The sequence below is a fragment of the Bidens hawaiensis genome, unplaced genomic scaffold, assembly GCF_021521415.1.
Source record: "Bidens hawaiensis isolate Kalapana, Puna unplaced genomic scaffold, B.hawaiensis_p1.1 tig00052270_1, whole genome shotgun sequence".
Taxonomy (NCBI): Eukaryota; Viridiplantae; Streptophyta; class Magnoliopsida; order Asterales; family Asteraceae; genus Bidens; species Bidens hawaiensis.
Genome location: NW_027499390.1, coordinates 6,471 through 78,559, shown reverse-complemented (window position 1 = coordinate 78,559; position 72,089 = coordinate 6,471). Strand labels below are relative to the sequence as shown.

The 72,089-nt window shown below is 35.4% G+C and overlaps 5 protein-coding genes and 3 pseudogenes across 10 annotated transcripts; 3 read left to right on the top strand and 5 right to left on the bottom strand.

Moving 5' to 3' along the window:
• Nucleotides 1-14,672: 14,672 nt before the first annotated feature.
• On the top strand, nt 14,673-17,673 carry LOC143599508 (cytochrome P450 Tp4149-like). The gene is made up of 2 exons (XM_077077450.1): nt 14,673-15,667; nt 16,848-17,673. Exons 1-2 carry the CDS (start codon nt 14,705-14,707, stop codon nt 17,454-17,456), a joined length of 1,572 nt encoding a protein of 523 aa, XP_076933565.1. The 5' UTR covers nt 14,673-14,704; the 3' UTR covers nt 17,457-17,673.
• A 781-nt stretch (nt 17,674-18,454) lies between these two features.
• LOC143599507 (MICOS complex subunit MIC10-like) lies at nt 18,455-20,567 on the bottom strand. 3 transcript variants are annotated; one of them, XM_077077447.1, is made up of 3 exons: nt 20,272-20,567; nt 18,845-19,045; nt 18,455-18,639 (listed from the first exon to the last, which is right to left on the bottom strand). In XM_077077447.1, the coding sequence occupies exons 1-2, from the start codon at nt 20,399-20,401 to the stop codon at nt 18,885-18,887; spliced, it is 291 nt and encodes a 96-aa protein (XP_076933562.1). In that variant the 5' UTR covers nt 20,402-20,567; the 3' UTR covers nt 18,455-18,639; nt 18,845-18,884. The 3 variants fall into 3 exon arrangements, with proteins under 3 accessions (XP_076933562.1, XP_076933563.1, XP_076933564.1); XM_077077448.1 differs by having other exon boundaries at nt 18,924-19,045; XM_077077449.1 differs by having other exon boundaries at nt 18,935-19,045.
• Nucleotides 20,568-23,093: 2,526 nt separating this feature from the next.
• Nucleotides 23,094-25,499, bottom strand: LOC143599511 (patellin-3-like). Its single transcript, XM_077077452.1, has 4 exons — nt 24,330-25,499; nt 24,107-24,231; nt 23,870-24,011; nt 23,094-23,361 (listed from the first exon to the last, which is right to left on the bottom strand). The coding sequence occupies exons 1-4, from the start codon at nt 25,482-25,484 to the stop codon at nt 23,095-23,097; spliced, it is 1,689 nt and encodes a 562-aa protein (XP_076933567.1). The 5' UTR covers nt 25,485-25,499; the 3' UTR covers nt 23,094.
• A 13,520-nt stretch (nt 25,500-39,019) lies between these two features.
• LOC143599503 (uncharacterized) lies at nt 39,020-39,487 on the bottom strand. The gene has a single exon (XM_077077446.1). The coding sequence runs from the start codon at nt 39,485-39,487 to the stop codon at nt 39,020-39,022; it is 468 nt and encodes a 155-aa protein (XP_076933561.1).
• A 2,586-nt stretch (nt 39,488-42,073) lies between these two features.
• LOC143599506 (uncharacterized) lies at nt 42,074-42,858 on the top strand (annotated as a pseudogene). Its single transcript, XR_013147300.1, has 2 exons — nt 42,074-42,157; nt 42,782-42,858. The product of XR_013147300.1 is annotated as an uncharacterized LOC143599506 (transcript).
• A 996-nt stretch (nt 42,859-43,854) lies between these two features.
• On the top strand, nt 43,855-52,450 carry LOC143599502 (putative cyclic nucleotide-gated ion channel 16; annotated as a pseudogene). Its single transcript, XR_013147298.1, has 9 exons — nt 43,855-44,594; nt 44,758-44,964; nt 45,847-46,157; nt 46,685-46,796; nt 46,898-47,134; nt 47,612-48,009; nt 49,124-49,273; nt 49,615-49,641; nt 52,144-52,450. The product of XR_013147298.1 is annotated as a putative cyclic nucleotide-gated ion channel 16 (transcript).
• A 1,699-nt stretch (nt 52,451-54,149) lies between these two features.
• LOC143599505 (UDP-glycosyltransferase 90A1-like) lies at nt 54,150-56,401 on the bottom strand (annotated as a pseudogene). Its single transcript, XR_013147299.1, has 2 exons — nt 55,618-56,401; nt 54,150-54,791 (listed from the first exon to the last, which is right to left on the bottom strand). The product of XR_013147299.1 is annotated as a UDP-glycosyltransferase 90A1-like (transcript).
• A 6,299-nt stretch (nt 56,402-62,700) lies between these two features.
• Nucleotides 62,701-66,491, bottom strand: LOC143599510 (serine/threonine-protein kinase 52-like). The gene is made up of 6 exons (XM_077077451.1): nt 66,086-66,491; nt 65,372-65,493; nt 65,071-65,267; nt 64,033-64,207; nt 63,814-63,948; nt 62,701-63,029 (listed from the first exon to the last, which is right to left on the bottom strand). The coding sequence occupies exons 1-6, from the start codon at nt 66,390-66,392 to the stop codon at nt 62,823-62,825; spliced, it is 1,143 nt and encodes a 380-aa protein (XP_076933566.1). The 5' UTR covers nt 66,393-66,491; the 3' UTR covers nt 62,701-62,822.
• Between the last annotated feature and the right edge of the window lie 5,598 nt (nt 66,492-72,089).

The following is a 72,089-nucleotide window of genomic DNA, read 5'->3' as shown; positions in this document are numbered from 1 at the left end:
ATGAAAGTTGTGGTTTTTTTTTCCACTACGCCACTTTTTACAAAACTCTTCATTGATGATGGGGATGCCACATGTTACAAAATTGCCCAAGGATGAGACGTTTTGGACTACACATGGCTAAGATATAGGTTATAGCATTGGTGAATTATTAAAGTCTAAGCTATGATCTTAGATAAGGTTATTGACCTTATTTGTTTAATTGTTTCATTTAACCATTTTTTTTCTCTTATTTTCTTTTCTTTGTTTTCCTAATTTTCTTTCTTTCGTCATGATTTTAATTATTTTATTCTTTATCACTAATCTTATGGACCTTTTTGTTACTTGGGTCTATAAAATAGATCGTAATTAATACGAGTATTGGTATTGTAATGAATCAAATTGATTTTAACTCAAGAAACTCGGTGTTAGTATCGATATTCGTTTTATAGTTCTTTATCAATGTAAAACACATGTCGACATTCTTTAGACGTATTATTTTTTGGGTTTTCCTTTTCGATTGCTATAGCGTGTAAGGCCCCGTTGCCGGTAGCCCTACTTTCGTGTTGGGTTTACTCATAAACACAGTTCTAAATATCAGAGTTAATTAAAACATTCGTGGAATATAAAAGCTTTCATAAAACATTTCATAATAAAACACATCTTGTCTTAAAACGTCATCTTGTCTTTCAAAATAAACAAAACATTAAACTTAAACGTCTTGAGTCTTCTGATGCCAGCCTCTTATTCAGTGCCACGTGTCTCCTCAAGCAAGCTGCCTCATCCTACTCACCTGCGTGCATACTAAAAGTCAACTACGTTGAGTGAGTTATAGTTAATCATACATTATACAATACACACAAACTTATATTCTTTCATTCATACTTTCATACTTTCTTTTGTATTAACTTGCTTTCATATCTTACGTTATAAAGAGCATTACGCCCTACATTCCTCGAGTATTATTAGGGCTCGGTACCCTCCTTCCTCGAGTATTATTAGGGCTCGGTACCCTCTTTCCTCGAGTATTATTAGGGCTCGGTACCCTCTTTCCTCGAATATTAGTAGGGTTCGGTTCCCTAGTTCTCGAATATTAGTAGGGTTCGATTCCCTCTTCGTTACCATACAACCATACATCATACCTCGAGTATTATTAGGGCCCGGTACCCTCTTCGTAACCATACAACCATCCTTTCCTTCTTTTATTAACTTTATCACATTCATACACATAAGCATACATATCATACTTATCTTATACATAGCGTTACAACCTGACAGTACGTGCAATATCCGAAGATCGTTCACGTACCATCAGGCAATCATTCATACATTTCACATTATTCACATAAGGCATACACTTATCTCTTAGGATAAGCGTATTAACAAACATATTGAGTATGCACACAGCCCCGAAAATATAACACATAAATGGGGCTAGAAACTCACCTGAATCCTGTTACGCCCTCCGTTAATCGTTATTCCCTTCTTGAGCTGTGCACGGCTAACTGTATAATATTTACACGTATCAATTAACTACTACTACTCACATTGTATTTCTATCTTTATATAACCCACAACGAACGGGGGGTCCGGGGGCAGCGCCCCTGGCAGCGGGGTCTAGGGGCGGCAGCCCCTAGCAGGGTCCAAGGGGCAGAGCCCCTGGCTGGGGTCGAGCTTATCATTAACACATTTTTCATTAGGTTTTTAATTTATTTTCTAATTTGCTAACTCCAGCGAGCTTATCATTAAGCGAACTTAACAATAAGCGAACTTAACATTAAGCGAACTTAAGCATAGGCGAAGTTAGTGATCGGCGAAGTTAACCCTAGGCGAACATATGCCAGGCGAAGTTATCATGAGCGAACTTATCACCAGGCGAAGTTATCAGTTAGGCGAACTTGTCACCAGGCGAAGTTATCAGTTAGGCGAACTTGGCCTTAGGCGAAGTTATCAGCTAGGCGAACTTGCTTGCAAGCGAACTTGATTGCAGGCGAAGTTCGCTTGTAGGCGAAGTTGTCATCTTTAATCCCCAAAATCCTCATCGTTTTACCGAGAAATCCATGGGTATGGTATTTGACTAACCCGCGATCATTCCTATGGTCGTTTTTGGATAAGGTTTGACCCGAAAACACGTAACGTTTGGACCTTTAAGTTCAAAAACGTTCAATACAAGATTTACGGTTTATCCTATACGAACCGTATCTGTTTATGGGTTCATTGGATTCGTCCTAGCATCAAGTTCATTACTTTACGTTTCGTTTAAACCCGATCTATTATAGTTTCAAGTTTCATGGCTAACCGTCTATTAAAATATGAACTTTAAGATCGAAATCATACCTTTATGTTTTCGTTTTGTTCTCGGTTAGCTAGCTTATGAACTTTGGATCTTGTATAAATCTTGAATCACGTTTTCTTGCTCAGACTTCACCTCTCTCTCGCTCGGCCGCGTATGGTGTGTGTGTGTTTGGAGTGTGTAGAGATTAAGATGGAATGAAATGAGGTTTAGGGTTTTATGGTGGTTTAGGAGGATATTTATATTCCCCAAGGCCCATGGACCTAAAGCCCATTACCCTTTAATCCATCTTATTTAATCCCAATCCATGATCTTTTCTTTATTTAGCATAAATTAATTATTAACACTCGATAACTAAACGCAACTTTCTTTAATCATTTTAGGATGTTACATAGCGAGTATCGGTGCCATAACAAATCAATAGATACCGACTGAATTCCTACTATGTCCCGGCTACCGCGCACGGGTTCAATCCCCTTGTTAATATACTTATTTGTAATTTAATTGATGAATTTATATTTGCATTATGCTTATGATTCCCATTGTTTTCCGAGAATATAAATTAATCGATCTTTTACAATTTTAATATTATCCTACTCAAGTATTATAAACATATAATTAGCAGTAGGTCGTCGTAGTCGTCACCCATGGATAACAAAAGTGTATTTTAATTAGAGAGCATATTAGATAGATTTGCTAAAAGTCAATGTTTTCAAAATGAATTATAAATTATATTCATATTCTAAGACTATGTTAGTGGAGGGGTTATAATTGGAGGCGAATTATGACATGTGACGTCCAGTCAGCAAAGAGTGAAAATTTGTTTTTGAGGTGTAATGATGTAGGGGCTACAAGTTGGGCCCACGAAATTTTTTTAATATTTTCTTTTTATAACTAAACTAAACAAATGAAAACCAATTTATTTAAATAATTAGATAAAAATGCATTATAATTAAGAAATACAAAAAACTTAAAAAACTTAACTAATAATGCATTAAAATTAAAAAAAATTACATAACTAAAAATATTAAAAAACATAACTAAATAAAATACTAATATCCATAATATTCGCGCATTTTTTTCATTCGTTGTCGTTGCAATAATGCGGCATCTTCGTGTAACCCGGCATCTTTGAGGGATTTGTATTCTTCACTCATTTCCCGCAATTCCAACATTTGGGCAATCTTTTCGTGTTGTTTGTCGGTTTCTCTCATGGCATCGTTGAGTTCCTTGACACACTTTTTGTGTTTTTTGATGATTTCTTTCATGGTAGCAACGAGTTCCACGAGTGTCGGTTGGTTCGGGTTGTTTATATGATTCATTTTGTTAGATTTTTTGAAGAATTTAGGTATGAATTGTGTTTGAAATGGATATGAAATAGAGAAGAAGGTGTATGTTTATATATATATATATATATATATATAGTTTAATTTTTTTTAATATATAACCGTTACCCCCAACGGTAACATTATTATTATATTATTATTATAATTCAATCGAGCAGGCGACAAGTTATCCCCGCCCCCGCCCCAAATCGCCCTAAAATCGCCAGGGGGGGCGGTGTTCTAGCCCATTCGCGCCCTTTTGTCGCCCAAATCAACACCCACTACGTTTAGCCTAATTAGTAATTTTTAATGAGAATCCAGGACACGCATAAACCAACTTTTTGCATCATTACCCAGGAGAGCCAATATCAACATTTGATTTGGTGATTGCCCGTGTTCAACATTCTGTTGGGAAAAACGACCACATAGCCACGAACGGTAAACAAAAATTATGGAATTAATCTTTGTTTGGCTAAACTTTTTCCCGACCCGATTGAACCAATAAGGATGCAAACAAATAGGGTAATTATAAATATGACACAATAATTTTAGCGTGGAAAACCTCTCAATGCGAGAGTAAAAACCACGAAACTACTAGAGCCGCTTCAAATCCACTATCACCAATAATAGCAATACAAAGTTGTTCTCTAGATAAAACTAGAGGCATACACAAATCATCATATACTTGGTACAAACTAATATCAAGTATATGGAACAAAACTACAAAAGAATACGAGTAAGAGATAACACCAACGAGAAAATACCCGATCTCTAAAACGTCTCTTATCTCTTCACAAACACCAAAAGAATTGAGCACACACTTTCTTTCTCTTTGTAATCCTTTTCGGCAGAAGAGGAACTAAAAAAACCAAACTCTTCTTCGTAGTTTGTTGTTGTCGGCTATGGAGTATTTGTGCGCACACACAATAATCCCTATTCTCTCTTTTTTGAAATTCTTGGACCTCACGTACATTTACCATATGGTTATGGCCTATGGGGCCCAAAGTCCAAAACCAAATCACCAATTTGCTTTTGGTGTGTATACGGTTAAAAAGTAATAGAACATGTATGTATATATATATATATTATTTTTTTATTACTTAATAATAATATTAATAGTAAACCCATGAAGCAAAGATATTTGTTGGACTTTCTCATGGGTAAAAAATACCCCAACAAATCTTCCTCTTTTTGTCTATGAGAAAGAACTCACCACCCCGGCGAGTGAGCAACATATCTTCAATTTCTCCCTTGCCACAGCTTTGGTCAACATATCGGAACAATTATCATCGATGTGAACTTTATTAAATTCAAACAACTTGTCTTCAATAGCATCTTTAATCCAATGATACCTCACATCAATATGTTTTGTTCTCTTATGATACATAGACTTCTTAGCAAGGTGAATAGCACTTCTATTATCACAAAGAACCACGTAGCGTTGTTGCATAATGCCAAGCTCTTGCATAAATCTTTTCAACCACAATAAAATCTTTGCATGCTTCTGTTGCTGCTATATACTCTGCTTTGGTAGTAGACAAAGCAACACATTTTTGCAGTCTTGACTGCCATGGCACGGCTCCCCCTGCAAATAACATCAAATATCCAGAAGTGGATTTCATGTTGTCCTTATTTCCTGCCATATCAGAATCCGTGTAACCTACAAGAATCGGCTCCCCATTTCGAAATGTTATACCCAATTTGGAAGTACCCCGTAGATATCTAAGAATCCACTTAATTGCTTCCCAATGCTTCTTACCCGGATTTGACAAGAACCGACTAACAACACCTACTGCATGAGCAATATCAGCCCGTGTACATACCATTGCATACATCAAGCTTCCAACCGCTGATGCAGACGGAACACCATCCATCTCTTTAATCTCTTTCTCAGAAGTAGGGCAATCTTTTTCAGTTAACTTAAAGTTGGGAGTAAGAGGTGTACTAACCACATTAACTTTAGACATCTTGAATCTGCTAAGCACCTTTTCAATGTATTGCTTTTGTGACATGTGCAACTTCTTTGAAGCTCTATCTCTAGTAATCCGAATACCAAGAATATTCTTAGCTGGCCCCAAGTCTTTCATAGAGAACGACATGCTTAACTCTTTCTTCAGCTGGACAATTCTTTCTGCATTCTTGCCAACAATCAACATATCATCAACATAAAGCAATAAAATGATGAAATCATCATCACCAAACCTCTTAAAGAAAACACAATGATCAGACGCAGTCTTTCGGTAGCCTTGTTTCCCCATAACTGACTCAAATTTCTTGTATCACTGTCTCGGTGCTTGCTTCAAGCCATAAAGACTTTTCTGAATTTTACAAACATAATCTTCTTTACCTTTAACCTGAAAACCTTCAGGTTGCTCCATATAGATTTCTTTATCCAGATCAGCATGAAGGAATGATGTCTTGAAATCCATTTGCTCAACCTCAAGATCAAGACTAGCTACTAAACCAAGGATCACCCTGATGGAACTCATCTTTACAACTGGAGAGAAAATCTCATCAAAATCAATACCCTCTCTTTGACTGAACCATTTGACCACCAATCTTGCCTTGTACCTAGGCCGTGAGGTATGGTCTTCGGTCTTCAATTTGTAGACCCACTTGTTTTTCAAAGCTCTTTTGCCCTTAGGCAACTTCACCAACTCAAATGTATTGTTCTCATACAAGAAATTCATCTCATCTTGCATGGCTTCAAACCACTCTTTTTTATGCTTATGTTCCATTGCCTCTTTCTAATACTCGGGCTCTCCCCCATCAGTGAGTAAGACGTACTCACCAGCCGAATAACGAGTAGAAGGTTGATGATCTCTCGTAGACCGCCTGAGTGGGACAAATGCAGGCATATGTACTGGTAACTCGGGATGAATATCCTCATCCAACTCTACCTGCTCTTGATTATCAACATTATCGGTACCATGTTGTTCGTCATTTTGAATACCATCTTCGTGATGTGGCTCAGATTGCTGAGTAGGAATAGGATCCCAATCAATGAGATCATCAATGTACCGAGGAACTACCTGTGTCTTCTCAATATCTTTCAAACTCCGATCTTCCACAAACACAACATCACGACTTCTAACAAGCTTCTTTAAAACCGGATCATGTAGCCTGTATCCAAACTCATCTTGCCCATAACCAAGGAGTATACACTGTCTGGATTTCACATCAAGCTTCGATATTTCATCTTTGGGAATATGCATAAATGCTTTGCATCCAAAGACCCGCAAATGACGACACGAAACATCTTTGCCACTCCAAACCCTGTCTGGAACATCATTATGTAAAGGAATACAAGGAGTAAGATTAATAACATGTACCGCTGTATTTAAAGCTTCTCCCCAAAAAGAATTAGGCAAACCCTGCATGTGAGAGCAAACACTTAAACCTTTCAACCAAGGTTCTGTTCATCCGTTCTGCTAAACCATTCAACTGTGGTGTCTTTGGAGGTGGCCTTTGGTGTCGAATACCCTTCTCTCTACAATAGGCATTAAACGGACCAATGTATTCACCTCCATGGCTCCATTATATGTACGAACACATTTGAGCTTCTTCCCAGTCTGTCTCTCAACTAGGGCAAGAAACTGCTTAAACACATCAAATACTTGATCTTTAGACTTTAAGGTATAAACCCGTACCTTCCTCGAATAATCGTCTATAAATGCGACAAAATATAAGCAGCCCCTAAGTGTTTTAGTCTTCATAGGACCACATACGTCTGAATGCACCAAGTCAAGTATACTTTCTTTTCTACGAGGCAGATGACTATGAAAAGAAACTCTCTTTTGCTTATCTCTTTTGATTACCATTCATACAATGAGAACACTTCTTCAAAAGATCTTTCTTCAATAAAATAGACATCCCCTTTTCACTCATGTGAGCAAGTCTCTTATGCCACATATCGGTTACATCAGAATTCGTCAATGAATTAACCGAGTCTCTGGATATCTTTGGATGTGCCATATATAACTTTGAAGTTCTTTCACCTCTTGTCACGATCAACGAACCACGAGTGAGTTTCCAAATTCCACCACCAAAGGTACTGTGGAAACCATCATCATCTAATGTGCCTGCGAAGATCAAATTGAGTCTAATATCCGGAGCATGTTTTACATTGTGTAAAACCAAATCCATCCCATCAAACTTCAAGCAAACATCCCTAACACCAACGATCTTTGATAGCCCATTATTGCCCATCTTAACATTCCCAAAATCACCAGGAGTATAAGACGAATAAAAATCCCTTTGTGATGTCACATGACAAGTAGCACCACTGTCAACAACCCGACTCGAATCATCACGTGCAATGTTCACCCTATCATAATCACAACAAATATGAAACTCTTTGGTGGCAGTGTTAGTTTCAGAAGTACCTTCATCACCGTCATCTTTCTTGTAGTTGTTCTTTTTATTGTTGTAATTAGCTTTCTTGTTCTCCTTTTTTCAGTTGTCTGCAATATTTTATTGTGTGCCCTTTTCTACCACAATGATTACACTCATAATCTTCAAACTTCCCTCTAGACTTACTGCGGTGCTTTTCTTTATTACTCGGACCTCTGCTATGGCTTCTCCCCCTACTTTCGGTAACTAAGACATCTGACTGTGAAGAGGAACCTTGTGACTTTCTTCTCATCTCTTCATTTATAATATTACCTTTAGCCAATTCCATAGTAATAATACCGTTCGCTACGAAGTTGGACAACGATGTCCTAAAAGTCTCCCAAGAATCCGGTAACGTACCAAGAAGCCATAAACCTTGTATCTCGTCTTTAAACTTAATACCCATACCTGCAAGCTGATTAATAACACCCTGAAAAACATTCAAATGATAAGTAACAGGAGTTCCATCACGGTATTTCAAGTTTATCAACTGTTTAATCAAGAACAACTTATTGTTCCCGGTCTTCCGAGCATACAACTCTTCAAGCTTGGTCCATAAAGTACGAGCATGACTCTCCCCGCTAATATGGTTCAAAACATTATCATCAACCCATTGCCAAATATACCCACAAACCTTTCTATACAAAATATTCCACTCTTCAACAGTTTTATTTATTCAGGTTTATCGGTAATAAAAGCAGGCAAATAATAATCCTTCACATAGAGAAGGTCTTCCACCTTGCATTTCCAAACATGATAATTAGAACCATTCAAACTCACCATCCTACCTAAATTAGCTTCCATCGTTCAAACAAGTCTTAACCCAAGAACAAGAGCCGAAGCTCTGATACCACTCTGTTGGGAAAAATGACCACCTAGCCACGAATGGTAAACAAAAATTGCGGAATTAATCTTCGTTTGGCTAAACTTTTTCCCGGCCCGATTGAACCAATGAGGATGCAAAAAAATAGGGTAATTAAAAATAATACGACACAACAATTTTAGCGTGTAAAACCTCTCAAGGCGAGAGTAAAAACCACGGGACTACTAGAGCCGCTTCAAATCCACTATCACCAATAATAGCAATACAAAGTTCTTCTCTAGATAAAACTAGAGGCATACACAAATCATCATATACGTGGTACAAACTAACATCAAGTATATGGAACAAAACTACAAAAGAATACGAGTAAGAGGTAACACTAACGAGAAAATACCCGGTCTCTAAAACCTCTCTTATCTCTTCACAAACACCAAAAGAATTGAGCAGACACTTTCTTTCTCTTCGTAATCCTTTTCGGCAGAAGAGGAACTAAAAAAACCAAACTCTTCTTCGTATGTTTGTTGTTGTCGGCTGTGGAGTATTTGTGCACACACACAATAATCCCTATTCTCTCTTTTTTGAAATTCTTGGACCTCACATACATTTACCATATGGTTATGGCCTATGGGGCCCAAAGTCCAAAACCAAATCACCAATTTGCTTTTGGTGTGTATACGGTTAAAAAGTAATAGAACACATATATATATATATATAGGGGATGGATCTTGCGAGAAGTGATATTACAGCGAGAAGTGCCAGAAATGAATCATGACCATTGATTGTGTTTAATCAATGGTTTACAATAGCAATGACATTATCGTAATTAAAACACATATTTATAACATATTTTTAATTAAAAAGGGTAGACATGTCTTTGATGTAGGCCTCATTAAAACAGAAATTAGTGTATTGAACAGTTATTTTTTTATGCACAATCAATGCTCACAAGATGATTAATACTATTTAATTTTTCTCATTAAAATTTTGCAAATAAAGTATAATTTCTTTTTTTTTGGAATTTACGGTTGTGTAAAGTGTTTATTTGATTTTAGGATTTGTTCATAAAGCACATAATTTTTTCAACGTTATGTTGTATATTATGGATTTTTTTCATATGGTACCTACGTAGAAAAAATAGAAACATAAAATTATATGAAAGGGGGTTTGTGAAAATGTAGTTACATATTAAATTCAAATTTGTATGTGTGTGCGGGATAAATGTTTATATAGTAGTGTATTGTGTGATATGTAGGGATTATATTTACGGTGTAGAGTGGTATTTCAAACTTTGTATTGTGTATGTTCATATATTATACTATACAGGGATTAGGGATTAGTTCAATGTTAAGGTATTTTTCGTTCATTTCATTTTCACAACTAATATTATTTGTGTAGGATAATTGTGCTTACTATGTAGGGTATGTAAGAAAAAATACATTATATGTTGGGTATGTAGGATAACTTTTTTTACTAAGTAGGATAAAATATTTACTGTGTGGGATGTGTAGATTCATATATGTAATGTGTATGTGGTATTTTGAATTGTCTATGTGTAAATTATATCGTGTGTAGATTCATACATGTAATGTGTAGGTGCTATTTCGAAATGTGTATGTGTAAATTTTATCATGTGTAGGTTCGTCTATGTACTGTGTTTGTGGTATTGCGAATTGTGTATGTGTCAATTTTGCCATATGTTGGATCATTTATTTACTGTGTAGGTTCATATATATACTGTGTATGTGGTATTTCAAATTATGTACGTTTAAATTTTATCGTGTGTAATATCTAGGTAATAAAGTAGTTGTAGAGTAATTCAATATTTAAAGTCATATATGTAACCTAGGCTTGATCGTATATGCACGTACATGAATATGCTATATTATATAATATGATATAAAGATATTGAATATGTATTGATCTTAGTTTTATTAGTTGTAAAGGAATCTTTTGGTAACGTCAAAATAAAATCTTAGAAATTATGCAAGCAGATTTGGATGATGAAGAATTAAAAATTAAAAGAAAAAAAACATTTTGAAACTTTCTAAAACATTTATTAGTTACCAAAAAATAAAAGCTAAGAATTTTACTATTATGCCCATCTAATTAATTAAAGATAAAATAAATAGAAAATTCCTGATTGGTTCTAATATCTTCTCGCGCTTCTCGCACTAAGAAACACTTCTGAAATGAACTAAAACATATATATATATATACATATATATATATATATATATTCTCTTTCTTATTACTTAATAATAATATTAATAGTAAACCCATGAAGCAAAAATATTTGTTGGGCTTTCTCATGGGCAAAAATACCCCAACACATTCTTGCTACTACTACATTCTAGTCATGTCACTGTTTGATTCGTGTTGGGTTTCGTAGGCCTTTCGGTGTAGGCCCGGTTTATTATTTAAAGTCCAAACAGCAGGCCCGGCCCGGTTTGAATTTTTTGTTTAATAAGATACTAACCCTAGTTCAGTCTCTATATAAACCACATTATGTACGTGTAATCATTGTCACTCAATAAAGAAATACCTAGTTGCCACCCGTGGACGTAGGTCAGTTTAGACCGAACCACGTTAAATCCTCGTGTTCGTTATTGCTTTCGTGTCGTGTTCAGTTCGTGTATGCGTTTAATCCTAACAAGTGGTATCAGAGCTTAGGTTCAGATCACACGAGAACACGTTGAACCAGTTCCGCTCATCACTGCCGCACCAGAAGTCGAAACTAGGGTTCTGTCAGTTTCTGTTTGCCGCCGTTACAGTTGGTTAGGGATTGTTCCCCGTCACCGACGTTCGCTGTGGAGGTTCTGTTCCGAAAGTCAATCACGCATCACCACCGTACCTGTGCCGCTTTCCGCCACCGATTGCTTGGTCAACGTGTATTTGTTTCCAGTTTGTTTGGCTGTATATGATTGACCATAAAGGAGAAAGTTATTATTTATTTTTTCCTTGGAGTTTGGTGTTCTTGTGGCAGAACGTTTGACGGCCGGAAGGAGCAAGAAATCAAGAATTGTTATTTCAACTTTTTGGAGTTCATGCCACTATAAGACAAAAGAGTTTTTTTGGCAGGGAAGAATACGTGAGCAAGGGTTTCTTAATTTTTATTTGTGGGCTGTTTCTTTTGGGCCGAAATACAAAGGGCTGTAGGCCCAGTTTCTTATATTGTGTGGGCTTGGGTTGAAGATCAGTATTTTTGATCAGCTTTCGGTTAAGCAAAGAACGAGTAAAACAGCGAATCAAGATCCTATTTTCGTTGAAGAACAGTTTCAAGTCAGAAGAAATTTAAAGAAACTTAGAACCAGTACCAACCGCGTTTGTCAGGTTTTATCGTTTCAGTTTAAAGTTTCAGTTTTCTGATTTTTAGTTCGTTATTCCGCTGCACGTTTAAAATAAGTTGATTGTTTAACAGAGTTCAGTATAACAGTTGTTAAGTTCAGGCCCGTGCGATTGTTGTGTTTGTCTATGTTTTATCCAGTTTTTCGTTTTAGTCATTGTCATGGCAGAAGACGGAAATGTTTCGATACAGAAGTTTGATGGACAGAAGTTTGGTTGGTGGAAGATGCAGATTGAAGCGCTACTTTATCAGAAAGACTTGGATGCAGTGTTTGAGGATGAAAAACCAGAAAAGTTGTCAGAAGCAGAGTGGAAGAAGTTATACAAGAAAGCTAGGGCTTGTATTACATTGTCGTTGTCGGAAGATGTGGCGTTTAACTTCATGAAAGAAACCACAACCCGTGGTATGATGGATGCACTATCCAACATGTATGAGAAGCCTTCGGCAGCGAATAAGGTCTATCTTATCAGAGAGCTAGTGACAACTCGAATGAAAGAGGGTGGGTCAGTTACAACACATATTAATAATCTTAATTCGAACATCTCCCGCTTAGTGTCAGTCGGCATTAAGTTTGATGATGAAGTTCAAGGTCTTTTGTTGTTATCCTCTTTGCTCGACAGTTGGTCGCAAACAGTGACTGCAGTTTGTAGTTCGTCTACAAAAATTACTTTTGATGGGATTCGAGATTTGATTCTTGGAGAAGATTCAAGACGCATAAATTCAGGTGAATCATCAAGTGATATATTAGTCACAGAAGGTAGAGGTAGGGGAAAACAACGAGGCAGTGGGAGCAGGAAGAGGAGTCAGTCTAGGACTCGTGAAGATATTGAATGTTGGGGTTGTAAAGAGAAGGGACACTTCAGGAATCAGTGTCCAAATGGCAAGAAGGAGGTGAACGTTACAGAAGTCAACACTGCAGAAGAATGCCCAAAGGATGAGTTTTACGTTCTTAGTGTTGAGGATACCGTTGATGCTTGGGTGATGGATTCTGGTGCATCGTTTCATGCCACTCACTGTAGTGAAACGAAAAAGAATCTAAAGTTTGGGGATTTTGGAAAGGTTCGACTTGCAAACGATGATATTCTAGAGGTTACGGGTATGGAAGATGTTGATTTGATAACTTCAGCCGGTACTTCTTGGACTTTGAAAGATGTTAGGGTTATTCCAAGTTTGAAGAAACGTTTGATTTTAGTTGGGCAGTTGGATGACCAGGGTTACGATGTTAAGTTCGGGAATGGGCAGTGGAAAGTAGTTAAAGGGAATCTCGTTGTTGCTCGTGGCAAGAAAATGTGTTCGTTGTATATGGTCGGTATGTCACCGAAAGGAGTGGATCCAGTTTTGGTGAAAGACAAAATCCGGTTCACAGAATCTCGTGGGCAGAAGAAGGTTCGTTTTGCAAGTAACAAACCCAGAGCCAAAGTGAAGATTCAGGATGAACGAGCTAGGAAGGTTAAATCAGTCAGAGAACATCGTGACAGTGGGAGCGCAGGTCGTGTTTCAGTTACAGTTCCAGATCGACAGTGGATTAAGAAAACCAGTATTCCAGCTGTTAAAGTCTCTCCAGTGAATTACTTGTTGAATACGGAGAGTGTTTGTTCTCAGGGTATCTCAGGATCCGGTAGTTTGTTTCAGTGGGAGCCGGTAGGGACAGAGAACGGGTCAAGGGCAGTTTTAGCCGTGACTGACGTGTTGGAGCTCCGGGGAGCTTCAACGGGCCTTCAGGTTAATTGATGAGAATGCGGTGACAACTAGAAGTTAAATGTTTAGATTACAGAAGTACAATCAGGAGTGCAGACGAGAGTACTCAAGGCCTCCGAGTGGGAGTTTGTTGGGTTTCGTAGGCCTTTCGGTGTAGGCCCGGTTTATTATTTGAAGTCCAAACGGCAGGCCCGGCCCGGTTTGAATTTCTTGTTTAATAAGATACTAACCCTAGTTCAGTCTCTATATAAACCACATTATGTACTTGTAATCATTGTCACTCAATAAAGAAATACCTAGTTGTCACCCGTGGACGTAGGTCAGTTTAGACCGAACCACGTTAAATCCTCGTGTTCGTTACTGCTTTCGTGTCGTGTTCAGTTCGTGTGTGCGTTTAATCCTAACAATTCGTTCATCGTTTCAGGTGATATCTGCACACCCGAACACATTCGATTCAAAACTGGTTTGATCCATAAGGGACCTACAGTATCAAATGGTTAATAGCGTTAACAAAAAGAGTAATCACATGTTTCAAGCATGGAAGCACTACAATTTGAACAAGGTTCAACAACTCTAAAAGGTAAAAACCACTACTCGGGAAACACAAAACGATGATAACCAACTCTGTAAAATATAAGTTTCTAGAACGCCCATTATATAAAATCATCAATAAATAACAATGATTTTGATGACAAGCGATTAGTGTGCGTGTATATATATTCTATTTGCCTTAATAATTAACTAATGGATGCTTTAAAATAAAATAACTACTACTCGTATATTTTATGCCTTAACATTTTATGCTTTAATAATTCACTAAATATGATATTAGAATTATTGAGATCCACCGCTATATGTTTCACAATGCTTTAGGACACAAAACATCCACAAATTTGCTAGCTAGTAAAATCATGGAAATCTTATCATCCACACAAACTCTTCTCCTCACTTTGTTTTCATGCATCATTTTACTCATTTCTATTTACGTCATATGGATTTCATTTGATTCCAAGAATAGAAAACGCCCACCACCATCTCCTAGAAAACTTCCAATAATCGGAAACTTTCACCAACTAGGCTCAAGCCCTAATGTCAACCTCCAAACATTGTCCCAAAAATACGGTCCAATCATGCTTCTTCACCTCGGCAGCATCCCCACGCTTGTTGCATCCTCTGCTGAAGCAGCCCAAGAGATCATGAAAACCCATGATCTCTCATTTTGTAGTCGGCCGAGCTTAACTGTGCCCAACATACTACTCTATGGCTCTATGGGCGTATCGTTTGCTCCTTATGGGGAATACTGGAGGCAGTTGAAGAGCCTTGTGGTTCTCAAGCTTCTAAGTAATACACGAGTTAAGTCATACCAAAAGGTGAGAGAAAACGAGACGGATCATATGATTCGGGCGCTTGGAGAAAGTTGTGGGGGTATCATGGATATGGAATCGACGTTCGCTTCACTAACAAATAACATAATTTGTAGAATTGCCCTTGGAAAGAAACTTGATGGACCAAAGTACAAAGATTTATTGAATAGGTTTGTGGATACATTTACTGTCTTAAGTGTTGGTAGCTATATTCCATGGTTATCATGGGTAGATAAAATCATTGGTTCAGTAGGAAAAGCAGAGAAAATAGCTAAAGAATTTGATGTGTTTCTTGAAAAGATTATTGAAGAACATGCCAACAAGAAAAAAAGGAAGGATGCTAAAAGTAATGAAGAAGTAGAAGAAGACTTTGTTGACATTTTACTAGATCTGCAACAGGATAACACAACTGGCTTTACCTTTCACACAGATTCAATTAAAGCTCTTATCTTGGTATGATATCTCCATCTTTCTTTAATATGAGGTGGAATCATTAAACCTTACTATCGATCGATCTTCCGTCTAGTTTTCTTTATTAGTCATGATTTAGGGGCTAATATCTAGAAGTGTAAATAATTAAACAGAAACTAGTAGAAACTTTTTGACAGAAGTTATATTCCCAAATTTTTTAATGTAAATCGTTTATTATATATTATCATCTAATAGAGAGTGACAAAAGATTTCATTGTAAAAAATATCAGAAAACTAGAGAGTATATAATACACCAACAACAAAAAACAAATCATGAATTCAAAACAACTCTTAACTCCTAAATACACTTTTGAAAAATGAATATCTTACGATTCACTTTTAACATCAAAACAACACAAGGCGAATTTTTCATGATTCACCGTCAGTTCCTACCAGCATACTATTGCCCCGGATTGGTAGTAAAAGAACTGAACAATTAAACAATTATACACTGAAGGATGGAGATTCACTCGGTAACCTTTGCCATTTACATAATTGGATACATATACACAAAATGTAACATACTAGGAGTATACATATACACAAAATGTAACATACTAGGAGTAATTTAAGTCTACCAATAAGGAAACAAATAATACAATATTATTTACTAAAACCGGATTGGTTGAGTATGATATTAGTTTTAGCTGTAGGATCTAGAACACTAAGGCTAGAATTAGACCTGGAGAAAAGAGGACGATGCAAGCCTTTCTGTAATTTGGTCACGGTGGTTGGAACATGTAGACCATTTCTTTTAGGACACCATGTAAATAAGCATTAATTGATGGATAGGCCAAGTCGCCAAGAGCGTGACGTGGCCAAACTGAGGACGCTGCATATGGTAGTCGGCTTCACAACGGCTCCTAATTCTTGTGTAGACTTGGGTAAATACCATATATTTATTTGATTTTCTAGTTCTAGGAATCACATGGCATGCCCTTCTTTTTCATAACATGCTTTGCGTGAGTTTGAATGTGATTTGTAATGGACGCGTCTATTATGTAAACTACATATAATATATGAGATTTAACTTTCATATTGATGTTTCAAAATATGAATTTAAGAAAGGCATGCAATCTTGAAACTTCTAGTTTGTTTTTTGTAGCCTTATACATGCAAATATGAGTTAACTTAAAACCAACAAAGATTGTGTTCCTTGTAGGAGGTTTTTTCAGCTGGAACTGAAACTACACAAACAACTCTAGTGTGGGCATTGAGTGAGCTAATAAAAAACCCAAGAGCAATGGATAAGCTCCAACGAGAAGTAACAGAAATAGCACAAGGAAGAGCCATGATTCTCGAGGAGGATTTGGAAAGAATGGTGTATCTTAAAGCTGTCATCAAAGAGGCTTTGCGATTGCATCCTCCACTCCCACTTCTTCTTCCCCGAATATCAATTCAAGATGTAAAGCTTATGGGCTATGATATCGCAGCAGGCACACAAGTGATTATGAACGCTTGGGCAATAGGAAGAGATCCTTCATTGTGGGAAGAATCGAATGAGTTTAGGCCTGAGAGGTTCTTGAGCAATTCCATTAACTATCAAGGGTTGCAGTTTGAATGGCTTCCATTTGGTGCGGGACGAAGATCATGCCCGGGTATTCAATTTAGTGTACCCGTTATTGAGCTTGCATTGGCAAATATCGTTTACAAGTTTGATATGGTGTTGCCAAATGGTATAAAAAACGAAGATTTGGACATGACTGAAGCATTTGGTATTACAATGAATAGGAAGTCCAGGCTATTGGTTTCGGTGATTCCTCGGTTCTAGTGGTTTCTCTTGTTATGTAATAGGATGACAAAGCTATTACTTAATAAATGTTGTTTGAAAAATTGTTAGATGGAACCTTCTAGCTTTTCCTTCAGGTAAACAATTTGAAGAAAATAAATTCTTGTGGAATATTGTGTGATTGAATTCCCAAACTTCGTATAATTTTATAAATTCTCATAGGGAAACTGGAAGCATATTAATAATGAACACTCCTTAGAAAAAAGTAGACCAGACATCGAGTGTGTCAATTGTGTATGTGTAAGATAGAAGCATCTTCAAAGATGTCTCATCTTATCGCTGTCAAGAGGACTTTCAGGTATCTTAAAGCCACGCACAATCTTGGCCTTTAGTACCCAAAGACACCCTCCTTTGATCTACTCGGTTTCTCAAATAATGATTATGTATGATGCACATTAAATAGAAAGTCGACAACAGGTGGTAAAGCGACCAACAAGCAACAGTCTCTGCATCGAATGCTACAAGCAACATACCAATGGATTCAGAAGTCAGAACCAATTGGACTATAAAGGCAACAAAGACGACAACACAGCACTAAACTTATCTCCAAGAATCCGATGAACATTCCAAGACCAGTCACATTAAATCATATATCACTTCATCAGATATAATGCTTAGAAAAGTAACATTGAGGTATTTCGCATTCACACAAATGAGCAAAAGTATAATTTGTTCACAAAGCCTTTTGATCCTTTAAGATTTCAGTACAGTAGGAATGTTGAACTTTGAATAATCTCCTGGTGGAGAACAGAGGATTATAACTCTCTCAGTTTATCATTCTATGTGACGAGCTGATTCTCAGTTTCAATAGATATCTTGTTTATTGAGCTTAGAAAAATTTATGTAATGACACAACAATTTTCAGCTGATCACTAACCGTTGGTAATTATATTAGCTGATGTTACTCTCTCCTACGATCACAATCACCAAATGTTCTTCAGCAATTTCTTTTAAAGAAAAAAATAAAAATCTCAGGGAAACCCCCCAAATTCATGAATCAAGGGGTAACCACCTAAATATATTTTAACTGTATATAACAAGAGAACATTGCCACAGATTATTATTGTTCTAAATCATACATGTTAAAATCAAAAGACATTTCATTTGATTCTTGAAACATCAACAATCTTCACTTTCACAAAAAGCCACACTCATTTTCTCAGTCCTGAAAAATTAGCAAGATTTTAGCAAACTGCTTTCATAAGTTAACCAATGTTGCAAACTATCAACACACAACTAAAGAATTCAAATTAGATATATTTGGACGCGCAATTCAAAAGTAATATTAAAATCTTCAATAACCAGATGTGTTTGAAGTTGTAATAATCATCTAATCAAATGTTTGTTGGCATGGCAGATGTAGAATTAACAGTAAAAAAAACTATTAGAAACTATGCTTGATAATTTATCTTATTTAGATAATATATCATTAATATTGACAAAGCCTACCTTAGCAACACCGGGAGAAGTTTGACTTGACCCGTCAAATTTCTGAGAGCAATCAGAGTACGCAGATCCAATACCAACTCCTGCGCCAAAAGCAACTGATGCCCAACGCGTAACAGGTGAACCTAGTAATAAAATTAAAAACCATTGGGTTGAATTAATGTTTTTAGCTAATATGGGCATTAATAAAAATATAGATGCAAAGAATGTAATCAGACTAACTACAGGCGGTCATGTTAGTTATGTAACAATATGATAAATGCTTATACGCTAACTTAGAAATGATCAAGGTGAAGCGTACGTAGACAATACCTCGTTACTTCAAAACCATCCATTCAACAATCCATCACAAATATCATTGGATCACCTTTGTAACCATGACAATTATACTTAAAACAATTTTATTAATTTTCTCATTCAACCTCTCTTAGTATTTAAGATTGTTAAAATTTATTTGGGTGTGTTCGTTTCACAGAATTCGTGGGAATTCAAAGGAATTGGAATTAAAATCTCATGACATGGCGTGTTCGTTTCGTTGAAATTGGAATCTTAATTCCATTTTAGTGTGTTCGGTTCAAAGAATTGGAATTGGAATTCAATTCCTTTAAATACAGGGATTTCAAATCCTTCCAAAACGTGGAGGAATTCAAGAAAACTCATTGGAATCTTATCTCGAGTTTTTTTTTAACGAGGACAACGAATAAAACATAATAATTTTTTTTACTTTTTTTGTTTTTAATTAATATTTTGAGTTATGAATTTTTTATTATTATTTTTGAATATTTTTTTGAGGGGTTTTTGATCTTAATAAAAAACCCATAAAAAAATACAAAAAAAGCGCAAAATATAAATAAAAGACAAAAAACCAAAAAAAACTAAAAAAATTTCGCCTTTATCATTGTTAAAAAAAACTCGATTTTTATACATTTGTCAAACGAACACATTAAGAATGTATTTAAATTTCAATTACCCCAATTCCAATTCCCATTGGAATGTTCAGATTTCAATCAAATTCCTTCAAATTTCAAATCCTATGCAAATTCCAATTCCAATTCCATTCCATTCTGTGAAACGAACGCGCCCTTATTTCATTTCACCATGATAGATTTTCAATAAGCATAAATAATAAAACTTCAACTTGTATAAGAAATGCCCATTTTCAATAATTCAAATAGACCCTAAATCCTATCTTAATGCAACATTATAACCTCATAAGTTTATAAATTTATAATTTTACTTAAACCACATCCAACCGGGACCCCCATAACGGGGCGAAATCAAATAATCATATTGGCCTAATACTTATTTAATTTAATTTAATTGACGAATGAATAATTAATTAAGAACTTACGAAAGAAGAGAAGGCCGGCGAAAGCACCAGCGGCGGAGGCGTAGACGAAGCGGCGAACACCCAAATCTAAACAAGCATCCCACTTTGCGTTCAGATCGTGTTGAGGTGGAATCCCTTTGTTTTCTGACATTATGATTATTATTTTTGTTGGATTTAAGATCGGTTTGTTGTTTGTTTGTTTAATTCAAGAAAATTGGCCTGATTTGGTTACCAAGGGTTTTTGAGAGGAAAATAAAATAAATAGGAGCCGATGAAATGAATCAAATATGTGCCGTTGGAGTTGCTTCAATCATCGTCTTCTCTAGAGGTGCACAAAAAAACCTGAAACCGGAATTGGACCCGAAATAAATACCCGGAACCGGTTTTTCTAATACCAGGGTTTTTAATACCCGAACTCGTACCCGACCCTACCCGTAGGGTACGGATAGGGTATGCATTTTGGCACTAAAACCCGAACCCGAACCGAACCGAACCCAATTTGTACCCGGTAATACCCGAAAACCCGATTTGTACCCGGTAATACCCGAACCCGAAACCGAGGTTTTCCAATACCCGAAACCGGTATTTCAAATACCCGATGTATACCCGAAAAATACCTTAAAAATACCCGAATAACACCCCTAAAAAGTGTAAACTTTTAAAAAATCCAATCTATACCAAAAAAATACCGGAAAAAACCCCGTCAATAGGGTTTTTTCAATACCCGATAATATGGTATTCAAATACCCTGTTTTAGAATACCCGGTTCTATACCCGACCCGAACCCGATGCATAGGGTATGGTTTTTAGAGACAATACCCTACCCGAACCCGACCCGATTACTACCAATACCCGGTCATACCCGAACCCGGGTATTTAAAAAACCCGATTTATGCACCTCTAGTCTTCTCCAATCAATGGCATTTTCGTAAATTATTGTTTGGGTTTAGAAACATGGAGCCCATGTTATTTGGGCCGACTTTAGTATGAGCATACTCAATCTGGTAGAGATGACTAGTGGTGGGAAAAAAACCGGTTACAGATCCGACCCGGAGCTGGATCCAGTCCTTGAAAAAACCGTACTCAGACCCTCCGGGACCGTTTCCATCTCTACTCGGGCAAAACCCGATAAAAACAATCAAATCCAGCCAAAAACCCAACCACGCCCGAAATCGGTTTCTACGCGAGCCGGTTCTTGACTTTTGTTTACAAACTCAGAACGGGTTCCTAAAAGTACCCGATTTGCGCACCTCTAGTAGAAGTACAAATTTGAATAGCACATATACCTTCGGATATAATTGGAACCAGACTGTTGAATGAGGCGGTCGAAAGGCAAACTCTCTTGAATCACAAACTTTGTTATCCTATATTGAACCACACTTTTGGTCGAAATACAAAAATTTGTCGTCATTTAACATTGTTGTTTCCCTAGCTGGACCAGATTTTAAAGCTTTCCGATACAAATTTCTATTTTTTTTAAATGCCACACTTCAATTTTAAAAGCACCACATAGTGTGTAAGTTTAACCGCAACAATTGTTAAGTTGGTGTGAATATTTGTTATGAACACTCATTGAGACCCAACTTATACCTATAAGGCTATAACACTAATGAGGGTCCAACTGGCAGCCTAGTTCAAGAGAGGAGCATAGTATGAATGAACTTGATGAAAATGCTCTTCTCCCCACCCACATATTTTGATTATGATCTTTCCATGTCCTTCTGTGTTACTCGTTTCTTCTTTTTTTTTTTTTTTTTTTTTGAGAGAGAGAGAGTACTAGAAATCTTATCTATTGTTTCTAATTTGAAGCTATATGTACCAGTTTCGGATTAAGAACCCGTTTTGGTGGAACTCAATCATTTGGTATGTTTGTGTTCCATTACATATCAACATAAAATAAGAACCTATCACTGGGATCTCATCATTGTCGTCCTAAGCAATAGAATCATATAATAGAACCATCTATGAGTTATATCTAATTATATTGGACTATGCATTTAAGCATATCCCCTACCATAACCTAAAACGTTATTAATACTCTCATCGTGGGTCGCTTTGCACCTCTAACAGTGTAACTATCGACACAAATTCAAGGTTAAAGATAACTCCAAATGTACCTAACCATGGGGCCTAGGCCACCTTGATTCATACCCGCTTTTCACGACATACACAAATTTTATTTTGACCAAATGAAAAGCTTATTCCACTAACTAATGCATCACCAAATGGCATAATTAACCCTTCTAGTCCTCCTTATATACACTAAAGTTATAACTTCTTTATTCCATCACTTTTGGTTATAAAACATAATAACTACGTGAGCTTTATACTAAAATTGCCTAAGTTTTAAGTTACTTGAACTACGTTATATATACCTTGATATTTTCCAAATTAATTACATAAAAAATATTAACCATATTAACTTGTATGATCCGCTTATACAAGCTGTTACACATTATCAAGAAACCACAACCAAACAATCCTTTGTAAAAATGATTCAATCAATGTAAGGTGGTGTGTAATAAATTTGACTGTTAAAGAAAAATCAAGAAACAAGAAAAGTAGGAATCCATTTTGATAATATCTGAAATCATTACATGAGCTGTGAAAGATGTTCCAGCTCAAGATACCAAACAATTCAAATAAAAATGAAACAAAAAGAGACATTTAGGCCACAATCCACTTCCATTTCTGATTAATTCCAAACAGACAAATCCCAAGTCAAAAGATTCCTCAAATCCCCCAAACACAAAATAAATAAATACATCAATAATAATAATAATAATATCCCACCACCAAAAATGAAACCTATTTCCATTATTCAACAGCAACTCCTCCTTTGCTTTAACATTTGATGGATTCAGTCACCTTGGTCTTGCTTCTGTACAAGACCTTCTTCTTTTTGGAGGTTTGGTTGTCAAAGGTCAGAACCACTTTGCCTGGTTCATCACATTTGAACTGCCCACTGATCACCGGCTCATCGGTGGCGGCTGCAACCTTTCTTGATTTCTGCACGATCACGGTGTAGCTGTCTGCAGACTCGGGCACAAACTCGGCACCATACGTCAATTCATACCCGACAGCTCTTGCCTCCCATACCAATGTGCAACTCTGCCAAATTTTTCACAAAAAATCAAAATTTGATAAGCAAAATTACATAAATCGATTAAAAATTATATCTTGAATGATTTTTAATGCAAATCCTTTCATGAAAAAAAGAAAAACAAGATTCAATCAATGTCAAATAACAAAATTCACCCGAAATTATTTTCACAAGAATCCGTAAACTGATTAAAAATTGTATCTTTTATGATTTCGAATGGAATTCTCACACGAAAAACCCAAATTTATCAAAATAATTTAAGATAGTTCAACCAAAAAATCATTTTTCACAAGAATCCAACATTAAAAAAAAATGGAATCAAAAATCATGTCTTACAAAAATGGTTTCTAACAAAATTTTCACATGAAAAATATCAACTTTGTCAAAATCATGTTCTACAACAATCCAACTTCAAAAAATACATATTTTAATCAAGAGAATAAAAAAAACACACATCTTGCATGATTTCTAATGAAACTCACAAACCAAAATTTGATCAAAATCATTTAACAATACCTCAGGAGCAGGGATCTCAATGGTGTGCTTAGTAGCAGGCTTAATGATCTCTTCTGTAACCGAGTCACTAGTGGTGAATTCTTGTTCCCCTTCTCGGCTAAGTCCACCATATTGAACCGGGACCAGCTCAGGTGCAATGTACCTAGCATTCAATCAAACCAAACCAAACAAGTACAATCAGATCATATAATCACATAAACCACTCTTTGATTATAAAAACTATAAACTAGTACTAACTTGAAGAGGGTTTCAGCAGTCTTTGAAGGTCCAGCAAACACAAACTTGCTCTTAGTCCTTTGAGTAAAGAAAGGACTAATAAGCTTATAGAAACTCAAATACAGAAACGGCACATTAACAAACACCTACAAAACCAAACCAAAAGTCCGTAAGACATATATTTACGATTACAGTTATGAAAATCCGTTCTCACAAAATTTTATATAAAAAACGTTAAAACTACCTGTTTCGCAACAAACTCAGGGTAATTGTCTTGAAACAAGCGTAACGCCTGATTGGTTGCTTGACGAAGCTCCCATTTAAACGGTCCAGGCGAGTTTTTAAAATCGATAACCTGAACAATCGTGGAGACCCCATTCGGGCTGAAATCGAGGTTTCGAATGCTCCTTTCGAGGAATTGGATCCGCCAACGGAGGAAATTGGTTCGGTTTTGTTCGGTGGAGAAGGTCTGGTTGTAGAGTTGTTTGTTTTGGTACTCGCCGTATGCGTTGTAACAAACCGGGTGGCCTTCTTTGTCGGTCCCGTGCATGTAAACCACGGTTTGTTGTTCGGTTCCGAGGCCTTCGGTTAAGAGTGATTCGATGTCGAATTGTTTTCGCCATGCGACGACGTTTTTGAGCATTGTGAAGGCGTCTTTCACTTTGAAGTCACGTGCTCGGAGGAATTTTAGTAGAACGACGTCGCTTCGCTCGTCGGCTAGTAACGGAATACCCCAAATTGATACCTCTTCCGGCGCTGTTTCTTCAGTTTTGTTAACCGCCTCCGTCTCCGGCGCCGGTGTTTCATCTTTTCCGGCCGCCACGTCACTAGTTTTACTTTCTTCTTCAACAGTCGCCGGATCTTTCTCCTCCGTCACCGGAGCCTCTTCTTCATTCGCCGGAGAGTTTTCATCGGTCACCGGAGCTTTTTCCTCAGTCGCCGGAGATTTTACATCGTTCGCCGGAGTATTTTCCTCTGTCGCCGGAGCTTTCTCGTCGTTCGCCGGAGCATTTTCCTCCGTCGCAGGAGCTTTCTCGTCGTTCGCCAGTGATTTTTCCTCGGTCGCCGGAGCTTTCTCTTCAGTCGCCGGAGTTTCAGCCGTAGTCGCAGGAGTTTCAGCCGCCGTCGCCGGAGAAGCAGAAAAGTCGTGCTTCTTAAGCGCCTCATGAACCAACTGCTTCAATTCATCCAAAGCCTTCTTCTGAGACTCAGGAAGCTCACCGGCGACATTAGACTCCTCCTTAAACGACGCCGATTCAGCCACCTTCTCTTCCTCCGGCGACCCATCTTTCTCACAAACCACCGCCGGAGCTTCTTCAACCTTATCCGCCGGAGCAACCTCAACCGCCGTTGCCGGTGCCGCCTCTGCCGCCGCGGTGTTCAAAGTCTCTTCCGCCATTAACAACAAATTTAACTTAAAAAAACTAAACAGAAATGAGGGTTTGATGATTTGTGTGTGTGGGTGTTGAGAGTGGTGGAGTGGGGGGTTTTAAGGGCGGTTTGAGGGTTTGAAACAGCCTGTAAATGTTTAATTATTTTATTTGTTTTCATTTTCCAGCTCAGCAACAAGGGAGAAATTATCGTGGGGCCTTGTAACGTTTTTCCAACCGCTACTTGACAACTCAGCTATGCACTGTATAACGAGACTATCTACGTGGGTATGGTGGGGACCCCTAACTTCGGACCGTTGGGGAGTTGTGGGCCCCGTCGATGGTGTTTTCTGTTGTGAGTTATGTTTTTGTTAATGATGGAAACATAGTAATCACGATGTAACTTGCTCACGCTTACTTCCGGACTTACCTAGATTTTATTTAAATAAAGTAAAAAACTTTTTTTAAGTTATATTAGCTTTTGGATTAAAGTTATATAGATTCATAAAAGATTATTCAATTTTTTACTAAAATTACATAATGAATACATACATGTGAAATTGAAACTATATAGATAACATATACATGGAAAATAAATTAAATGTTTATTTAAAGTTTATTATTAGGGGAATACTACGTATTTAATAAACTTGATACCAGAATTTTAAGAAAAGAATATTAATAATCGAATATTTAGTTTTTATAAGAAAGTTAACGACAACAAGGTATTACAAAATAACCGCATATCAATTCCGGAAATGTCGACATATGTACCACTGCTATTCGGTCGATGCTAGTTTGATGCGATACTGACACTTAAATCTTGATATTGTTTACGATACTAAAAAATGTTTTAATTCATATACAACTATGTTTATTTCATAAAAATTATATCGACATATTGAGAAAAAAAAACCCAATCACAACTATGATTTAGTTTCTTTTATTGTTAACGAATGCAAACTATTAAAAAAAGATAAAATTATTAAGGAATTAAATGGATTAAAGTAATATTATTCATCAAGTTAAAATTGAAATTTTGAAAACAAAAGAATAACAATAATTCTTGAAAGACAATAATAATAATTAATGGTTTGATGATCATCGCTTCTTATAAATGAGCTAAAATGTTCATTGGTGTTAAGTTTTATTAATCTAACAATTCTTTTACATTATCGTGTGTATTTGTCAAACGATGAATTTATAGAATGTCTTGTTGTATAGTTCGGCATTTTGTTCGAATATACATAGAACTATGAAGCAGGAATATTTTTCTCTTGATTTCATCTTTGGGATTTGGTTTTGAGCTCAAAATATGTTATTTTTTTCTCTCATGTAACTCAAATCAGCCAAAATTTAAAAATTATAGTGAATTAGCCTCTAAGTTTGATTTTGATTGCGATTTTTAACTATAATACAAATGTTAAGTTTCTTTTACTGTTCTTTTACAAATGTTAAGTTTCTTTACTTTTCTTTTCTTGTATACTTCTTTTATTTTCTTATCACTTTTATTTTATAGACTTGAAAAAAAAATTAATTAATTAACCAACTTATTTATTTTATAAAAAAATGTATCTTTCTTAGTACTTTATAATATGATTTCTTTATTTGTTTTTGTTTGTTTGTTTGAATATTAGCTGTGTATTTTGTCAACTTTATTTCATAGAGTTTCATACTTAAAACAACACTTGAAATTATATTGTTATGGAAAATACTTCCAAGGACACCAATTATGTGTGATATGTGCAATAATCACCTTGGGTACAAAAGTTGTGGATGAAAGATGACTATTTAGGGTGTGGATTTAGAGTGTGAATCATCCATGTAGGTGTGGATCACCTAGCATGTGATCAGTTGTGGATCACTTACCATGTGTAAAATGAAAATAAGGTGTGGATCATACACTATTTCATAATTAGGGCGTGGATAATCCATTGTTATTGATTATGGGTTGGGTCGACCGGTATGTGTAAAAGGTATGATAAACCTATGACGTGTATCGGTGATCCGCACCTAACTTTTGATATTAATAATAATAATTAAAAAAAAGTGGTTAAAATGTGTCAAAATTAAAGTACAGTAATAGTGTTCCCATCGATACCGCAACTCCAGACCCGCTTCTATGTTGTCTATCAACTCCTGACCCGCTTCTATGTATTCCCTGTGTTAGTATGGCTTCACTCATCTATCATAAACATAAAAAAGAGAGTTAATTGTAGTTTGCACCTCTGTAGTCAGTACGGTTTTGCTGGTTGCAACTCTTGGCTTCGATTTTTGGCTTTAGCACCCGCATCACTTTTTTTTAACAAAATAAATGAATGAACCACCTTTTTTATAACAAAAATCAATGAACCGAACCACTTTTTTTAATATAAATAAATGAACCGAACCACTTTTTGTAACAAAACTAAACGAACCGAACCACATTTTTTTAACAAGAGTTAAAGAACTGAACCACATTTTTTTTAATTAAAATCAATGAACCGAACTACTTTTCTAATAAAAATAAACTCAGGTCGAGAGAGTTTGGGTCAAAACGTGTTTCGTGTCGAAAGTGGCTATGTCGAAACTGTGGTGGTGGTTTGGTTCGTTTATTTTTGTTAAAAAAGTTGCTCGGTTCGTTTATTTTTGTTAAAAAAGTAGTATAATTCGTTTATATTTGTTAAAAAAAGTGGTTTGGTTAGTTTATTTGTATTTAAAAAAATGGTTTAATTCGTTTAGTTTTGTTAGAAAAATAGTTCGGTTCGCTTTTTTTTTTGTTAAATTACGTATTTTAGTTTTTATTTTTGTGAAAGAAAGTGGTTTTTTTATTTATTTTGGTTAGGAAAATTTAATTTTTAAATAACTTTTTATCATATAAACAGTCCATGTCACTATTTTTGTCACATCATCGTACACGTTATTAAAAACTTACGAAATCTAATACCGTTAGTGAAAAGTTCGCTAGCGGCCGATATATCGAAACTTGAGACCATTGTGATATATTTTTAAAGTTTGACTTAACACGGATCAATTAAATTTTTTTTGTTAAAATCAAATATCCTGAAAAGTGTATGAACACATTAGTTCTATTATTATTATTTTGGGTGATCTTGCAACATTCATATATCCTCATGTACACGATAAACGCAAATAATACCCCTGGCAAATGATTGAGTTCTCACCATACACCTACGATTGTTCTAATTCCACCTAATTTTCATATTTTTTTCGATTTTATAGTCTCTAATTTATGGGTTGTCATATCTTTCTTATATACTTTTTAAACCTAACAAGTTATATGTACGAATGAGGGCCCCTACTATACGACTTTTGGAAGAACTACCATAATTAATACGAGTCATGTATTTGTTTTTTATTTTTATTCTTCGTGATGATCGATGTCCTTTATTCTTCAATCTTTATTCAGTTAATTGATTTATAGAATTACGATTTTGTATTTCATGTAACGTAAACTTTTGAATATCTACCTAAATTGTGAAAAATCTAAAAAAAATTGGACGAATTAACCTTCTCTTTGCGTTTAAATTTGATTGTGAATTTGCGGGTTTGGTCCCTTAAACTAACTTCATCCATTGTCTCTCGTTAAGATAATGGATAAAGTTAGTCTTATATGGGCTAAAACTGCAAACAAATCTAAAAGTCAGGGGCCATGAAAACAAATTATTTCTATATATTTTATTGTCTTTATGCTTTTTATTTTTTATTACCTTTGAAACTTATTTAGTTTTTTATTTTATTATTATACTTTTAGTTAACTCTCATATTTAACTAACCAATTAACCTTACACGTTATATTTTTTAGGTATATTTTGCGTTTGGTACCCGTCGTAGCGTGCAAGTTTGGACATTACATAATAGGGGGGGGGCAATGAAACGAAGTGTTACAAAACCTTTTTGCTTATAAATTTGTGTTTTCTCATTCGTTTGCTATAACTAATACATCAAAATAAAAAAATAAATAAATAAAACTTTACACGTAACACGCAGGTTTGATCTCGCCGGTTTATATTATAACAAATTATAAAAACTTGCATGAGTAAGAAGCTTTAATGGAGTAAAAATTTCATGGTTGGAAACTTGGAATACCATTCATCTAAATATTATGAAGTTTGATGTCTAACTAGAATATGAAAAATAGTGAAATGAGTAAAATTTCAGTTTTGACTAAATTTCACATATAATATTTGATTGGTAGTTTGAAATTTAAATAAAAGCATCACAATAGCTTTTTATTCTGTTTTGAATAGCGGCTTTTTATTTACACATCCTTAGTTTATAGCTATCGTGAGTATCACAGCCATTTTTAACTAAGTTTCATAAAAATTAGAAAAATGAGATGGAGATGGATTTTTGAAGGTGGTGGGGCCGGGTGAAGGTTGGGCTGTGAAGTAAGAAGATAGATAATTTAAAAAGTAAATGTAAAAGATGGCAATGACACGGTAATATTTATTTCTGTGGGTTTTTGGTGCTATTAAATAAAATAGTGCTTTTATAATGTATTTTTTAACTAGACTTGTTTTTTTATGTTCTTTATGTCACCTTTTCGTGGATATATGCTTCAAGTTTATTATAGTTTTAAACAATGCCGGTTTCAGATAGTACTAGAGCGTGAATTGAACATGAGTTGTTGATGAAAGACTCAACATCTAAAGTTCATATTCTAATAATTCTAGAAATGGTGAGCTCCTAAAAGGTTTTCATATGTAAGGGTGTTCATCCGATATGAATCTAACCGAATTCAATTCGGATCGGATTCGGATAATATCCGAATAATTCAAAATTATCCGAATAATCCGAAATAACCTAAAAAAATTTCCTATTTTTTTGTTCCTAACATTTAATAGTTTAGAATCACAATAAAAATACAAACCGAAAAATACGAATTACTCTTAACAGAAATTTAAAGTTTAAACTTCAAATAATAGTTTAATTAATATACCAAACCGGATAATACCACTAGAAAAAAAAATTTATTCGGATTAAACGGGTATCCGAATAATCCGAACTTTTAAAAATTCCTTATCCAAATCCGAATTAGTTATTCGGACATTCGGATTGACCCGATCCGAATATCTGAATAAGAATTTGGATCGGTTTATTTGGGTTTCGGTTTTGGTTCGGATTTCGGTTTTATTCGGATTTCGGATTTCTTGAACACCCCTATAAATACCCCTATAAATGTATTATCTTTTTCATTTTTGTAAAACGAACCTTAAACACACTGCAATTGTTGTGGTGCGATAAAGGATACAATGACTTAGATATATCGATCCCCACCTGTCTAATTACTTGTGGCCGATTAAGAAACCGCATGTCAAAAGCTAAAAACAAATGCAAGAACCAAACCATTTGACTCATCCAGACTAGACAATTTCAGAGCCTTGACATTCAAGGAGTAAGAGAAAAGCAAAGTTGAGGACCAGAATATATGGTTCTTTCCTCAAATAGTGGAAGTTCCAAATTAACCTACCACCGATCCATCTACTATGGAGAAGATCTACGGCTGCTGGACGCCATGTTAGTGTCGAGCTTGAAGCAATTCGCCGATGTATGCTAGATGCCAAGTCAGTACCAACATTGTCGACACATTTAGTATCGATGAGTATGTGTTTATCTTCTTTAGCTTCTCTGCTGCAACACTATTTGTTACACTGGTTCCCTTCATTCTCAACTGGGCTATAAACTGCATGTAGTTACACCAATGTTACTATAACCAATGTTGTAGATCAAGAAAGAATGAACTGGCGTTAAAAGTTACATTTTTAGATCATTAGGTGGTTTAAGATTCAGTTTTTTTTTTTATTTATTTTTTGTTCTTCTAAGACAGTTCGCTACCTCTACAACGAACTTTGGCAAGCTCTCTAACTTGGGTGACAACTGAACTTGATAAGATGGCTCAAGTGATAAGTTAATTTAGTAGAAGAAAAACTATAAGAGCATCCACAACAACAATTAATGCTAATGTGAAACTCGTCCAAATCTATGTGGAACAACCGGACAAAGGAGCGACAAACTTTGTTGATGTAGGGGAAGTTTTGTAAGTGAGGTTTCGATTTGCAAACTTGATACGGACTTCTTTGGTGGGGATCCTCTCTCTCTCTCTCTCTCTCTCTCATATATATATATATATATATATATATATATATATATATATTATTTAAATATTTTTTTTGTTTGTGGAGGTTTTTTATGTTAAAAAATAGTGTTTTTTAGGAACATTTGGATTATTATGTGAAGATGATATGCGGCTTGTTTTTGTGGATGCTTTAAGTGATCGACCGTCGGGATTGATGAAAACCACTTTGGAGTTTGTCTATCACATAAGCTTGCGACACAAGGAACTCTAAAAATAATTTTCATAATTAGGAGTTCGCTTGAAGGGTAAGCAAACACTTGGAAATATAATAATTTTCTAAACAAAAAAAAAGTTATAAAATTTCTATGCCAAAAAATTTCATAAAACACAAGTATAAGAGCATTATCAACCCATCCTCTAAAAATTTGTACGAGGATTTTGCAAATTATATAGTGATGTTATGATTGGTTGTTAGTAGATGGTAGAAAAAAATGTAGTAATTTATTTTTGTAAATTTGATGAAACTCTGTTTGCCCCAATTTATAATTTTAATATTTGTTGAAAATGGTCGTGAGTGAGAAAGAGAGAAAATATAATAATAAAAAAAATAAGAAAAATACTACTTAATTAAATAACAGCAAAAATATATTACTTTTAATGTATTTATGGAAATGAAGATGGGCTCAGAATGCTTTAAACCACAAAAACCGTTAAAAACATAACTAGAAATGACCAAATACCTTTGTTGCTCTAGGCTCCAACAAGATGAGATTGGTCAAAATCATAACAAGTGCATAAACAAGAATGAATCCTAGAAACATCTCCATCTTGTTAGACAAACACCCTCTTGACGTTCCTTGACTTACAAGAAACCCAAAAAGAGTTGCACCAACACAACAACACATTGCCCTAAAATACACCATGTTCATCTTGTTTATCACCATTGTAGACTGATGTTTCGGTAAACATTTGCCCAAAACACAACCTGAAAAGAACGTAACCCACACGCCCATCCCATAAGCAGTCGAAATCCCTAACAAGTGACACCAACCGGTCACTGATATCGCCAATGACACAATGTACAAATTAACATCTTTTATCGCGGTTTTCGACTTGGATAGAACCTCATTCGGGGTAGTTTCCATGACGTTTTCGACGGTTTCTTTCACTTCTTCGACTCCTTGTTCAGCTTTAACACTAGCATTGTGTCCAATGTCTTCACCAATCCGTTTTGGTGAATCCACAGGATCCCATTCTTTCAATTTAATCAAGGAGTCCTTAAGGATCCCTAATGTACTATCATCAACACTAGCCACGCCTACGGTTTTCCCAACTTTTTTGATAATATTAACGGTCTTTTCACTGGCTTTTCTAACAGTGTCTTCGATAACTTCTGTGGCTTGGTGTTGGAAGCTTTTGAGCTTACTAGAATACTCGTGGTGAGGTGAAACAGACGGCCAAATAGCTCCGGCCACCGCGGAAGTTAGAACCAAAGAAATTATTAGGAAGACTGTTTTCAACATCTTAGATGAATTCATGATCATGGTTTTCGTAGGATTTTAAAGATGTAACATGGGAAATGACGAAGATATTATAACTGACGCGTGTGTGGTTGCATGTTTATGCAATATGATACGTGAGTCAACCTCACTGATGAATGAACCGTTGGAGTGACAAATTTTATGTTTTTTATAAGATTAAAAGAGTCGTTTTCGAGTGTCCACGTGAAAAGCTTAGTGTCGAAGTCGGGATTTTAATGACAAGGAAGATTGGATTCTGTTGAGGTCAGTGATCGGTCCAGTAACGTCACGCCTTACGAATATGTTGACTCTTTTAATTGGGTGGCAAAGCAAAGTCTCGTAAGTCGGACCACATGCATGACCTAATAAAATGTGTAGGCTAAGGAATAATATTTTAACCATTTTAACAAACATTCTATACCAGTAAACAACGTTACTTAGAACACCCACAATGGGGTGGCGCCTTCTCCACATCTGATAGGTCACGCCTGAAAACCATTGATCACATGGTGAAGAAGTGAGCGTGAAAGATGAAGAAGCCCTGTGAACAGTGGCGGATCCAAGAAATTTTCTTACAGGGGTCGGAAAACATTTTAGTCGGTATTAAGTTGACCAAAGTTACATAAATTTTTTCCAATCCGGTTCAGCCGGTCATGCAAGTAATTGGTACATAATTTTTTTGTCCGGTTGGGCCCCTCCGATCGGCTCGAGTAATATAGAAAAAAATAATCAAACAAAAAAAATATTTGAAACTTCAATAGAAATGCATAAATAAAATGTCATATATCTAAAATTGTTCTTTATGAGTTTTCATTTTTTGAAACTTAACAAAAACATAGTATTGTACGCATGTATTTTTCAATAAAACAAATAAAACTATCGTTTAAATTCTCATCACATATTTGATTACACAAATCAGACTTCAGATAAAAGTATTTTCATCGTTTGCAGTTGCGACGGGTAATACGAGAGCTAGCCTCAATAAACGATAAACCAATACAAATGAAGTTGGTGAGCACACACCAACGTATGTAGAAAGTCGAAATATTTTCTTTAAAGACTAAAGCTTTTATAATCCGTTGAATTAATTCACCTAATAAATTATTTGCGTCATTATAACCTTTTTAAATAAGTCAAATGTATAATAGGCTGAGAGTTTTGGGCTTAGACTTATAACTTAGGAATAGATTGGTTGGACATTTGGTCTTAAATTTATTTATATACATTTATTATATAATTATAAACGGAAATTTGTAAATTTATTTTTTATTATGGCCGGTTTTGAAATTTCATGGGGGTCGTTCTCGAATTTTCACAGGGTCTTTTTGTTGTTCTCGAAATTTCACAGAGGTCGGTGTCAAAATTCCACAAGGGTCGGTCAAGATTTTAATACATATATATCACTAAAAAAGAATTTCTCACAGGGGTCGGCTGACCCCCCACCTCAAAGGGTAGATACGCCTCTGCATGTGGACGTTAACATCAAGGTTGTCCTCAGTGGCGGACCTAGAAAATAAAATTAGAGGTAACCTATTGCCATACATATCTCCATTTAGGTCGGCCCTATGGACGTTAATATCAAATCCGAATAAACAGATCCAAACAATCCAAATAACTAATATCCGATACAATGGACAACCCTACCCACTGCCATACATACCTCTCTGCAGGTCGCCCCTGGTCAACGTAGTAAGGCTAACTAACTAGGCATAATTCTTAGAGATTCTATGATGAAGAAGAGAGGAGAGAGAAGAAGTGGAAAAGGAGATAAGAGCATTCACATCCCATCCCTTATAATTATTATGTGAGGGAAGTTTGTAAATTATAGGGTGGGTTGTGAGTGATTATAAGTGTAAATTATAGGGTGAAGAGAGAAATGTAGTGATTTTTTGTAAATTTGGAGAACATTGTTTGCCCCTATTTATTTTTTAATATTTGTTGGATTTGTTGTGAATAGAGGAGAGAGAAAACAGTAATGATAAATATATAAAAAATATTATTTAATTGAACATGAGAGAGAAATGTAGTGTTTTTTAGTGTAATTATAGAGATGGGGATGGAGAATGTGATGAGAATGCTCTAAGTGAGGTTGGTGCCTTAGTGGAGGGGGATTTATTTGGACGGTTTGTTTGATGCTCCTAGCCTTACTACGTTGACCAGGGGCGACCTGAAGAGAGTTATTGAATTATGCCATGTTTTTGTTCATTTTGTGACGATTTCGTTTGTAGAAGCCGATTTCGTGTATATTTCTTATAGAACGATTAAAATATGTCTTGCCATCATGCCTAAGCATATTCCATCGATTCTTTAGAGGAGAGAACAAGAAATGAGCTAATTACGTTATTATCAATTTTATACCATTTTTGAACATTTTACAATTAATACATCATTATGACAAATTCTTGGTCAATAAGCCAAATCGAGCCTATATAAACGACCATTGTCTTCTGCTAAATGTTTACCCCACCTCAATATACCCTTCATTTCATTCTTTGGTTGTTAATTTCCCAATTATTGACTGTTTGACTTTCAAGAGACAAATCCTTTGTCTTTTCGGTTTATGCTCATTCCATCATTTTTCGGGTAAGTGTTGAATATCAAAGGTGTTCACTTTTACATTCTAAACAAAATACCTTAATCAACTTCGATGATCGATGGGGTTTCGGTGGTCAAATTCATCTTAGCCCGTTTAGTTTGATTTGGGGTTTTTCAATTTCTCAATGACTTGACCCGAATTAGCTACTTACCCTTTTACATTTTATTCTCATCTCGATGTTTTGAACATGTTAGACCCGAATGTGGTCTCATACCGACATCTGGGTAAAACGCCAACCAACACTCGTTTAACTTTAGTTTTCTCCATAACCAGAATTAGGGGAGGAATTGGTCAATAATTCTTGTTCGGTTTTAAAAGCTGATTTTTCTGTAATTTTTCCAGATTATTTTATTTTCAAATCAGTCGGCTCGCTTATTCCTCGTTTCGAACATAACGAAAGTTGTTGCTTGAGTTTTAGTTTAATTCTAGTTCGCTTATTCTTGGTTTTTAATATAGTTTAATATCATATCATGTATTTTTAGGGCATTTTATTTAAAATTGCCGGCTTGCTTATACTCACATATCTTCTTTATTTAACTCGCATATTATCAAAGGTGAGTATCACATCCCTTTTTCTATTTTTCTTTTGAGGACTTTATGTATACACTTCGGCACTTCCACTATTTGTAAAGTTGTGATATTGCTTGATTATGTGCTAGTTACAGTTTTTATGGTTTGTTGGTATCTTATCATCATTCTCATAGTACAATCATACGCCATCAGAGTAACTCGATAGTTATTACCTTTGTGGTTCAATGAGAAGTGACACTTTTATTTTATGTTATATTGGTTGAGATCTTCATAAAATGTTTTTTAAAGTAACATTTTTTTATGTAGATCTTTATGTATGGATTATTATTTTGTGTGTCAGTGTGTGTAAGTAGAGTGGGGCGTGAGGGAGAGATTTGGTTATTTGATTGTGTGTTCATGAGCAAATTCGGTATCAAATCGGTATCAAAGTTTTGAGTTTCGGTATCGATACGGTGGCGGTATTTTTCGAAATTTACCTTAAATACTGGTACTGATACCTAACCGAAAATTTCGGTACCGGTGCCAAAAATTTACAATTTTAAGGATCAGAATTTCGGTACCATTACCAGTACGGTACCGATCTCTTCCCTTGGTTACTTTACTACAAGCCAATGTTTAAACATTTCGTTATGTGGTAAGTTTTTAATAATTATTAGTTTTGTTGTTTGCTTGGGGATAAACTAGTTAATGGGCTTAGAAGGGCCGGTCCAATAATTAGATTGGGTAAAGCTAGGGCTTAGCCCCCTACATAACTAGGGCCTCGTTTAAATCTTTTTAATTTGTATACGCACACACATATTAACAAAAGTATATTTTCATCTAATCATCTGCAAGTTTGAAACAATTTGAGTCCCTATGGCCAGCTGTCTTTTTCCACGCAGATTCTTTGATAAAGGTTTGTAAAAAATAAAGTAAAATAAATAAATCACACTCATTTTTTTAAAATAAAAAGTTTTAATTGTGTAGTTTTATATATGAAACACGAAATCGTTCTATACAGAACAACAAGTTGATAGCTTGAAATATGTAAAAAGAATATTATTTAATAATGCGATAATACATTTGTTCTATAAAAAAAAATTACTATTGCGGCCCCAAGCCCGAAACGAGTAATGTTTTGTAACAATTGAATTTATAAAGGGCCTAATTTTTTTCTTCACTCTAGGCCCTTAAAATGGTTGGACTGGCCCGGAAGGCTTGTGGATTTTTGCTGGGAGAGTTCAGGGGCTAGAGTAGAGTCTGCTAGGATAAAAGACTATAAGTGTTGCTGACTCGTTTTGTCACTAAACAACAAACGAATCCTAATTGGATCAGGTAGAAGTCCATTTCTTCTTAGGGGCCTATATAAGTGTGGAAACGAAGAGTTTTCGTCATTCGATCAAGGTATTTTGTCCGTTTCTCTCTTGCTTAGTTGTTAGGCGATTATCTAGGGTTTCTAGCTGATTGTATACTTCTTCAATCTTGTGTATTTCTGAAGAAGATTAGTTGTTAATTAGGACATCACGTTGATGATCTGATATTGTTTCTAGTTATTTGTTATTCTTGTGATTTGGTATTCTTCAATCTTTTTCTGAGATTAAAGTTTGTATTTGTTCTTGACGATTTTGTGATAAAAAGAGATCAGATTCTGTATTTGTCAATAGCTTAAAATCGACTAAAAGATACCACATAGAACCATGTCTTATCTTTAATTGAAGAAGAGGATTAATGATCACCTCTATTGATCCATGAGCGGACTTCTAGTGGTGACAACCGTTAGAATTAGATATTTGTGAAATATATGAGGTAAACGTTTAAGTATTAGATATTTATACCATGAGTAGACATAAAGCCAAATGTAGCATATGCTTGTTTTAATGTAGTCGAAGGTATCATTGTCTAGTTGAAAATGATGGTGTGGATATAAACCAAGGAATATTCCAAAAAGCTGTTTTAACTTCTATACGTTTCAATAGCAATACCCCATAGCCATTGTTTTATTTTTCATAAATCTTTATAATTATAATCCTTAATAATTTTTCCTAACTACAATTTTTCATAACTCATGTGATACTCATAAACATAGTCTTTAGTGGGTCAAAGTTTCCGAGATGACACAACAATAATAAAATCTTTGGTTGTATTAAATCCCACTTAAAAATAAGTCATGTTTGAATTTAGTGGTTTAACCCATTTAGTCAAACAAACCAGCCCGCTAACTCGTTTAAATCTATTTAACCCATGTTTTTACATTTTTTACCAATTTCATTAACAAGTTTGCAAGTTACAACTTGATTACTACCCACCAACCCGTTAACCTATTTGATATGTTCAGACAAATAAGTTTAACAAGTGCAAGAGTTGATATTTTTACATGATTCATGTTTGGATTAAACAATTAAACTCATAACCGAATCACACCAATCCAACACTAGTAACATCAAATCAATCTACATTATATATGTGACACATTATTCTCATCATAGCATTCTACTGTTATCCCAATATCACATGGTCTCACATAATACTACTACGTCATAATCTGACTGTCAACAGTTCACAATTATTGAAATAACAATCTGAATCTCAGATCCTTAATCTGAGCTCAACAAAATAAGAAATTAAATTAAATCCATAATTATTTCAACTAAAAAAATCATAAAATTAACAATAAACAATTTTATTTTATTCACAAACAGAACTACAAATACAATTAACGTGCTAAATACAAATAATGTAATTATATAGTTACATATATTTACACTACTTGATCGCACACGGTTAATATTGAAACCCTAAAATCCAAATATTAATCTTATTGAAATCCATATTCGAAATTCAATCAAAGAAACCCTAAAATCAGACGGAATTCAATCCAATCGCATCATTACCATGATCCGACGTCGTTTTGGGAGCAATCGGAACCGCATAGCGTGAGGAGAAGGTACGAACAAGATAATCATTCTCCATTTCGGAATCACCACTCTCCAACGCTCCTTCATCGAAATTCAGCGCGTAACCCAACGGATCGTACCGGAATTTGGAGTTCTGCCGGTTGAGACTACTACTACTACTACTTTTGTTCCGGTTGAACCGGCGGATGAACGTCTTCCACCGCGGACCGGCGACGATCTCGGACCACTCGCGAATCCTCTTCAAGGTTTGAATGCCGCGAGACCAGAGGGATTTGTGGGAATGGTGGTCGGGTGAGGATGAAGGTGGTTTGTGGGTGAGGTAGGGGATGCAGAAGCAACAGCGGCGGTTGATGAAGAGGAATGACTGGGAATTGATATTATTATTATTATTAGGAGGGGATTCAGACGCCATTGATGATGATGCACATGAAGAATATGATGGATTGTGAGTGAGGGGTTTTGAGTGTGGTGGATTATTAAAACTTAAAACCCTTTTTATATGCGGAAAGGATTAATGAGCCCACTTTATTTCATACTCACACACAAACAAAATTTATTAGTATTATACATGTATATAAAATACAAATTAAGAGAAATGATTAAGTAAGAAGTTTTGTTTTTCTAAGAAGGCTAAAAAGGAGAGTACTTTAGTCTACTACCTTAATATTGAAACCAACTTAATTTAATTTCAAAAACCCACTTAATTAAAACTCACTTAAATTTTCACTCATCTCCTACAACTACCACCTCCCACCCACCGCCACCACCTTGCCGGAAAAGTCTTCGAAATTTCGCCGGAAAATAAAACACTATGAAAAAGACACAATGTAAAAAACACTATGAAAATAAAAACACAATGACAAAAATATAATGAAAACACAATTAAATAACACAATGTAAAAAATACAATGCAAAAACACTATGAAAAAATAAAACACACTTGTATAACACAATTTTGTAAAACACAATTATGATAAAACACACATTGTAAAAACCCACGAATTTTTTTTATTTTTATAAAGCAATATGTTACTCATATAAAAGATAAAAAACACACGTTTTTATGGTGAAATTGTTTTGAAAAAAAAATGTCGTATAAAAAAGTTATTGACGTTTTAAAATGATGGGGGTATTTGACATGTGTCTTGCATGTGGAGAGAGAAAGTCAACAAATGTGTTATCCCTATTATGCCATGACCCTTGTTTTACACTTTATGATCTCTCTAATCTAATCTTAACCATTCAATTCTCAAATGAATAGACAAAATTATTTTTTATCATTCTTAGAAAAACTAATCTTCTTATTATAACTCAAACCTACAAAATAAAACAAGTAGTATTTAATTGATTATTTTTATGATAGCATGAAGGGGGAACTAGGGAACCAAAGGTTATGGCATTTTTTTGGGAGAAATTCTATGGGAGTTTTAAACCGTTCTCAGCCACAAGTCGATCTGTGACCACTCAGTCATATCATAGACTGTCGTTGTTCTAAAAGAAAAAAAAGTGAACTCCAAAAAGATGAGGAACTTAAGAAGTCAATCTTAAACCATTCATCTAATCTTATTGTGCACATTTTGTCTCGCACACACATAAACACCCTAGCAAAACCGTGATATTCAGTATTTAATAGAAGAGAAAGACAGAAAAACCAATTTTTAGATAGCCGATAAAGTTGATTGTGTTCACATTATTTTTATTTATATATACTCTTTACTAAAAAGATAAAATTTGTCTCTTTCTTTGGCCATTAAAAGTGAAGCTGGTAATGGTTCAAGAACCAGGTATTGGCTCGATATGTGACTGCTTGATCTTCCTTAAAGTTTGTTTTCAACAGACGTTTTGAATTAGAGACTGTAAAAAATTGTTGGGTGTTTGACCAGTGTGTTTGCTCAAATAGAAAATTGTTATTTCGTCTTCTCACGGACGGTTCAAATTTTGGATTGGAATTCTTGCTAAAGTGAATACTTTTGGCCGTTTTGGGTGGAGAGCCATTATGTCCAGATAGCCGACTTCCAAAGCTTTAATTAAACTAAAGATTTTGAATGGTCTAGACATTTATAGCCTATGTTGGTTTTATGCCGAGACGGTGGATCACTTGTTTACGGGATGACGTCAATGATATGGCAAGATGTAAGTAACTGGTGTAATATTCCACCCATCTTTTCCTTTTTCATAGGTTACCACATGGAGATCCATAAACATATCCCGGGTAGCGCAAACCAAGAAAAAGGTAGTGCAAGCGGTAGTGTTGGCCGCTTGTTGGAACCTATGGTGCGCTCAAAACAATTTACTATTTAACAACATTCCCGTCTGAATTAAAATATTATTTGTGAGTAGTGTTTGACGTTTCTATGTATTAAAACTAGATTGAAAGGGTTGGTCGGTTGGATTTGGATTAGGAGAAATGAAAAATAAAAACAAACATGAAAAATGTACAATTGTACATACCAAAAAAACTACTCTTTGTAACAAACTATATTGGGCAACATGGTACCATACCATTTTAGTCCGTGTGCTCAACTCAAAATCTCAATCGCCATTATTATTACGTTTCATAGGTGATATTGGGCCGGCGCATCCGACCCGAATTCCTGACTGTCCGATCTCTCAACTGAATCGAAAGGTTTACCACTACACTACAGGTTCGATTCTCGCTCTCATGGTTCTACATTAAATCGTATGCTTTTGTGATTTTAATCAATTCGAAATCAACCCACCATCGCTATCTAATTACCTTTTGTTTTAATTTCATAAGTGATTACATCCGATTAATATCATCATATTTGCGAGTTTAGATCTGGATTCTTATAAGTTACTAACTTTATATGATATCCCTTTCGATGTTGATTCCAGTATTTGGTGTATAAAAACAAATATCTATCTTGTGGTTTCAAGCTTGACAATCACGTGTATATCATGTACTCATGCCATTCTCTTATTATTTTTACATTGTTTTTTAACTGTGTGTTTATGTTGTAGGTTTGATATAATGTCTATGAACTGGGCTCAAAGGAAAATCTACCTTTATAATGTCAGCTTTGGACTTTACATGTTGGACCGTGGGAGCGTTATTTGTTCAGTATCCTTCCTTTTCAATAATCATCGCCATGTTTGACCCGTTTATTTAAATGGGTTGACAGGTTTAATCCGTTTAGTTAAACAGGTCGACCCGCCAACCTGTTTAGTAAATACGTCGAGTCATTACTTCGTTTATGACCTGTTTAACCCATATTTTTACAACTCACAAACCCGGTTAACACGTTTACATCTTGATTATTACTCGTCAACCTGTTTGACACGCTTAGATAAATAGGTTAAATGGGCCGTGTTCGAGTTGACCTGTTTGTTTAAACAGGTCGAGGTTTACAAGTCGATCCACTATCTTGTTTATGACCCGTTTAACCCGTATTTTTAAAGCCCACCAACCCAATTAACAAATTTACAACTTGATTATTACCCATCAACCCGCCAACCCGTTTGACACGTTTAGATTAATGGGTTAAATGGGTTGTGTTCGGTTATTACCCATCAATCTGTCAAGCTGTTTCTTTTTTAAGTTGATGTTTTTATTTGTCCCGTTTAATATGTTAAACAACCCAAATTGACCCATCTGTAAATAAACGGGTGGAACTTGTCATCTTTGATGTGCATTTCATGCCATTGACCTTGATTCAAGTCTTTTGACTAGCTTAACTTATGGTAGATGCTTTGGTTGTTGTCTTGATGTGGTTCATATTCTACAACGGGTACCGGAACCTTAATGACATCTGCAAAAGGTAGATGTTGTTTATAATATGTCTTTTGGCATGCATTTGAACACTTTTCTTTATTGTTTGGCCCGTTAGAAATAAAACATAACCTGAATCAATCTTTTGATGCCGAGTGGGTTAAACCCATCAGCCGTTTCAGTTACTTAGTAAGTTAAGTCAGTATCAGTTGGTGTTAGTTAAGTGGTTAATACGCTGCATATATTAGAATTTACATGGACAATAGGTAGTTGAAATATCTGAAACAGGAAACATCGGTGTGAAATACACGGCAGTATATTTCTCTCTCTCTCTCGTTTTATAAATCTATATTTTTTCTTTTTACAGGTATGTATGGTGAAGCTTGAACATCAAGGAACTTGCAATTGATTTAGCCTCTTAAACAAGCTAAGCTAATTGCATTTTTCTATTTTGGTAACAATTTCCTTCATTTGCAAACAGATTTGGATATTGTACTAGAGGTTTGTGTTGTGGTGATGAATGATTGAGTGAATGTTTGGTGGTTTATTGTTAATCGGTAATTGGTTCATGACGTTTTCAGGCGTCTAAAACATTTGTTAACGTCTTTAAATGTCCCAAGTTGTTTTGGTCAAAAGATTCTTTGGGTATGATATAAAGTTTATATGTTCCTTTTGAGTTGTACCACTTTGGACATGACAGATGTTAGAACTTTAAAAGAATGCCCAAGCTCAAATATCATTAACGTGTTTTGATCATATTGAGTGCCAATGAAACGAGAACTTGACAGTTAAACATGTTCGAGTGCGTGTAATCTAATTATGGATTCAGGGAAGTCTCCACCTAGGTAACAAAATGAGGTTGTGAGAAAGTAGTGGCAAAACAAGTTAAAACATATTGATTTTACCTACACCCTTTCAAACAAATACATACCCTCACGTCGAAGATTGGTCACAAAAATCTCCAATCACTCTGACGTGACTCACTATACTTTGTTTTCAGATATGCAACTTGTTTAAAGCGTTTGAACTTGGGCCTCTGATCACCAATCCGGAACTTGTACGCACAAGCTGCTACAAATTTTATATGTAAAACATATCAATATTTATACAAATGTTTATAACATACAAAACTGCATATAATTCGAATACAAAAAAATGTTACATATTAATGCGAATTTTATAATCCACATGTTTAAAATTCTGTTACTTGGCGCCTCTTAATGCCAACCGTTAATTCTTCCCTCTTTCTCTCAAATCCTTAACTTTCTCTTTCTTAGGGTTTCATATTTCTCCATGAAAACCAAACACAAATCTGTACGATGTTGTTTCATGGAACCCGAACACCATGAGTTACATTCGTCTTCCATCAACCACCATAATCTCCAAACCCACACCTTCCACGTTTCCCAACAAATCAAAAGACTCATGGTGGACTCAAATCTTCGATCCGGGCGGTCAATTCATCACCCGATGGAACCACATGTTCTTGATCACCTGCCTCAACGCTCTCTTCGTTGACCCGCTTTATTTTCTTGTTCCCGAGATCGCTAAGCGTAAGTATTGTATGCGTTCGGATTATGAGTTTGCTGCGATTATTACGGTTTGGCGGTCGTTGATTGATGTGATATCGTTTATTCATATTTTTATTAAGTTCCGTACGGCTTATGTGGCACCGAATTCTAGGGTTTTTGGGAGGGGGGATTTGGTTATGGATCCGCGGAAGATTGCTCTTCGGTATTTGAGGACGGGTTTTGCCGTTGATTTAGCTGCCGCTCTTCCATTGCCTCAGGTATATTCAAGATTATTATTTTTGGTGCGATTGGTTCGGTTTTTACACGAATTTGTTCGGTTAGGGTTAGTTATTTGGAACATCATTTCTGTGCTTTGGTTTCTATTAGATTTTATATTAACATTTAACAATCATACAAATTTTATTTATTTGTGTGTTGCAGCTTTTCATTTGGTTTGTTATACCAGCTGTTACGACAGCTGCTCACGCGAACCATTCGATTTCTCTGGTTATCATCATTCAATATATTCCAAGAATGTTTGTCATATTTCCTTTGAACCAACGCATTACAAAAACGACTGGTGTGATTGCCAAAACTGCTTGGGCGGGTGCTGCTTATTATATCATGCTCTACATGCTTGCTAGTCATGTAAGCAAACTCTGCTGTATAGTCTTTTCACAATGTATTAGTTACCTTGCTTCAATACACTAAAAGAACTTGGATAACTTTGGATGGTTGGATAACAGGTCAAAATGTTTTTTTTAGTATGGGTCGGGTTTGGTTGCCCCAAAACGCATTTATTTTTATAAAGAATCAACAGTAAATTTGTGTTAACTCATCATCATCGTACTCAGTATATCCCACCAATAGCAAAGCTATGGTAGGGTCTGAGGAGGGTAAGATGTAGACAGCCTTACCTCTACCCCATAGGGATAGAGAGGCTGCTTCCGGTGAGACCCCCGGCTCGATGGTAGTTTTGCATCAAGCCTTCGACATAAGGCACATAGCACTCAATCATCGGGACACCGGCTGATTGGTGTTAACTATATAAATAATTTCAAAGTTTATAGAATTACAGCAATGATGTAAGTTTGTTAAATAAAGCGAGTTTGTAGCGCACAAAATGTTTGCTTGTCACTAGGCATGTAAACGAACTGAAGGAACACAAACGGGGCGTGTTCGTGTTCGTTCATTTAACTTTAATCGAGCAAACAATTTATATTTAATCAAAACGAAATATAAATTTACAGGCCTAACGATTTAAATAAACACAAACTAACAAACTTAAACAAACGTAAACTAACAAACCTAAATGAACATAAACGAATGAACGAAACATATCTTCAAGCTCGTTCATTTAACTAAATGAACAAAAAGTTTTGTTCATGTTCATTCGATTATTATATGAACGAACTTCCCGCTAATGGTTCACTGATTGTTCAATAAGTTTACAGGCCTACAGGTCCGACCCATTTCTCCCGATGACCCCTGTCACCCGTTATTTATTTTGTTTTTCTATTGCCAGTGCAGGTTATTGGAGCTACTTGGTATCTACTGGCTATCGAACGACAATACTCATGTTGGAAAGAAGAATGTTTAAAGGAGGTAAACGTGGCGTACCCCTGCAACCGTGTGTATTTTGATTGTGACCATGTGGATGAACCGGGCCCTGATAAGTGGTTGGAACAAACTGAAGTTTTGAGCAATTGTAGTGCTGGTGGAATTAGCCCTATTAATTTTACATTAGGGATGTATGCTCCTGCTTTCGCTGAAGGAGTTACATCTGCAAAGTTCTTTGAAAAGTACTTCTTTTGCTTTTGGTTCGGCTTGAAAAGTCTAAGGTATGGTTTACTTGATCTGTTCATGTTCATTCGCTTAACTTTAAATCAACAAATGATCAAACACGAATAATTAAAGAACGAGGTTTACTTATCCGTGTTAATTCATTGAGAAAATGAATGTGTTCATGTTCATTAGTTAATGGTATAAATGAACAATTCACAAACGTAATGAACGATTATAACTGAACATAGATGAACGGATATAAATGAACATAACTAAGCAAACACCAATTAAAAGTAAACGTGAATATCAATCTGTTGGGCCTTAATAAAACTAGACTAAATTTTAATGAGCCTAATAATTTAAAAGAATACATAACCAAACAAACGCAAACAAGCGAACATAAATGAAAGGAAACTAACGAACATAAACAGACGTTCACGAACATAAATGAACGACACATGTGTTCTTGTTCATTCGTTTATCACACAATGACTATCAAAGTGCATGTTTAACTTCAATGTGAAACAGCCTCTTAAAGTATGCACATGGCACAAAATGTAAACTGTTTGATATTGGTATGCAGTTCGTACGGTCAAAATCTAGAGACGAGTACTAGTACGGGAGAAACACTCTTTGGCTGCACCGTCTGCCTTGGAGGCTTAGTTATATTCTGTTTGCTCATTGGAAATATGCAGGTACATACTAAATGTATCCTTGCTTCAAAAAAAGATAAAAAAAATCATATGTTTTTTTTCATTTTTTTATTAACTTTTTGGTGATCATTTGTGTTGTGAAGACATACCTACAATCTACAACAGCAAGACTGGAAGAGTGGAGGGTGAAAAGAAGAGACACTGAAGAATGGATGAGACACCGACAATTGCCACCCGATTTACAAGATAAAATTCGTAGATTTGTTCAATATAAATAGCTTGCTACAAGAGGAGTAGACGAAGAAGATATTCTTCGTGCTCTACCTTTGGATTTAAGACGACAAATTCAAAGGCATCTTTGCTTAGCCCTCGTTCGCCGTGTAAGTTTATTATCTTTTGTTCATTTAGTTAAACGAACGAACATGAACACATGTTTCGTTTTTTCATTTATGTTTGCGAACGTACGTTTAATTAAATTCGTTTATGTTCGTTTGTTTACGTTCCATTATGTTAGCTAGTTTACATTTGTTAATAAATTCATTTAATTTGTTAGGCTTGTTACAGTTTAGTCTAGTTGTAATAAGCTTTTAGGCCCAAAACATTGTTGTTTGCATTTACTTTTAATCGATTTTAGGCTTTTAGCTCAGTTATGTCCGTCCATCTATGTTCGTTCATGAATCCTTCATTTATACTGTTAACGAACGAGCAAAAATGAACATGAAAACATCCATTTTGTTAATGAACAGACACGAACAAGAAAACTTTATTCGATTGTTTTTCGGTTCAAGTTAAACAGACGAACACTAACATTTTAATTAGCTTTATTTTCATATTTTTAATTAGTATTTCTTTAACAGGTTCCTTTCTTTTCACAAATGGATGATGATCAACTCTTAGATGCAATATGTGAACACCTTGTTCAATCATTAAGCACAAAAGGTCAACATTTGGTTCGTGAAGGGGACCCGGTCAACGAGATGACTTTTGTGATACGTGGTCAACTCGAGAGTTCCACAACTAATGGAGGACGGTCTGGTTTTTTTAATTCAATTACCCTTAAACCTGGTGACTTTTGTGGTGAAGAGTTGTTGACTTGGGCTTTGACTCCCGAGTCAAACGTTAATCTTCCTTCCTCGACTCGAACCGTTAAAGCTTTAAATGAAGTTGAAGCGTTTGCACTTCGAGCCGAAGATTTAAGATTTGTGGCTAAACAGTTTAAACGACTTCATAGCAAGAAGCTGCAACACGCGTTCAGGTAATGGTTGGTAATATGGGACTGGTGGGGGCTGGTGGGGTAACGGGTCAAAATTGTTTAAGTGAAATAAAACGAAACTTAGTTTTGAAATTTAAATAAGGTTTTCGGTTTTTTTGGGTTCGTTTGGATTAAACCCGAAATTGGGTTTTCGATTTTTTGATTTTTCGCTTGAGTAATCCAAACTAACACATAGTGTGTGTGAGCGTTAAAATAAATTTTCTATTTACTTTTTTTAAAATGATAATTTTACCCCTACAACTAAAGGACATAATTTGTAATATCCATAAATCTTTTCTTTCTTTTACTCATTTTTTTGTTTTTTTTGTTCTTTCTATCCTTGTTATTTTATAACCTTTTTAATGTAAATTCAATAATTTGTTATCAACTTATTTAGTTTACAAAAATATATTTCTTTATAATTAATTCCTTTAACTTCAACAAGTACAAAATAACATCATTTATTTGAACTGTTGTAACACACTATGCCTTTTCCACCAACAAAAGTTAGATTCTGAGTTAACTTTTAAAGAATGACTATTTTATCCCTAGATCTAACGGACATAATTTGTAATTTTCAGAATTCCTTTCTTTTTCTATTTACTTTTCTTTCTTTTATATTTTTTATCACTTTTATTTTATAACTTTTTATAAATGTTGTATGTAATTTTCAACTTACTTATTTTACAAAATATATTTTTACAATTTATTTATTTTTGTTTTGTTTGATTAGGTAATTTAATTTTTCACACTTATTATTATTATTATCATTCACGTTTATTATAATGATTATAGTAATAAAAAACGGGGTTAAATTATAATTTTTAAAAGCGTAAACTAGTAAATTGGTTAAAGTGTAAATTTTGTAAAGTGCAAAAGAGTAATCTTACTTGATCCATGACCGTTTACAAAAGCTTTTAAACCACGAGGATGAAATCCATAACTTGGGCCAAAGCACACGGACCGTCCGTGTAATTTATTGAATTTGATCATAAAAACTCTATTATTAAAAAGTTAATATGAACTTCTTTAACATAGTGGTTTTATGTATTTGAGTTTGACCCGTTAGAAATAACACATAACCTGAATGGACTTAACGGGCTGATATTGGAATCAGGTACTACTCGCACCAGTGGAGGACATGGGGAGCATGTTTAATACAAGCTGCTTGGAGTAAACGTAAGCGGAAGAAACTGGCTGAAGAATTAGCTAGACAAGAAGGGTTGTTCGAAGATTATAATGACGAAGATAATGACCAAAATGCCTAGCATTTGGGAGCTTGAAGAAACACTAAGTGACCCCGGCAGATTACGGATAATCTGGGGGTTAAGTAGATGTTTTCCACGAGACCATCAGCGTCAATGTGATAAGGAGAATCATTTCCATTAGAAGTGGCTCTAGGCCTTTTCTTTACAAGTTTGGAATTGATCTACATGCAGCCTGTGTAATTGAGCTCCCTTCCATGTTCTTGGGATGGGGGTGTCATCGAGCCTTTCGAGCCGATATGCACCTGGTTCGGAATCTCGTTGTTTACTCAGTATGTAGTCTCCAACATTGAAGCTGCAGTTTCATTCGTGCTTTCCCCAACTGGGGTTCTACACGCATTAGCCTGCTTAGCGTTCATTACGCAACGAGGTGTGTGAGTTTCCCATCTCTGACAAATGCTTCGACGACGTCCTTCAAGGCTACGCATTCCTCCGTGGTGTGGCCTTTTGTCTTGTGGAAGTCACAGGATTTGCTTTGATCAGCGTTTGGACGCTGTCGGATTATTGGAGCCTCTGGCCATGGGAGCCTCTCGGTGGCGAATATCTCGGTGACGCTTTTGGTGAGTGGCGTCCATCTGGAGTTCCGGTTCGACAACTGCATGTTATCCTTTCCGCCTAACCGCTGGTGCGAGCCGGATGAGGTGCCAAAATTTACCCTTGACTGCCAAATACCAAGCTTCCTCTTTTTGTTTTGTCGGGCGGTAAGGACGTTGTTTTCTCTTGTATTTTGAGTGTAGAGGTTTGTGCTCTGGGGAAGATCTCTACCCAGTTGTTTTTCCGTTTCCGCGAAGCGTTTAGCTGCTGTCATGATGGCATCCCATGTGGATGGCATGCCGTCTTTACCCGTCAATGTGCGGATAAGCTCTGGGTATTCGGCGCCTTGGATGAAAGCTGCGCGAACAAGATCCTCGCTTATGGTACCCAGACTCAGCTTCTTTGAGTTGAAGCGAGTGATGAAGTCTAGCAAAGACTCATCTTCCTCTCGGATGCAGTTGAGGATCGTCCATTGCTCTTCGGTATACTTTCTTTGTTGACTGAAGTGTTGGCTGAACTTCTGTTGGAAGTCTGCCCAATCGTAGATGTGGTGGACCGGTAGACGGTCAAACCACGCTCTGGCTGCCCCAACAAGCGTCATTTGGAACATGTAACACCACATGGGTTCCGTCCAATTGCTGACGGTTGCCCCCGCTATGAATCTGTTCAAATGATCGTCTGGGTCAGATATACCATCATATGTGCCTATGTTGGACATTTGTTTGGCACTTTTCGGGGCAATTGCTTCCGCAATGTCCCTTGCAAATTTGGACGTTCCCGCATTTGCAACAGTTGGTCTAAAGGTTTTGGAGAAGTCCCGTGGGTTTCCCCCCGCGTTCCTTGGTTTGAAGGTTTCTCCAAAATTCCTTCTTGGTTGGAAGTCTGCTTGTTTACGCTTCCCTTTCGCCCTATGGCGCGGGTTTGCATCACTGTCAGATTCTTCCCAATCTTTATCATACTCGCACTCATTACTCATGTTGAGCTGTTGAGTGCTTCCGAATTCGTCAGCCTGTTGGAGTGAACGTAAGCGTTCATCCAACTCAGCTTGGAATTCCTTCTGACGTGCTTCCGCCCACGCTTTAACTTGATCAAGTGTTTGGCGGGGGAGCCTCGTCTGTTGTCTCTCCAACTGGGTATCGGTGAATCCCAGGGGAGGATTATTTACTGCACTTGCCCCGGCTTGGGTAACCGGGGTAGTGTTCGTAAATATTGTGTACTCGCCGGTGTTCCCCCCAGTAGCTGGGGTTGTGGTTACCGGAGTTTCTTGGTCACTCGCTGGCCTTGGCACCGGAGTAACCTTAACCATCTTTCCAGAGGTTTTGAAAAAACTGAGAAAATTAGTTCTAGCTTTTATGCACGGATGGCGCCAATGAAGAAACACTAAGTGACCCCGGCAGATTACGGATAATCTGGGGGTTAAGTAGATGTTTCCCACGAGGGTTAGGTCCGGCAAAGATGGTTATTCTTCTGATGACCTGCAAAACAGACACCGTGAGCTCGTCACTGAGAAGGGGGGTACCTCCTTGTGACCACCCTCCGGCGTGAGAATCAGACTAGATTGCTCTGAATATGTGTATATTAAGAGAAATAGCTAGAGCAGATATATGATGGTATAAGATATGATATAAGATATAAGATGATCCTACCGTTCCAAGGTGTTGGAGTATTTATAGCCGAAGGTAGGTTTCCAAGCAGGTACAACCAGCTGTATAATATTCCTTTTCTACCAACTGTGGGCTACGCACGTGCCATGCTGGTGGTTGGTGGGTAGGCAGCGGCTGATAGTGACATGGCCGGCCGTGTACTATTCCTTTTTCACCAACTGCAGGCTATGTACGTGCCACGACAAGGGTTGGTGAGTAGGCAGCGGCTGATAGTGACATTAAGTACTAGAGCGTGCTCCTCGTCGTACTGTTGTCAGTGAGCTGTCGCTGCTTTGGTCAGATCTTGTCTATTTTGTCCATACCTTGGCAGGTATGGTACAAAAGATCCTCCAGAAGCGTACGGACTGGCTCATTTGGGCGGGAGTATTCCCGGCTTGCTCATTCCTTCTTCAGGTGACATTACTGAATTATTGAGAGTTAGTGCCTTGTGCGTGTAGCCTTGCTATTAGTGCGGGTAGCCTCCGCTGATGGCTTGTATCCGCAGCTGCGGGAACAGGCGGGGTACTTCACCATTGGGAGGCTTTTCCTGCGGGAACAGCTGGCGTATGCGCGTAAGGTCTTCATCTCTCTGAGCATGGTGGGTCCTGCAGAACCAGTTGGTCTTTGCGCAGACGTCCCTCTTCAAGGTGAGTCTTACGGGTCCAACTGGGCTCTGCTGGGACCTACCTCTTCAGAGCTACTATTTTGGCCTCAAGATTTGCTGCAAATACCAGAAAAGGAATTAGCCACAAGGAAGGTGTTGTAGGTTCTTCTACTTCTTCCATGCCCAAATTGTTTAAGCCAGATGAGCCCGATTTCTCTTAAGTCAGTCGAAAGTCAACATGGGTCCGGTTTGGGTTGAAACGTTAATACTATATTCGATTTTTGTTTTAGTTTACTTAAAAGGCATATAGAATGAGATGTAGCCTTCAACTTTGTGAAATGAACATAAGATAACTTATCTTGTTTGATTTTATTTGTTTTTATAAATAAATTATTACAATTCACATATACACTCTTAAATACATAAGTTTTTGCACCGATTATAATTATTCGATCAATGAGTATGGGTCCACACCATGGCAACCAGATGCTAAGAAGAAACAATGTAGAAGTCTCGCAAGATATAAGACTGTCACCAAGAATGATGGCGTCATCGGTATAAGATAGGTGTGTTAATCCCATGATATTATATACCTGAGCTAGCAAGAAGCTTTTTTCATGAAGACATCAATAGCTTCCATTGCTAGGATAAACATATAGGATGAGATTGGGTCACCTTGTCTTGCTATTAAATTCCTAGTTGGTGTACCATTTACTAGAATTGAAGTACAGGTTGATGTGAGACACCCACGAGTCATAACTCTCCAACTTGAGGGAAAGTTAATGTGAAGCATAACACCACTGAAGAAATCTCGATTTAAGAAGTCGACAGCCTTCTCAAAGTCAACTTTAAAGAGCGTCGACTTTTTTTTTTTTTTTTTTTTTTAACCAAGAAACCGTTGCATCTGTTAATGGTCCCCCAAAGATATTCCAGTTAGAAATAAAAGCAAAGATGGATTCAAAGGAAGACACGGTCTACATTCAAAAATATAGAAATGCATTTTCTATATTGTTAAAGCATTTTCATCCATCGGTGTTTTCAATATAGAAATTAATGTAAATAAATATTTTAGAAAACTTTTGTCTACTGCTCTCTAGGTAAATTTGAACATAAAATGTGAATGAATATTAATCATAAGAAAATAATAAAAGGTACAAAAATATTATCTAAATGAACAAGTACTCATGCATGGTTAAATAAACGGAAATATTCTTTTGTCAAAAATATATTCATGTGTGGTTATTATGTAGTTGGTAACATCATATGGTAAAAAATGGAACTTATATATCTGCATCAACAAGTTTTCATAGTTTGATACATTTTGTAATCCAACATATGCAATGGCAATTGTTCACGGTTACAGATTCATACATGTTGCAACATATAATTAATATTAGACTACGTGCAACGGTTTAAATTAAAGACCAATGCAACTTAAAAGTGTCGCCTAAATAATTTGTAGCCGTTTTTGAATTTAATAATTGTGAAGTGGTTTTAACTTCTGATTTGTTAAAAGCCCCCCATCCCACACCCAACTGGCCGCCTTCTCTAACCCTTTCGTGCTTGTTAAGGCCTAGGCAAAGGAGGGTTTGACGCCCCCTCCTTGCGTAGTGGTTTTAACACCCGTGTTGCTTGATGTGAGATTGGTTGACGCTCAATAAAACCACTACACACGTCCTTAATACGATAAATAGTTTTCCAAAATAACTTAGTTTTCCAAAACAATGTGTTGCATCATGTATTCATGTATGTTGTATGATATGAGAGATGTTGATTTGTACGACATCATAATTAGAGTTCAAAAGATGCACGTAAAAGATGCTAACAACCGGACCGATTATTGTCAAGATCATCATCATCATCATCGTACTCAGTATATCCCACCAATAACAATGCTATGGTAGGGTCTGAGGAGGGTAAGATGTAGACAGTCTTACCTCTATCCCATAGGGATAGAGAGGCTGCTTCCGGTGAGACCCCCAGCTCGATAGTAGTTTTGCATCAAGCCTTGGACATAAGGCACAATATTTAAACATGCTTAATTGGCCATAAACATATAAAACTAAACCGAACCGCTTACTATCGTTTCAGGCCTAGTCATAACGTCAAATGCACACTGCTACAAACATGATCAATGAGCGAGTCTAATGTCACAGAAGACGACCCGCTAACCTTCATCACACCACACGCCCCATCCCCGACCTCTTTTACCCTCTTCCTCACCTGTCTCCCACCTTCTCCATCCATCAACTCGACCACCATCTTTGCCACCTCATCCGCCCCAACCACGCCTCGTGCCACCATACCCCTCGCCCACAACCGCAACCCCATCCCAATCTCCTCCACCACCATCCTCGCATTCAAATGTTACTCCGCCATTAACGGCATTGCTAGTATAGGCACGCCCACGCACATACTCTCAAACACTGAGTTCCACCCACAATGACTCAAAAACCCCGTCACGACCTCATGTTTCAAGATCTCCATCTGGTCCACCCATTCTGGCACAACCTTACCACGCCCCTTTACCCGCTCTTCAAACCCTGATCCGATTAACAGCAACTGCTTCGGTTTCACTACCCAAATGAAGCTTTTGTTCGACTTTTCCAACCCGACAGCGACTTCACGTAACTGCTCGGGGGACGCCTCTGCCTGACTCCCGAATGACACGTATAACACCGGCTCGTTCTTTGCTAGCTTAATGTCAAGCCACTGGATCCATGTTGGCTTCTCAATCATCTGTAGCATGGTTTGAAAGTTGTGAATGGAAAAATTAGTAAGCTTTTTATGTAGGTGTTTTAACTAGCTAGTGTGACAAATTGTTTTATAAAATGCTCAAATTAACTCACTCGAAATCAGCTTGCTTGTATACTAGTCAAGCCGTTTAGGAATGAGCAGAGACCGAACCAAGAGTTACTGCAGTTTGTTTAAGTTGTTTTAATTAAAGCCCAATTTTTTATTTTTAACAGCAAAATTTTACTTAAAATCAAAGCAAGGATTTAAACTCGCTAACTCATTTTTAAAGAAGCAAATACTATACCACTAGCTCATGGCTAAAAACTTAAATTTTAATTCAAACAAAAAACAATTCGAATTAAATAATATGTTTTAATATATATAATTAAATTATAAACTGTATTTATAAGTTTTCCATATTATATTATCACAGTATGTTATATTATGATATTATACTATATTATGTGCATTATTAGAAATATTATTAATATTTTGTCTTTGTATATATCACAAAATTAAAATACACAAGAGCCGGATCAACGATCCATATATGAACTGGCTCAATTTTTTCACGAATAAAGCTCGAGCCTTATATTTCAATTTTTTAAAATAAGCGAGTTGAGTTGAACCGAGATGACTCGAGCTTTTTAACAAGCCTACTTGAACTTATTGTGAGCCAAGCTCGAGCTCTACATTTCATACTTTTCAGTTCATTAAGATAAACAAACAAAGCCATACCAAGCTGGCTCATTAATTAACTTCAAGCAACCCGATCCCAACCCCAACCTGACTCAACTCGACTCGTTTATCACCAAAAATTAACGCATACCTTGATCGGAAACCCTTGAGACCCTACCGGTGCAGGCGCTTTAGCAACACAAAACAGTCCAACCAACCAAGCTTTCGGCCCATAGTTCCGGTTCCAATACTCATTAAACTCCGGTTCAAGCTCATAAAAACTATTAACCACCATACCACAACTCCTAGCCATCGCCTCCTGCTGCCTAACCAAAAACTCTAACACCGGGCCTTTCGGGTCCAACTCACTAAACGGCGGTTCAAAATCATTAGTCGTCCAGTTTATACCTCGGAAACCCGGGTACCATAAACGGATCATCGTCCCGACTCGACACCCGCAATGCGGCCTTAAACTGTGCCATAATATTACACATGGTCATTGCAAATATGTTGGTCCCATAAAATATTAGCCTTGGAATCTTGAACTTATCGGCAGAGTCTTGAGTCCATATTAAGAACCCATCGGATATTATGCACGTGACATTTGGGAGGGTCCGAATGAGGTTTTCGAACCCGGGTTGGAGGTGTTTGGTGGCTTCAACGAAATTAATGAAGGATGAAATGCATGGGAGTTTGTCGGTTATTTCTACGCCTGGTGGGACTCCTGGCATGTTATTCGGGAATGGGATGTCGATGACGGTGATGGAGTCGTTTTTTAACGTTGATTTGACGGAGGAGTAGTTGGCCGGAGTGGTGATGACGGTGACGGTGATGTGGCGGTCGGAGAGGATGCGGGAGAGGTAGAGGAGTGGGGTGGTATGGCCTTGTGCCATGAATGGGAATACGACAAAATGTGGTGGTGGAGATATCGTCATATTTTTTTTCCGGTGGCGGGTGGTGGTGGTTAGAGAGTGAATGTGTGATAATATATATAGAGGACAAAAGGGTTAGAGCATTTCCATTTGTTGCTCGCGTACCCATTATTCAGATGTAGCTCGGTTCGTGTTATATATAATTTATATAAATTATTATAAAATAAAATTTAATATTAATTAAATAATAGTTTTTTACTTATAAGTTATAATATAACAATCATTAAAAAAAATATTAGAAGTTATGAGCAATGTTTTTTAAATTTACTCATGAATGATAATTTCTTATTTCTCTTTCACTCACAATTACTTCATATAATATAAAGAACAAACTCACGTAAATATGAATGACCGAGGTAGTTTTATGTCTTCTTTTATAGGTAAAGGTTATATGTTCGAGTCTCGTAATTTTGAATCTTTTTTTGTGAGTGGGTTGGTTAATCATTACGTTTTTGTTATTCGAACGGGTTTGTCATACCTGGATGTCTGGTCTTAAAAGAAAGATATTATAGAGGGAGGTGTCGAAAGATTGTTAGAGATCAGGAAAGCATGTGATGGCCATGGGCACGTGAATGGTTGATGTTTTCCTTATAAGGTTAAAATTTTTTATTGTTATTGGTCTTATATAATTGTAAATGTGCAGTAAAGAGTATTTAATGTTGATAATTGATTCGTCTTTTGAGTTATGTTTATTTGACAACTTGGCATGTAGCTCTTTAGTTTGTTTGACTTTTAGGTTTCATAAAACAAGTAAACTTTTTTATTTTAAAAACCGTGTATATCTCTATAAATAATCAACACCGAACAAACAATAAAAAACACCCGTGGCGACCTCTGCAACCGGGTGAGAGTTTAATATAAAACCACATAAAAACATAATTACACAAATTTGACCATTAATTCTATCCATCCATACTTTGTCCTACTTTTAAACAGAAAAAAAAAATAATAATAATAATAGATTTAGTATCACCTATTATTTTCATTTCTCACTTTCCAAATACTCTAACATGTAATGATAACAATACCATGAATGCCTTTTTCTCAACCTCTCCGAGCTTGATGAACTTATGAAGATCAAGTACTAAATCTCTAACCGAGAACCCGAAAATGGGAGGAACTTTACACCAATGACTTATGTGGTCTCACACTACCGTTGCGGCCAAGCAGCCCGTAAATACGTGATCAACCGCTCCTTTCCTAATTTAAAAAAAAAAAACACACTCGCTATAAGAGACTAATATTTCTTCTTTCTAGCACACACCGGGTAGAAATCTTATTCATTTATGTCTTCGTTGGAGCCTACTTGCTCCACCTCATAAAGTAATTGTTTTTCATATCTTTGTTTTTAACAATCAACTTTTTAACCAAACTCACCTAAAATTCACCTTGTTTTCCTCCTAGCCACTCCCAATAGTCCGAACCCTCCTTCCAGCTCGCCGAATTGATCAAAATTAAGGTGAAAACATTTTTCCCATTAGCTTTTTCTTGAACTTAAGATGGAGTCCTAGTCCTAGTCGTAGTCCAAAGTCCAAACCCAACCAGACCTACCCTACCTCTAATCCTCCAAAACCTCTCCTTGACTTTGCACAATTTATTTATTTTTCAAGCCTGTACAAGTTAGGACAAGCCTCCATAAGACTTGAACTTCCCACCCAATTGTCAACCCAAAAATTCAGCTAATGACCGTCACCAAACATACCTTTAATCAAATCCTTCGTCTTGCTACCCTTCAAACTCAACTTGTTTACCACCTTGGCTATATTCAGCCAAACACCTGTTTTTCGTTTCTTGGCCAAAAGCACGTCCCGGGCGTTAATTTTATTATGAATAGAAACTATAACTCTTTTTCATAGGCAAACTTCCTCGGTTTTAAATCTCCATTATCCCCAGTTTGATACAATGCACATTTGTGGTTTAATTTTTTTTGTATGAGTATACAAGGATAAATGCAAATCCTCATTTTTTTATTGACGGATATATTATATAATCAATATAAGATGAGCCTAGCAAATTACTCTAGAACCAAAGTACATAGCACATGCTACACGCTGAGCCTGCTAAGGCTATTTCCAAGATTTAAGTTACACCAAATGACCAAACAGTTTTGCAGTATTAGACACACCCTCAACTTCTACTTAAAAACAATTTCACCATACACCGATTCACATATGTTCAATTTTAATTTTGGGATTGCTTATTTTAGACTACTTAACTTTTTAAAAGTAAAAAAAAAAATGTTTTGGATTTGCTTATTATGTGAGTGAAAAAGTTTATAAGTTAAAATATTTTGACTTGTAACTTTTCTTGAAAAGTTATAAAGAGATAAAAATAAGGAATCCTAAACACCCCTGGGGGATGGTATGTGTATTGTTTTTAATTTTTTTTTCAGAATGTGGTATTGTCCGAAAGAGGGGAATGGATGATTCGGTTGGTTTTGCGGAGCATGGTATTGCCCGAAAGGGGGGAATGGATGGTTCGGGTTGTTTCCAGGATTCATTTTTGTATGTTTTTTTTGGAGAAAAGATGTGATATTTTTGTATGAGAGATTGAAAATGTTGGAGAAGAAGAGGGTATATGTGAATATATATTGTTTTTAATTTTTTTTTTTTGATCGTTCAACAACGGTGCAAATGATTAAAATAGTAATAATATATGTCTCTCATAAGACACTGTTGTTTGGCCATCACCACTTTGGTGGGATGGTAAAGGCTTTGGCCTTTTGGTGAGAGGTCCAAGGTTCGATTCCTGGCATTGGCGGTATAATGTAAATAGTAGGAGGAAAGCTTGTATGTTCAAAAAAAAAAAAGACACTGTTGTTTGGTCTAATAATGCAAATATGTCTTCCATTAAATACGTCTTCCGTTACTCTTTTTTCTTAACTTGTCTTAATTTCACCATGTACATTAAATATGTCTTCCGTTATTTTAATTTCATCATTATGCCCAAAGAACAGAACGTGGTGATCCAGCTAGGGATGAGCATGGGATGGTACCGGTACCGACCGGTACCGATACCATCCCATGCTCATCCCTAGCTGGATCGGTACCGGTACGGTACCGAACCGAATATTTCGGTACTGGTACCGGGATAGTACCGGTACCGAGGGTAAAAAATCGGGAAATACCGGTACCGTACTGTACCGGTGTTGTACCGATCCCGAAACTTAAAACCATGGTACCGATTCGGTGCCAACGGTACCAAATCGGTACCGATTTCAGGATCGGTACCGGTACCAATCGATACCGGTACTGATTTTGCTCATCCCTAGATCCAGCCCACTCACATAGACCTCCCATAAGAAAATTTGTAGGGCTATCGTAAGACCAATTGGTATTTGATATGTCTTCCGCTACCTATTATTTAATTACAATATATTTCCAATATAAGTTATTGATTATCATTTAATCGAACACTAATCAATTCTATATGATACTACATACAAAAGTAAGACAATTGCCACAAAATTTATCAAATAAAGCACTTTGGCTACTTAAGTATTACCAAGTTCTTTTCACATGTCATGGTTTATTATAAATAACCTCATTTTGATGTGTGGGCATCTTTTGAAAATTAGCACTGTTGTCAAATTCAAGCTCAGCCAACTAAAGGCCAAACATCCAAGTATCAATCTTGGCGGTTCATCCAAACATACAAATTTATGTTACATAACATGAGTAGCCAACGTATAGTATAACTCACTTTAACATAATACCACCTTCTCAACCTATGCATAATATGTTTCATATGGGCTACTTGAATTTACATAATGTTCAATTTGGATTAAAACTATATAGAGAGATGTCAAATTTTGAATTATTGATCATGGTCAATAACCACATCCTAAAGGAGTTAATTTCCATTATGTGGTGTGACATATAGCCATCCATGAATCCCGTGCCAGGCATACCTCATGTCAAAATAGTAAATTGATTAAAACAATCATTATTTTATCTATATATTTCAAAACAAAATTAAATATTATATGTATACTGGTTTCAAATCACCCTGATATTATCTTTTAGTCGCTGTCATGGACGGACCCAATGTTAAAGGAAGGTAGGCAGCCGCCCCCCCCCCCCCCCTTAGGTATTGTTTTTTTTTTAGTGTTATACATACATGTAATTGGGCCTAAAAGTTTGATAAATTTTTTTTAAATGACATAACATAATCCAACAAAATATATAATCTATGATATTACTAAAAGATATTAAAAAATGGCATTATAAAATCCAATAATGAAATTCAAGTTAATTCGATAAATAACGTCAAGCCAAAAACATCAAAATGGTATAACCGAAATGTTTGGTGAAAATTAATCTCAAACATTTTGTCAGTTAAATGAACGGGTCAGTACGGTTATGACGGGTTTGGAATTTTCTTTAACCAAGACAAACCCGCATTTGGTGGTTTCAGAAAATTCATAAAACATACCCATTGGTTATCTCAATTATCGGTTAAGTCGGTTATGGTTCGGTTAACGGTTATAACGGTTAAGTTGCTCACCCTTGGATGGTTGTTGGTTGAAACGAGAGGGCAGGTTGGGATGTGGATTGTCCACATACATTTGACAAATAGATTAAAATTTGAATTATTAAAATCCAATTTCTCTTTATACAACAATTTTTTTTCTTGTAATTTCTATTTTAGAGTTAAGTGTCATTTTAGTACATGTGGTTTGTCCAACTACGTAACTTTAGTATCAATTTTGAATTTTATGCAAATGGCTACCTCAGTTTCAAAAAAACTTGCAGTTTTAGTACTTTTTTTAACCCCGTTAATTTTCTACCGTTAAGTCCGGGGTATTTGCGTAATTTCATAATTTAAATTTGGGGAATTTAGGTAATTTCATTATTATATTTTTGTTTTTTTTTCTTTTCTCCTTTTCTCTCTTCCATTAACCTATTTCCTCAAATTCATTATCATTAAACCCTAATTCCTCAAACTAAATTCAAACTAATATAAAAAGGGATACAGGTGAATTACACCAGTTGACAACCCAACCCATGCTCTCCACTGTAGAATCACACTAAAATGCGCAATCGGAGATACGTAGTCGCTAGCGACGACGACGAAGGCGATCCACCACAAAATGAATCAGATGAATCAAAGCCCAGACAGCGGAAAAGAAAATGGATGAAAATTTATGAAGACGACGACGGTATACAGGTGAATCACCAGTTTGATTAGTTCTCTCAAGCGTCCACGAAAACGCGTCGGCGAGTTGGACGGCGTTAACTCTCCGCGACGGCTCGTACTGCAACCAACGGCTCTACGACGTTAACTCTCCTCATCGGAATCTCGTTCACTATAGCGAGTAAATGATGAAGAGCTAGTGCGATGCACGTGTCACCTTGTAATCTACCGTCTCCGGCGTTACCATAACCACCGGAATCGAAAGCAGAAGAGATGACGTTGAGGAAGAACATGAAGGTTGTGATGATGATGTAATAAATCAAATAATAATAAAACTACGCAAATACCCCGGACTTAACGGAAGAAAATTAACGGTTAAAAATAGTACTAAAAATGCAAGTTTTTTAAAACTGAGGTAGCCATTTGCACAAAATTCAAAATTTGTACTAAAGTTGCGTAATTAAACAAATCACAGGTACTAAAATGGCACTTAACTCTTCTGTTTTATAAATAACTTTTTTGATAGATTAAAAAATATATTTCTAAAGTTAACAAACAGTATTAATAATTCCAAAAGATATAAAAGAAATAATTAAATTTTATTAGAGAAAAATTTATTCAATTTGTGTAGACTGAGTTGATGTTTAAAATTAAAATTATTATTATTATTATTATTTATTTACTTTTTACAATGCATTTCAATTATTTTTGGTTTTCTATACAAGTTTTCTTATATTATATTTTTTCAGGTTCGATTAAAAACTCATTTCTGACAATACATATAAAGTTAGTTTTGTAAATCACTTTTAAGGATGAACTTAACATTTCTATACATTTATATAAAGACGATTATAAACCTCTGAAATAGAACGAAGTCACGAACCATTTAAATCGAAACAAGTTGATAAGTTCGACATATCTGAGACTTAATACGGTCTGGTTTTAACAATTTAAATAAGATGTAAACCCTTTATACGTATCCCACATGCAAAGTAAAGCTGTACTATTCAATAAAGTTTGCGTTATAATATTATACTAGTAAAATCAATGAATGTGTGACAAAGATAAAATACACATCTAGACTTAGAACTGCATACCTTATACATGAACGTCGTAAAAATACAGGTTAGATAAGATGTAAACTACCTTTTAAAAATTACCTTCACATTATCCAAATAGAGAAACATGTAGCATAACCTCGTTGGCACACCTAATATATAGTATAGTAACTCCTAGTTTCTAGTTCAATTGTCTTAATATTCCAAAACCGAGTAGAATTCTAAAAGTTTCATGGACCTCGATGCTTACGGAAACAAAGACAACCTTGAGATTGATCACCCGGGATCATCCCTCCGCCTTTTGATGTGTCAATGGCCTCCAACATTGTAACAACCTCGTCCATCACGGGCCGTTTGTCAGGGTTTGCATCCCAACATCGTTTCATTACATTTGCAAGAGAGCTTGGGCAACATCTTGGTATTTCGGGCCTTAGATTCTGCATGTTATTATACCAGTAAAATGTCTAAAATACCCTTTTGTAACAAGTTATACTGGCTGAAAAAGCTTGACTAGTTAATAACTAAAACTTGATTACCACAAAAATAGGAGTATCTTCCAAAACCAATCAGTAATTAAGCTTTGATAATGCCGATAATAGAAACACTTGACATCAATCTGTTTTAACTCATTTAATACAACCCACCAACCCTGAATGACTAGTCAAGCTTTGTTGATACTGAATACTGATGGTGGAAACACTTTGACTAAATATCAAATGTCTAATATACACTTGTGAACCAAAACCCGTGAATATTGACTATTCAATATGATCTAGGTGGCAATTTCCAAAATGACAAGAAAATAAATAGGTTTTAAGTTGTCACAACAAACATGTTCCATAAACAGGTTGTGTTCAGGTTGACCTGTTTAATTAAACGAATAGTGTTTATATTGACCTGTTTGGCCCATTTAACAAAATAGGACGACACATCAAACCAGTTTAATCCATTCACGCAACCCACCAGCCCATTTAACACGTTTACAATTTGATTAATACACACCAACCCGTTTGACAGGCTTAGATTACAGAGTTAAACAGGCCGTGGTCTGGTTACACGACTATAAGTGTATCTTGACCAGGGTTAGGGTTAATGCTTTCTACACTAATAAATATATGGGTCGTGTTCACTCACACACACACTTATGGCCTTATATAGTCACACTTTAATGACGAAACTGAACATATAAGTAATTATGAATCTTGAATTATGTTGTCATACCTGGCGAACAACAGCCGACGTGACTTCTGAGAAACTAAGGTCAGGGTACGGCATATCACAACAATATATTTCCCACAAACATATGCCAAAACTATAAACGTCACATTTCCTATTATACGGGTTACCATTAAGAACCTGCACAATTATTCCATTTTCAGGAAAAATAAAAAAACACAACAAACTTACTCAGATCTAACAAAATAACAAATAAGAACATACCTCAGGTGCCATATATCCAAGAGTCCCGGTTTCACCCGTCATATCGTCAGGGTTCGATGCTTCAACACGTGCGACTCCAAAATCAGCTATTTTGATAGTTCTACTTTTGTCCAATAACATGTTTTCAGTTTTCACATCTCTGTGTACAATCTTTTGAGAGTGCAAGTAGCTTAATCTAATAAATTCAATTATCAAAAAAAAATAGTAAGCATTATGAAGTAAAATAAAGAAAGAAATGCACATTAACTTCTTGAAGTCAAAGTCAAACAGAGTTATTTTCAACCTCTAAATTGAAACAAAAATTAATATTAATATATAGCTTATATGAGCACAATATATATATAATAAACCAAAATCATCACTATACTAGTGTTTCCTAAATTTAGTCCAATAAAAAAACCGAACATTCAGTGACCTGCATAGAAATTCTTGAATATTTAATAAGCAAACAAACGTGAAAAACTTTTTCTTCATTTAGTTAAAAGAACGAATAAGAACACATGTCTCATTCATTCATCTATGTTTGTGAGCGTTCATTTATGTTTGTTCGTTTACGTTCATGTTCTTTTGTTTACATGTTCATTAAAATATTTTGGGACCATTACAATTTAGTTTAGTTTTATTATTTCTTAGGTCCAACATCTTGATGTGCCTGTTTGCTTTTAAGTAGTGTTTTCGCTGTTACATCCGTTCATCTATGTTCATTTTCAGTGTTTTCACGGATCTTTGACATATCTAAAACACTATTAACGAACGAACATGAACACAAACATGCTCATTTTTCAACAAACGAACACGAACAAGAAACTCCATTCGTTAATTGTTTGTGTTCGATCGTTTATTCGGTTAAAGTTAACAAACGAACACGGCGTTCGTGTTCGTTTGCATTTATATACAAGCCTGCCACACAAATAAATAAAACAAAATAATAATTTCAAAAAAAAACATGTTAAGATTGCTTCAAATTCTAAACTTGATTTGAATCTAGCTTATTTGACCTTAAAGTCAACTATCGTCAAAGTTAAAATCAAAGTGTACCCTCTTGCTAGATCAAGTGCCATTTGAACAACCACTTTAAAAGCCAATTTCTTTCTTCTATTTTTTATTAAATAGTTCTTTAACGCGCCACCGGGAAGATATTCCACAACGACACAACAAACGTTACTCGGCATCCCGATTTGACCATTTTCGGTTTGTATATTTAACTCCGAAGAACCCATTGTTGCACCTATAAACTGCATAACAATATTATAGTAATAAACAATTTAGTTCAATTCGAAAACGCAAACTTCAAAATCGTTACTTTCATTAAACGGACAATAAATATAAAAAACTTGACCTTTGTGACATTAGGATGATCAAGCTTATGCCAAACCGCAACTTCTTGTGTAAATGCAGCCCTTAACGATTGTATTTCGGCTTCGGATCGGTGACCCTCTTCGCCCCAATCGAGTAGCTTCACTAATAATGACAAGAAATCACTTAAACAGTTAGTTGACTTGATTAAATATTTAAATTACACTTTTAAAATGATCCTAATAAAGCTAAAAAGTACAGACAATAAAAGGATACAAGAAAGTGATAGATATGTTTATTAATTAAATATTATATAAAATTAATAAAGTGAGGGTGAGATCCTAATTTATAGGCATGAATTTATACAAATATAAAAACATTTTGGATCACATGAAATCTTATCAGTCACGGATTACATGTTCTACATTTTCACTTTTGCAATTATGCAATTACACAACCATCAACCACCACCACCACCACCACCACCACCACCACCGTCGTTACCCGCCTCTCGGAAAAATTATGAATAAATGAGAATTGAAATAGAAATTTAAAAAGTAAATATTCGTCCGCGAAAACTTTATTTTCTTGGATTACTAAAATTAGGTCGGCCCAATGCGGCTTAGCTTAGCTGCCTCTCTGTTGTAATAATGAATTCTTTTGTTAGGTATTAATATATTTATCTAATAACAAATTAAATAATAATAAAAATAATAATAATTAACAAATTGATAAATTAGGGTTACGGTGAACTCACCGGCGACGTCAATGCCGTCGTAGACGCCACGGTGGACGGAGCCAAATGTGCCACGTGCGAGAATACCTTTGATTAAGAGCTTAGACGGATCGATCTCCCACTCCTGCCGCTCTCTACTCGACGTCGTCAGCGTCACGGCGGCGGCTGCGGCGGTGGAGGCGGCGGAGTCTTCGAATTCCGGTTGGTTTTTTTTGTTCTTTTCCATTGTCCATGCTCGACTGAGATGGCGTTCAAGCTGTTCGTCTAAGCTTTTGAGATCAATCTGATCTGCTCGTACGAATCCGTCGTTGTTTTTGTTGTCGTTCATGTTTTCCGGTGAGTCGGTTAGTTTTCCGGTGATTAATTTCCCCCCGTTTTTATACTAACAGTTTAGTTTATAGTGAAAAGAGAAATGTGGTCAAAGGTTTGCTATAAGTTATGGTGTTTAAGTGAAGTTGTATTTACTATGACTAAAGTTGCATTTTGTTTGTTGGAATTCTTTATGTATTTCTAGGGCGGTCACTTTGAGGTGAAACCCAAACTAACCTGAATTTGAGAAAAGGCTAACTTGAACCGAAGTAATTCAGGTTTATTCTTGGGTCTGATTTCTAGGTTTCGGGTCAACCCGAAAACTCGAATAAACTATTTGTTTAAACATTTGTCATTATTATTAAATATGCTCCATATACGAAACATACTCTACACATTCCACTTGTTTCTAATTCGCTTATTATGGTTGATCGACTATTTATTGTTTATATATTTTTTCTAGTTATGACTAATACCAACTGCAATCAAAGAATACGTTCGTTGCTTCACCAGGTTATATTTACTTATTATTTGGTTACTTACGTGACGAGTAAAGAAAAATATGTGGCTTTAGTGTGTTTTTTCCTTTACGTTTTGTTTTATGAGACATTCGAAACACGATCAACTCAACCAGAAAAAACCCGAACCCAAAAAACCATGAGAGATTTGGGTTAGGTTTTGGCTCTAAAGTTAAACTTTAAAACCCGAAGAACCTAGCCGAGAAACCCGAAGAACACCCTTATGTATGCCAATCTATCTACTTGGTAAATGCAAACAAATCTCGGTTTAATAAATTTCATTATATCTAGTATAACGTCAAGGAAAAGAAGGGTAGAGCTTTGGGCTTTGTGCTCACAGGTTAGTCCTAACTCTGGGGTTATTACCACATTTGTGTAGGCTCTTTAGAAACTAGGTGGCGCAGTGGTGATCAATGCACTGATGTACGAGCTTTCCCTATAGGGACGTGTCAGTTTACATCGCTTCGTTATGGTGGTGCGACTTCGCCGTTAAGAGAAAAAAATAATAGCTTGAGCTATTTACTAGTTTATTTTGGTAAGTAAATTAGTCCCCCCTGGTTCTAGAAAGTATAATTTGTTATGGTGAGTACTAACAAATACGGGTGAGTAGTAATGTATTTAAGACTTTGCTCAATTTTAATAATTATATAAGGTTTTTTTTTCTTTGGAACGACAACTTTCATGTGTTTAGGATCCCGTAATTCTCAAATTGGAAATTTACATTGTTTCACTATGGTTAAACTATATGCAGATGATTAAAGTGTTTTTACTAGTTATAGTTATAGATATATATTATTAATCATTGATTTTGATTTGATTACTGAATAAGAGATTTTATTAATTATTTTGCAATTAAATATGGGTTTTGATTAGATTTTAGCATGTGTTTTGTTATTTATTTTTATTGTGTTTCAATTTAGATACATAAGAAATACAAATTATCAAGTAGAATTGTGTATAAAATAAAAATACAAATTAATTACAAAACTCATGTCGATAAATGAAAACTATCACACATATAGAAACTTAAATTATCATGTTCTAAAAAAAATAAAAAAATAAAAAACATCAAGCGATTGCTGAGATGGACATGATAAGCCGGGCATTCCCGGCCATCTATTCATATCATCCTTCACCGATCGATTGTGATTAAGGTTTTCCATTTTATCTTCGATTAAAACAAAGTATACCCTTTAAACAGGGGACATGGCTATCAAATAACACTAGTAAGCTAAGTCGATTACTATTTAATGTATAAATATTAGTTAGTTTATATTGTTGGCACAAGAAGATTTCTATCAACTGTATTCTATAGAGACTATAGTAAACATATAGCATCAAAAGGTTGATTGTGAAACCAAAAAAAATATCAGCATTGGTGGAATAAAGTCATATCATGGAGGGTTTTAATGTCCTTTACGCTCCGGTGATTCCATTAAAGGTAGCGTATTTTATGTGGTGTTTAAATCAAAATCGAATTCCGTTAAGGTGTAATCTGTTATCTATAGGGATTGGAGCATAAAATGTGATGTGTGGTTCGTGTGCTATAGATGGGGAGCATTTGGATCACGTGTTTTGGATGTGCGAGTTTGTTACACAAAATTGGTGTGGGATTAAATGTTTATATTGTAACTTAATATTATCGGTGTATGATATGTGGAACGAAATCGGTTGGAATAGAGTGAGCACAAAAACACTTACGTCCATTCTATACCCATATGTTGGGTGATTTAGTAGAGCAAGAAAAGATCGAGTTTTTAACGGTTCAAGGACGATAGTCCTTTGTTTGTCCAAATTCAAATAATTTATTATTCTTTACTCTTTTGTCAACAAATGTATAAGGTTAGCTTTGAGTGTTACGAACTTTATACCATGCTGTTACAATTTCCTATTTGCCTTAAGTGTCATAATTGTCATTTAATAGTATAAGAATAGAGTTTTTTACTAAATGAGTGTAGTTGAAAAAAATATTTACCAGTTTGGTGTAGTTTGAAAACTAATTACTAAAATGGGTGTTTTCTTGGAACTTGTTTGATTCTCTCCTAACCTAATTGGTTAAATCTAATTCACTAAAATTAAATTAACATATTGTTAAAAATAAAATTAAATAAAAGAGAAACTCATATTTACTATTTATAAATATTCGTTTTGCCAATCATATATTCCAAAATTATAAACTAAGTAATAACATCGTTTTTTTACTACCTTTAAACTAGTTTGTTTGTTATCCTAAAATTAATTATTATAAAAATTAGAAGTTTGGGCGAATACGGTACATGCAGCTTTGTTTTTTAAAATTTTATTTTTTTTACTTTTAAAAAAAAAATTAAGCAACAATGGACTGGCTAATAATTTTTTTATTATTTTTTTCTTTTATTAGTTAACTCATATATTTAAATAACCAATTAACTAAACACAATTTTTGTTTTCCGTTTAATCTTTTGTTTGGTGTCCGTCATAGTGCACAAGTTTGTAGCATGAGTTTTCAAGTTACATAATAAACAAACAATGGAACGTCCACGTTTCGATACACGCTTACATTACGACTAAATTTTTGGGTTTTATTTTCGTTTGCAGTCGCAAATACTTTAAATCGAAATACTTTACTATTGTCGTATTCTATAAGTAACCTAATGTCTTTTAATAAAATCTCTAATGTTTTTTTACATTTTTGTTTTTCACGCACCAGACAGAACCGGATCGCGTTGTCTAGTATTACACATATCCTAAAACCTAAAATATTAATAGAAAAATAGCATTGAATTATGAATGTCTCGAGCAATAACAAGAAAGTCGTTGATTAACTTGTTCGATTTTAGTTCTAAATTACGAAGGGACGTAGAATTCGTCACCTCTTGCAAATATAATATCTTAGTGCATAAAGTTATAATTTTAACAATATGCTAACAATAAAATTATTATTATCTAATAAGATAAATATCAAATCTTGGTGCCACAAAGACTTTTAAGATCTCTTTTTAAGTAATTTATTTTGTTTAGTTTTCAGGTAGATTGGGTGGTTCAAATGGTTGGGTTGATTCTTTAAAAGCTATGGTTTATATCATTTGTCCGAGTTCGAATCTTCATGCAACCATTTTGTTTATTATTATTTTTTTCCTTCAGTTGTGAAGTGGATTTGTGTTCTTTATACGTTTGACCAGTTTGACCAGACTATATTGACTGTTAACTTTAGATTAATAAGTTTTTTGTTTTCTATTTCTACTTTCGTTTTCTTTTAAATGTTTTTTTAGTTGTTGTTGCTTAAATATGTTTTTTTGATTTAATTCCGGTGTCGTGACCCGATACCGACCGAAACACTGCATCTTATGGGTCCAACTGTTAACAACTCATTATATTTATATATATATAAGAGAAGTTTGGTGCCGCTAACCAAGTGGCGGCACCAAACTTGTCTATACCATTTTGATTTTCTTTTTTAGTATTGGTAGCATATCGAACGTAACGAAAACCGAGCTAACGTCAATTTTTGTGTACATAACGAAAACAAACTGAATTTGTGTAAGCTCACTACATCAACGTCCCGCACTGACAATGCTAGGGTTTTGATGCCATTTGGTTTTGTTGTTTTACTTCTGGTACCATAAGAAACGTAACGAAAACCGAACGGATTCCAATATTTTTTGTTTGTTGTTTTAGTTCCAGTACCGTAACGAACGAGAAAGAAACCGACCAAATTCGCGTAAAGTCACTGCCTTTTGTTTTAGTTCCACTACCACCGTAACGAAAACCCACCAACTGTCATTTTTCCTTTAGTTCTGGTATTGTAAGAAACCGAATAAATTTACGTCGACTTATCATCTCAACGCTCGAGACCGACAACACTTGATATTAACCACAACCCAGATTTTACCGACCTGTCCGGCGCAACACGCCGGATATAACTTCCTAGTTATTATTATTATTATTATTACTATTATTATTATAATTAATATAATTTTTTGGTGAATAATAAACAAACATGCAGGTTAAAAAAGACGATATTATTAATACTAATATAATAATAGAAGTGTTTTCTTTTATTTAAGTTTAGTGAATTAAATTTAACCAATTAGGTTAGGACTTAGGAGAGAATTAAATAAGTTTCAAGAAAACATCCATTTTTGTAATTAGTTTTTAAACTACACCAAATTAGTAAATATTTTTTTCAACTACACCCATTTAGTAAAAAATTCTATAAGAATACACGTTTGTTCATGTATAATGACTTAGAGACTGTTTGTTTACATCTGAATGGAACCATTCAGATGTAAACATCTGTTTCATTCAGATTTCAGACTGTTTGTTTTCAAAAAGAAAAACATCTGAATGGTTAAAATTATGTCTGAATCATTCAGACTCGGTGTTGTTGAATGGGACAGATGCTCATTCAGATCTTAATGAACCAAACAACCCATTCTATAATTAATATACATGTATGTACAATTAATGATTTTTATTTACAATTCTTCATTTATATTATATCTAACTTTTAAATTCCATCCCGTTTAATGTAATATGCGGGTTTTACCCTGGCAATTAATTACAGATTTATTCAAATAATTAGTCATTATGTTGTATTCAATGTGTATATCAATTAGTATATATTTATTTATAGGATATACTGTATAATTGTATATTCTCATTCTATTTTAAAATGTATCTGCTATTATAATAAACAGAAATAATGGTTCAACCACAAATACTTTAATTGGTCTAATATTTTGCCAAGTGACACCCTATATTTTCATCTTTAACTCTTAATTATTTTATTAAAATAAATCATTTAAAACCTTCCATATCTTATCCATGTATCACATAAAATCACTAGAATTCTAACATGTTTTTTCTTATAATATTTAATTTTAAAAAGTGTTTCTTAATGATGTTCTTTTACAATATTTTTAAAATGTTAATATAACATTCCATTGTTTTTTTTAGCATTTAATGACTTATACAAAATATTAGTCTTAATAATTTTAAATAAAAAAGTGAATGATTTAAATTTTATACTTATTCATACTTTTAATTTAAACTATAAACTACATTTAACACTTTAATTCTTGAAAAGATTTCATGATTTTTAAAATTTTTCACTTTCCGACTATAATTATAACTTCTATTATATTCCAGAAAAAATTATAATAATAACATACTCAAAAGCTTAGAAACTAATTTTTATATAATTTTACTATCCTATT

Coding starts and splice junctions, on each gene's coding strand:
- LOC143599503 (XM_077077446.1), bottom strand. CDS start 39,487: ATGGCGTCTGAATCCCCTCCTAATAATAATAATAATATCAATTCCCAG.
- LOC143599511 (XM_077077452.1), bottom strand. CDS start 25,484: ATGGCGGAAGAGACTTTGAACACCGCGGCGGCAGAGGCGGCACCGGCA. Junction 24,012..24,106: donor ACTGCTGAAACCCTCTTCAA/GTTAGTACTAGT, acceptor ATTGAATGCTAG/GTACATTGCACCTGAGCTGG. Junction 23,362..23,869: donor TTGAGATCCCTGCTCCTGAG/GTATTGTTAAAT, acceptor AAAATTTGGCAG/AGTTGCACATTGGTATGGGA.
- LOC143599508 (XM_077077450.1), top strand. CDS start 14,705: ATGTTTCACAATGCTTTAGGACACAAAACATCCACAAATTTGCTAGCT. Junction 15,668..16,847: donor CAATTAAAGCTCTTATCTTG/GTATGATATCTC, acceptor TGTTCCTTGTAG/GAGGTTTTTTCAGCTGGAAC.
- LOC143599507 (XM_077077447.1), bottom strand. CDS start 20,401: ATGTCAGAAAACAAAGGGATTCCACCTCAACACGATCTGAACGCAAAG. Junction 19,046..20,271: donor CGCCGGCCTTCTCTTCTTTC/GTAAGTTCTTAA, acceptor TTTTATTACTAG/GTTCACCTGTTACGCGTTGG.
- LOC143599510 (XM_077077451.1), bottom strand. CDS start 66,392: ATGAACGACAACAAAAACAACGACGGATTCGTACGAGCAGATCAGATT. Junction 64,208..65,070: donor GCACTTGATCTAGCAAGAGG/GTACACTTTGAT, acceptor TGAATTTATTAG/ATTAAGCTACTTGCACTCTC. Junction 63,030..63,813: donor CGTCGGCTGTTGTTCGCCAG/GTATGACAACAT, acceptor AATAACATGCAG/AATCTAAGGCCCGAAATACC.